Source organism: Sinohyriopsis cumingii, chromosome 4, assembly GCF_028554795.1.
Source record: "Sinohyriopsis cumingii isolate HCF-2022 chromosome 4, ASM2855479v2, whole genome shotgun sequence".
Classification (NCBI taxonomy): domain Eukaryota; kingdom Metazoa; phylum Mollusca; class Bivalvia; order Unionida; family Unionidae; genus Sinohyriopsis; species Sinohyriopsis cumingii.
The window spans coordinates 167,285-225,387 of NC_142964.1; the positions used below are offsets into that span (position 1 = coordinate 167,285).

At 35.5% G+C, this 58,103-nt stretch overlaps 1 protein-coding gene across 1 annotated transcript; it reads left to right on the forward strand.

The window, feature by feature from the left end:
• Positions 1-3,852: 3,852 nt before the first annotated feature.
• LOC149800518 (uncharacterized) lies at positions 3,853-40,183 on the forward strand. Its single transcript, XM_089954452.1, has 5 exons — positions 3,853-3,925; positions 10,409-13,382; positions 16,310-16,544; positions 18,040-18,141; positions 32,979-40,183. Exons 2-5 carry the CDS (start codon positions 10,422-10,424, stop codon positions 33,908-33,910), a joined length of 4,230 nt encoding a protein of 1,409 aa, XP_089810578.1. The 5' UTR covers positions 3,853-3,925; positions 10,409-10,421; the 3' UTR covers positions 33,911-40,183.
• Positions 40,184-58,103: the final 17,920 nt, after the last annotated feature.

Sequence of the window (58,103 nt, forward strand, 5' to 3'; positions counted from 1 at the left end):
TCGTAAGGTAAACAGCATTGGTAAAGAAATAAACTAACATTGTACGGTCAGTCAATGTACTAAAGTATAAAGTTAAAAAAGAAGAAAAAAGTACATCTGTAAGAAACTGAAAGGAAAAAAAATTGCCTTACTTGACACTGAATATTTTCTCAGCACAATTTGCTGTCAATATTTTCATCAAGCAACACTGTGTTCTCACAATTAGAGAAAGACTTAAACTCTAGGACGGAAATACACGAGAAACAAAATTACAACAACTGTATTCTCTGCTTGACTTCATAAAGGATTTACAATTATATATATATATAATTGTAACGTTGTCCTCTTAGTAAGAGGGGTGGTTAGTTGGATTTGGCTGGCGTTATATAGAGGATGACCTTCCTCGATATTATAGCCCGGCGGCAGTGAAGAAGATTGGAATTTCAACAGAGAACTGATCGAGAATACTGGGAAGAAATAAAGCAATACAAGACCCCTTTGACAAGAAAATAAGAAATTTAATCAGAACAAATTAATAACGGCAATTCCAATTCTATTTAGATTATGTCAATAGAATTTAACAGATGTGTTTAATTTGGATTTATTTCATCATCATAACGAGAGATGAAAAGAGCGCAATGTCCACGATTAATGTGCATCGCCTTCCTTCCCTTTGACCGTATATCAACGTCTCCAAGTTCATCCTTCCTATGCCCTATGCTTTGCCCCTTCATGGACTTCCTGGTCCTTTTATTCTGACCTCGTCCTTCTATTCCTCGGTCTTCTCTTTTCAGACTGTCCCGTCTTTCTCCGAGAAAGCTGCTCCTTAAAGGACAAAATTACCCCTAAATTTATGTATACCCCACTCTCTAAGACGTGCATAAAATTCCCTCACGTTACTCAGAGCATGTTGGCTATCCACACACTGCGTAAATTCTGACTTAGTACGGTATGACATTGACCTCGCTTCCAGCGACAGGTCTTAAATTACCACGTGAACATCTATAGAATATTACCGTATTCTTTTACATGCTACTACATGTTCGATTACTACTGCATGGAATTCACAAATTGTAACTCACAGCAATCGTTAACCTCCAAGATTATTCAAACATTACAAAATCAGATATAATTAGGTAAATATCGTTAACTCACGATGATCTGTAGCATCCTAACAAACAAAGGAAGTTTATTTCATATAACCCTGTGAAATCCTACACATATGAACATTTGGATCGCATGCAGTCAATTCTTCCAATGAACTAGTAACTTTAAAATTAAAAGGTAAATTGCATAACAATTCTAGCACCAACACTTTCCATGAACTTAAATGAAAATAAATTGCATACAAACTCTTGAATCAACACATTTCCATGAAACTGAATAAACGATACATACTTTGGAAACCTAGTCATAGCAAACACTTTTGCATAAAACAAACAATCAAATAATAGAATATTACGTGAAACTAAAATTGCGTACCTTATTGTTGTTCTCTTTCAGAACTTGTGCGTCCTAGCACTAAAACCTGTCTTTCTTTTTACAAGACGGTCACCTGGTCCCTTTCTTGTTGGAAAGCACTATTATCTGTATGCTTCCCACGGAGTCGATTACTTTTCCTCTTCCAGGAAATTTTCAGACTAAAGAATTTCGATTAAGGTCGTCACTTTATAGTCTGATTGCTCTAAAGCGTACGCCTTAATTTATTCTGCCCAATCGTAGGCAGCGGTCCCTATTTTTTTCCAAAGAAATAATTCCTTTCAGCAGGTTTATACATCACGGAATGTGTGAACGACAGTGCGTAACAAGTTCCCTTTGAAAAAAATGATAAGTGGACATAGGTTCCTACCAATCGGTTAGGGTTGGTAGCTCAATGTTTACTTTCTAAGGACCGTGTTAAGATACCCCGGTAAATTTCACTGAGTTGGAAGTCTGCCCCTTTGTAGTATACACTGACATTGTGGGAGATGAACGAAGAATGGTCGAAGTGACCCCTTCACAAAGACTTTTCTGGCTTAAATGCGATAAAATTTTAATGATCAATGTGTTCAACTTTAAAGTTCACTGCAATTCAAAATTCGACACTTCACACACACACACACACACACACACACACACACACACACACACACACACATATGTGTGCGTGTGTATTTGGGTTGAAAATATAAGCCAATGCCTATCCCTAATTGTGTGTTTGTTCTTCTCTCCATCAATCTCTCCTCCTTCCTTGCACTTCTTTGGTAGGGCTGTAAGGACAATAATGGCGGTAGAGATAGTAGTTTTCTTTAAAAGCGGATGTTAGAGAAGTTATAGGTGGCAGAGATTTTGCTTTTCGTGATAAGATGATAATTGGGGAGTTGTAGGGAGGTAAGGTAGTTAGATTGGTTTATAAGGTATTTAAATTCTATTTTATGACAATGGTCAGTAAATGCGTTGATGTTGGTCACACAGACATAGCGCATTTGGTTGTAAATATAGTATTATTGAATAGTATATGAGGGGGAAGTGGATAATACATTACTGGGTGTTGGTTATTCAAAGTGCATTTTAAACCTATGGAAGTTTTCAACATTACGTTTTCTCTTTTCGTCATATAGACCCAAGATGCGCATTTTTAACACATTTATATTGTCCCCGCCCCCTCACACTAAACCTATGGACAATGTTCCACATGATTTCCCGTTAGAAATTATACTTTTCTATTTTGCACTTTGTTCATTCTATACCCAAAAATAACACTGTGCGGTCATTATGATAATTTCCTGTTAGGTCCCATAATTGTATCCCAAAAGCGACACAGTGACGCGAAAATTATAATCTCCCATTGACCCCCATGAGCTTTTATTGTAAAACAAAAAGAAGAAAAACAACAACAACAACAAAGAATGGACAAGGAAAAATCTCTTGGTAATTCTAAAACTACATTTCCGCTTGCCCCCTCCCCCCCCCCCCCCCGTGCCGTCTCCATGTTAAATTCCTAATGCTCCCTTCCTCGTTCTATTTTTGTATAGAATTATTTCTAGAGACAATAGGAAATCTCATGTTAATTTTAACATTATAGTCCACCTCGTCCCCACCCCTTCCATGATAAATTTCATACACCCGAAATGCCGTCATAAACTATTTACTTGGCAGATGAAAGTGAAAACTATAAAGATTAAAAAACAAAAACTATCTCTCTTCAGCTACCATTATTACCTCAAATACCAATAGCTGGTTTATATTGTAACATTACTGATCATAACAAGCACACATCGATGAAAAATTATCTAAAACTAATGCTGAAGTTAGTTTTCGAACAACTAGCCTTCATTTAAAACTAGACAGATGATGGAAACCAGCAACACGAATGTAGTGTGATGTATTCGGTTCACAAAAAAATGTATAGAGGTCAGGACACCATCTTGGTGTGAATAAGAAATCGACAATGATGTGAAAGTTTATGACCAACTGTTCAAGATCCTTCACTACAAGAAAGAAAATGTTGATACCATTTACGATATTCCTAACATTTAAAACTATTTCTTTATGTCAGTTTACAATTAAGATCACGTGTAGCTGTATGCATGTGGATGGAGTGTTTTATTTTTTAAGCCATTTCCTTCTTCGTCCTCTTTAAAAGCATGTTACAACGGAAAGAAGAAAGAAAGAACAAATTTCATGACCGACTTACATATATATTCTACCACAGAGATTTTAGACAGCCAACCAAATAAAATAGTTCCCTGAATAATTACCTATATTGCAATTTATAGACTTTCAATACTAAAATGAAAGTTCCTGTGAATATAAAAAATTGAAAGTCAATCAAAAAATATATTATCTGTTTGGAGAAGGACCTTTTATGCTAAGTACTCTTATGTTTGTTTACACGTCGAGCCGGTCACTGTATACATGCGCTTCATCTCGGAGAAATACGTTCTTCGTTCCATCCAAGAGTATGGTAAGTTTCAATACTTGAATATGATTTTTCACCTTTAATCTGCTTTTGTTATGTTATAATGTCATCAAATTTTAGTGCACCGACATTAGTCAGTTCCTATATACAAAGAAATTTGCAGCGACTCGGCAAGCTGCCAACCACCAAAATCTTTCCCGTCGCCATTTCTTCCATCCATCCTTTCAGTGAGGCAGGCGGAAAACAAGTATTTAAATTTTGGCGAAAACAACTATTATTTTCACCTAAGCTTAACTCAGTTATGTATTCTAAATCACAAGGATGAATTTGGAACTGCTTTAAGGAAATAACAAGTTGGTTGGGGAACTGAACAGTTGCAGTCGTTCTTTCGCTTTGTTCCTTTCTGTCCATCCGCCATGTTTTCCTTCTGGGGGCGTGTTCTGCAGTTCAGAATGGCACGTTCGTGACATTCCCCATAAGTTTATAGATTATATTATGTATTGACGCCATCGATTACTTTAAAACTTTACTCACTAAAGAAATTTGACAAAACTCCACATTTTTATCATCAAATCCTTTAATGTAGGACATCGACCCTGATAGTTCTGATTGGAGGATGGGATGTGATTGGTGAATATAACTACTGGAATCAGTGTCGTACATCATTGGACATTTTATTTACCCAATTAACTGTGCTACCGCTCATTATTCTTGTTTTCTTTGAGGAATGGATACTTTTCTTTATCTTTCACACTTCTACGTGGTTGAGACGAAACTTACCTTGATATAAACGTAACCAAGTCAAAACATACACTTGAGTACTGAAACGTACCCAAGTCAAAACGTACTCAGTCAAAACAAAATAAATTGTAATATTTTATTTTCGCAATTCCCCCGCCAGATTAATAAAAGCAAAGTATAGGACATAAAATTTGCCATGACAATTTGGACCAGTTCGGCTTTTGACCAGCTGATTTATGCATCTGAGCAGCTTGAATCATCGATGTTAGTCTTGTCCAACATCTCTGTTAAATAGTACCAAATTTAAGAAATAATATAAAATAGCTGCATTAATCTTCATTTTTCATACAAAATTAAACTTTTACAATAATCAGCTCAGCACTTTGTGACAAAACCAACTGGACAATATATCAGTAGAAAATTGCAACAATTCACCTAAATCCAAATTAACCAAAAGCTACTTTGGATCATAAGCAGTGATTACATGATGTTGTCAATATCATAATCTTCACCATGTTTATTGATGTGATCTTTGTGGGAATGATAATTATCAGTTTCTTTAAAGCTCACTGACCAACAGTTTTCTTGCAGTAGGTGCTCTTGCAGCTGTTTGCATAGTAGCTTTATAAAATTTGATTTTTATATTAATCAGATTTAATACCTACTGACAAGTGAACTGGAAATATATGCCAACACTCATGTGCAATCTCACACTGTAATCCAGTTTAATTTATGGTGCTTTCTCTGTTCTTAGTCTTTTCGGCATTTTTTTATCACGAGTAGTTAATTGTCACAATAACTGAGTTGCATATGATGAGAGAGAGCAAGAGAGTGGGCACAGGCATTGCCCATTTTAACCTATACAATGGCAGATTTTTTTTTTCAACGAAAATCTAGCGACTGGGATTGAGATTTCAACCTGAAATTTTAGAATATTATTGTTGTGTTTGTTTTATTCATTATGTTGCAGATTATTTTGTGCATGGATTTTGAAGAATATTTTCTTTATTGGTTCATTAGTACTGAAACCTTTTAAATTTAACTAATGTATTTATCACCTATAAAAAAACATTTGTTGTTTTACTGAAAATTCAATTCATCATGCTGAGTAGGGGTTAGGGTTAGTAAACATGATATACTGACAATTTGACAAATAGAGGTCTAATATTGGAAATTCTGTTTTTTTGTACATATAGAAAAAACTAAATTAAAATTTGACATACAAAAGAAAAACCCAAATAAAAATTTGTTGTGTTTTCTTGCAACTATTCACATTCAAAAATGCATGTATGATATCCACTGTTTTATTACGGTATTCATTAAGCAGTGCTTGTATCCACATTTATTTGGATTGAAATAATTTGAAAATATTCCGTTAAATATTACTTACTGCAGAGTGAAGTACCCTTCAATGTTATCCATTGGTGTTTACTACTAAGTAGACTTCATTCATTTTCATGCAAATCTGAATAACCCATATTTGTGTTATAGTTTGTGTTTTGTTGTATAAACATTGTGTTTGATGCAATGAAAATTTTATTTAACTTTGCCTTTTTCATAAGCCAGATCTAATTCTCAAATAATGTGTCAGAAGTTAAATCATTTTCCCTGTCCCTAATTTGTCTTATTTTTCATCCCTTATGTATTTCAATGGCCATGATGTTGTTATATTATTCAAGGTATCGTTTCTATAGTGATAAAAATAAAACTGTCTAAAACCAGCTGTGTCTATTAACAACTTACAGAGAAGCACTGTCGACTGATATATGGAACTTTAAGCACACGAACTTAAAATTGTACAATATATCACCAAACCTAAACATGTTTGGGACTAGCTTTATTTTGGGTTGGGTACATTTCATTTTGACTTAGTTATGTTTTGACTTGAGTAAGTTTTGACCCACTTCCGTCTCATATCTTTATGGTTTGTTTTTTTGTTTACATTATTTACAAATTCACAGACACTATTATTCCATTTACTTGAGTTCTGTATTATGTTTGATTTAATGCAAAATCCATACTAAACAATCTGCACTCATGTCAGTGAACAAAGATAGACTTTTTTCTTTGAATTTAACCTTTTTAATGGAGTACAATCTGTATAGGCAATATCTGTAGTAACGTAACCACCATTTTTATTTCTCTCAACTGTTAATGGTTTAGTCAGGGTTATCTTGTACAGTATTGATACCAAAAAAACTTAGAAGAGAATTCATTGTCTTACAAAGCATTAAATGCTCATATGATCATGGTATATGTTCATTGATTAGTGATGGTGTAAGTTGTGGAAAGTTCAGCATATGTGAACCTGACATGTTCTGTGTTCCCCTATGTTAAAGCTCTTCTTCATTATAACACTGTCCATACCAGCCATGGAATATACTGCCTTATCGTGAGACTGCCTCGTACTGATGAACATGACACATATAATTTTACTACATTATAATAAAATGGGGTACATGACAGTATGTGCCATGTAACAGGAAATATATTATAATGGAGCTCTGTTCTAAGCAGTGTTTCCCATTACCTTCATTTATGCATCAGACCCCAAAATGTTTAATCTGAGCCCCCGGTTATGACACCAAGTAGATTTTTGACACTGTGGATGCTGATCCAGCCTGATTTGATGGTAGGATTTGAACCCATATATTTTAAGTCACAAGTTTGGCATGCTGACTACTTTGCATTTGTGACTCCTACCTCTGTTAGTTGCCTTTTGTAACAGAGAGAGCACATTGGCCTGTTCCACATAACTGAGCTTCAGAATCAAAAAGGGTTAGAAATGATACAAGTCAGATGGTGCATATTGGCATAATAACTGAAATTATCTATAATAAATGGGTACATTTGCATCTGCTTTATGCACTAAAATTCTTTGTTGTACCATTTCAGCTAAATTTTAATTAAGCTCCATTATATTTTCTCTTATTACAAATTGCCAGATGAATTCTTCGTTTACTCTGCATGTGTTTGTACTGTAAATATTTTCCTATGTCACACTATGCAATAACAATAATATCAATTATTATAGCATCATAACATTTTCTTGAATTCAGTAATATACCTTGTTCAGGACACAACACCTGTGTAAGTTGTTAATTGGCAATTTGCATATACCATATTTTTAATCTTGTGAACATTTTATGACTTACAGTATGTGAAGGTCATAGGTAGTCATGTTCCAGTTGTACATTACCATCATCTGGGACATCCTTGTCTCTTTCCAATGTGAGTTGAAAAACTTTGACTCTCAGAAAGAGACTGAAGTAATTGTACAGCTTTGCACAAGAAATGAATATCTAACCAGAGGGGTGTGAGTTCATCAGATCAGCCCAGGTCAGCTATAATGGTGTGTCCTTGGGCAAGGCACTTGAGTTTAATTATCTCTCAGCATGAAAAAATATACTGTGCCCTAAAACCCCAACCAAATGAACATTGAAACCCTTCAAAACTGAACTTGCTGAACACAGTAATCCACTCAATACCAAAATTGAGGAGGGAGTTCCTGAAATTTTTATTTAATATTATATAATGAAACCTCTTTACTCCGGAATTTGAAGAAAATGTTCACCCCCAATTTCAATTTTACACTTTAAACAAATCTCATAAAGCTGAAACTAACTTACAAGTTGGAAATGTATTTTAATCTGAAATCCCTCTGTTCCTGAATCTGAAACAGATTTTCATCTCCAATTTCAATTTTACACTTTAAAAAGCTCTCATAAAACTGAAACTCACCTCATCTGCTCCAGAACTGAGACAATTTTTTATATCCCTAATGTAAATTTTACACTTTCAAAAAGAACTTCATAAAACTGAAATTCTCTTAAAACTTGGAAACATATTTTAACCCCAAGCTCATGTGCTCTGGAATCAGAAGCATTTTTCATCCACATCCCCAGTTCAAATTTTACAATTGAAAAAAACCCTCATAAAACTGAAACTCACTTCAAACTTGGAAATGTATTTTAGCTGCTGAATTCCTGACTCAAATTGGACCAGATTGTTAATGGTTAGCAAATAATGTAGTAGGCTTATTGGTGGGAAAATATCCCAAGGGCATGTGAGATTATAACTATATCTAACACAGGTGCTGACAGGATTACATTGACAGTAGACTAATCTGAAGTCTTTGCAGCTATTAAGGTAAATTGCTAAAAACAATGCCTGTAGATAAGCCACTTAAAAAAGCTTATGTTCATCAGCTTGTTTTCTAATTCTGATTGATGCTTTTCATTTGCATGAATGATCCATAGAATGGGTGGTTTTTTATATTAAATACCTGGACTTTATTAGCCATGCATGCAGCCTCACTTTTGATGATTTGCCAATGGATAATGTAAAAGTCAGATTCACTCAGTTGTTTTTCATAGGAGAAAAATCATGTACTTGCAAGTAGCCATGACTGATTTATCTTCGTCTGCATATTAAGATGTCAGAACAACCCGTTAAGCATCATATGATTGAACTATCTGTACAAAATAAAATTAGGATTTGGGATTTTTTTATTTTTCTAACAACGTTGCTTTAACAATTTTTCAGTCATATCGCTAGGATGTCTGCAGTGTGGCAGTTTATAGTGATGTCTAGCAGTGGGGCATCATGCTGCAGACATGTAGCATAATGTCCCACCCAGTCACATTATCCTGACACCAGGCCGACCAGTCCTAACACTAACCTCTTAATGCTGAGCGCCAAGCGAGGCAGCTGTTAGTACCATTTTTGTAAGTCTTTGGTATGACTTGGCCATGGATAGAACACACTACCGCCCGCATCAAAGACAGACGCTCTAACCACTAGGCCACCAGAGCAGTTGGGATAAAATTAGTATGAGCCAATTACGAATTTGTGCCAAATTCTACACTGAAGAAACTAGTATAATTTGGTAAATGAATCATGAATTATATGGAGTATTCAAACATTATGGATTATCATTTATAATTCTAATGGGCTTGAAAGTCAGTTATAAAATTGTCTCTTTACTTCAGTGTTTATTGAGACAGAGACTATATCTATGTGAAACAACTGTATTTATTCATATGTCAGAAATTGAGTTTTGGAAGGACCATGCATTGTTCAGCTATTTTTTAATGTTATAAAATGTTTTCCTAAATACTCGCACACACATCTGTACATGCAGACGTTCTCTCATAAATACATTCTCTTGCCAACTCTCTTGTCACATACATATAAATGCATTCTCTTGCCAACTCTCTTGTCATATACATATAAATGCATATGAACATATATTTTCACATATGTGAAACCATTCAGAAATGAAACCTCTCAGAATCAAAAGTTTACTTTGGTCCCAAGGTTGGTATGTGTGTGGGGGGGTTGGTTGAGGGGCTTCACTGTACAGTAGAATAGATCTTCACAATGAAAGACAAACACTAAAAATAATATGTCATAACCTTTCAGTTGCATCAATGAAATACCTGCACTTTAAAGTTGTCATTTAATACCGGGAACATTTGGACAAAATAAAGATTATTAAATTTCCATAGCTTCATACTACTGATTATATTAAATAGTAGTGATGACACATCAGAATGTTGTGTCATCCTGAGTATATTATGACAATAACAACAGGAATAAGAGTGGGCCACAGTTAGTATCCAAATTTCTTTTTCAACATGCAATGGAAAAGGCAGAGAAAGTTCTGTGTGATAGTAGTGTTTACATTAGGTATTACATTAATAAATGTCCATTGAAAGAGTTAAATGGGAGCCATCCAAGCAGACTCTGAGTTTATTATTGAAATTGTTTATTCTTTCTTTGTAGACTACTTAGGAAGATGGAGAATCTTGGTGGTGATTATAGCTATGGATCTGATGCTCTGGGTAATCTAAGTTACCCATCCTCTTTAACCAGCTCACACTCCTCAGATGTCACAGACACTCGTCAAGATGGTCACCAGAACTATCCTCATCTTCGTCATGGCAACATGGGTGCCCATCAGCATAGTGTCCCATCGCCACGTGGTGCTGCAGATCCCACAACTCGGGACATTCCACGATTTCATGTGGCCTACCCACAGAACATCAATATCAATTTCAATATGGGGGCAATACCAGGTTTAACCACTCCCGAGCTACTGCAACAAATTCTTGGTGTACAGCAACAAGTTGGTGGTAACAGACTCCCAAATATTTCTACCTTCAACAGTATGCTTCCATTCTTCCAGCAGTCAAACTACAGCAACACGTTGGTAGCAGACCGTGTTGAGGCCCTGCCAGCATTTAATTCTATCCTAGCCTCAGCATCGGGGATGGCCATGAACATGAATATGAGTCTGGCAAATACATACATGTCGCAACAAACATCATCTCAGGCTTTACAGTCTGGAACAAATGATGCATCAGAGGCTGGTATTTCCTCATTTCCAATTCCAATGTCAGCACTTGAAGCAGCTGTTACAGGAATGCAGGGTACACAAACTACTTCATCAATTTTGCAGTCCAATGTAGCAAGCTATGCAGGAAACCAGCATCAGTCAGTGATTCAGTCACCTCAGCATGTGACAAAAGAGGCTAATTCTCGCTTTGACAGACAAACTGGAGGGATGCAATTTCCACCTCTGAATGTGCCCTCTGTTCCTCACCCCTCAGGATATTTTGATCGTTTGGAATCTGGTCAGTCTGGAACTAGTTCTTCACAATACCATGCTTCAGGTGCAAGGATAAATGCCACAACAGCTTCACTGCAGCATGCAAGTCCAGATATCATACCAGTAAATTTTAAACCTGAAGAGGAACAATCATTGACTAATCAAGATTACCAAAGCTCCATTCAGACAAAGCGAAATATTATTCAGGACTATGTTCCAAAACCAGATAGTTTCAACCTGCCTTCATTTGGAGCATTCAAGACTCGACTCCAGGACAGTGAAAGAGCCAGAGTTAAGAAAAACATGTCAGAGACCAGTGTTAAAGGTGGAGGTAATACTAAAACTATATCCACTGAGCTGATACAGCAGTCCCCAGGCCTTCGAAACAGTAGCCAGTTTGAAAATATAGCATCTGATGCTAAGCAAATGGGGCCCTTTGATTTTACACCATCCAGTGCTAGTACTCCAAAGCTGATTAGAAGTAAAACAACTAATATGTCATACAACTCTGAATCAAGGAAAGGTTCAGTGGGAGTAAACACTGAAGGAGATAAGACAAGTAATGAAGGCAAGGAGAATCAGACAGTTCAATTCCTCTTCAAAGGAAAACTTGAAACAAAAGACAAAACCAAAGATTTTGATGAAGAACCACCAACTGATACAGAGAGCATTCTGGGGTACTCGATAGATAAATCAAAGAGAGAATCCCTGTTAACATCAGCAAATGGGGATGATCAACAGAAACAGTATGGATCAGAGCATCGGATATCAAAGGGTATGTTTGCCAGTCATGACACACCACCTAAGAAACGCAAACAAAATTGGGCTCCAAGAGACATTGCAGAGGAAGTGGTCAAAAAGGAGTCAGAGCCAGTTGAAAAAGAGAGTTTAAAGATGGTCATCAAGCTGACACATGGCAGCAGAAAAAGACCACAAGGGGAGGAGAAGGATGGTGATGGTGATGATGAAGCTGATGATGATGATGATGATGATTACACCAGGTTACAAAGCTTTCAGATCCAACCATCAAAGTTTGACAAAGAGGAAGATTACTCAGACTATTCAGAAGATGAAGACCCCATCGGACCTGTATCAGATAGAGATGAGAATTCTCTTAAGGGACTCTTCAAGGACTTGGATGAAAGCAATGAAGAAACTCCAACTGGTAAAAAGGTCAAAAGATCTCCTTCCCATCCATTTGCTATAACCTCTCCTAGCTATAATGATGCATCAGCAAAGGCTGTGATGACGACCACTGTAGCTGACAATGCAACCATCGTCACTATTTCCATCATGAGCAAAGGCTCCAGCGCACTGGTACCACAAATTGTCAGCTCTGAGGCAGCTAAGGGAGGTATTGTGTCAGTGGTAAACCTTGGCAAAAGTGAGACAAGGACAGGAGAAGGAAGGGAGAAAGATACTGAAGCAAAAGATGTGGAGAAAGTTGGTGTTCAAAAGACATCAATCATGTCCAAATTGAAAATAACTCAAAAAGAGAAAGAGAAGGAGGAGAAACAATGCAATGCAGTTGATGAGAATGAACTAGAGAAAGTGGAAATAAATATTAAGATTGATGATGAACAGTGTATTGTTCATGGGGAGCAAAAGCGTTGGCAGTGCAGATTATGTCCTAAATCCTACACCACAAAACATAACCTTGTGACCCATATCTTAGATCACAGTGGTATCAAACCACACCTATGTATGATGTGTGGGAAGTATTTTAAACAGTTAAGCCATCTAAATACACACATGCTAACACATGATAATGTCAAACCTCACAAGTGCCATATTTGTAGCAAAGGTTTTACGCAGATCAGTCATCTGAAACGCCACCATGCTGTTCATCTAGACAGTAAACCATACATCTGTGACATTTGTGGACGTGGATTTGCCTATCCCAGCGAGCTGCGTGCACACAAGGAAAAACATGCCTTTGGCAAGGACAGGTGTTTGGAATGTGGGGAGGAGTTCCCATCACAGAAGGAACTTCGACAGCACATGCTGACACATGAGCATTGCAGCGATCTGACATGCAAACACTGCAACAAGATCTTTCGCTTCCCCAGCCAGCTAAAGGATCATATGATCACACATGCTGGATCCAGACCTTACATATGTGCAGAATGTGGCATGGATTTCATGAAGGTGAATTCCTTAATTTGCTGTTGTAAAATACATGCCAAACTGTAGACAGTAGAACACAGTCTGCCTTTACATAATATGTCTGAAGAAAAAAGTCTTTATGTTTTTGATCTACTTATGTTTTACAGTAAACATGATAGTATTTAATTTGCTGACATTTTATGCAATGGCAGATCTAGGTTCACACTCTATTGTTTTTTGAGGTACCTGAAATTGTGCTAAAATGAATACATCAGTAGGCATTACAAGAATTAATTAACACCTTGAACCGTGTTGAGACTGACGACAGGCCCCCTGCAGGATCAGGGATGTAGAATATGTCTGATGCACCTTAAAAATGTTGTAAAGTGGCAGTTAATGTAGGCAGCCTTTTATCCTGGGATGTGTGGCTTCATAATAATTAAATAGGAAGATCTTATACATTTTGAAAGATTGTGGTTTATCTAAAACAATTGGATTTTATGTATTTAAATTATTTGAGCTTGTTCTTAACTTTATACTTGCATGGTCTGGCTTTTTGGGGATACCTACACTTATTTGGCCCTTTGTAGTCAGGATTCTTCTATGAAACCCCATGCTTACATACATGCATACATACATCCATGCATGCATGCATGCATCCATCCATCCATCCATCCATCCATCCATCCATACATACATACATGCATACATACATAAACACACACATACATACATACAGCATACATACATACATACATACATACATACATACTTACATACATACATACGATTTTTCATTGTAAGACTAAGGGACCAAAGGGACCAGCCTAATAACTTTGTAAACAATTGTGGGGGGGCTTGAAGTTATTGTCAAAAAGAGAAGGGAGGACTTATAATCAAGATATTCATGTTAAATATTTGTCAGAAGTTTGTAAAACTTGAGATATTCATATTATCAGGCTATGGCATGTCATTGAATAAGGAGGATAATTTCTCTTTCAGGATTGAAATAAACATTTGTCCACTTGCCAGAGACAAATTTAAAAAAATGTACATGGCAAGTAATCATTTGAGTAAATTACAGAAAAGTAAATATATGGACAAATCAGATAGTTTTAGAACTTTAAAAAAAATGGTCATCATGGACAAGTATGGTGTTGAAGAACTTTTTACATTTGAGTGTGATGTAGCATATTATTGTATGCTGAGTGTGTTGGACATGCAAAATACACAAATAAGATACATTATAAATTCTTCTGGGGTGTAGTATTCTTATTTTGAAGGTCTCCTATTTATTTAAGCTCAAAGTTGTGAACTTAATAACGAGAGTGGCTGTAACTTGTAATTTTTGATTGCATATTATTTACCTTGTTCAAAATAATTTGATTGGCTACCGTTTCCACTGCATAGGATTACTTACCAATGAAGCTCCATTGAAAACCAACAAAACAACCGGCCAACCATCTTAATAATTTGTATGGGCTACTGAATGTCATTGTCATTGGAATTCAGGATGGTGATATAAATATATAAAGTAAAACAAATCAGTATCACATAATTTGTATGGGCTACTGAATGTCATTGTCGTTGGAATTCACGATGGTGATATAAGTATATGAAGTAAAACAAATCAGTATCACATAATTTGTATGGGCTACTGAATGTCATTGTCATTGAATTCAGGATGGTGATATAAATATATGAAGTAAAACAAATCAGTATCACATAATTTGTATGGGCTACTGAATGTCATTGTCGTTGGAATTCAGGATGTTGATATAAATATATGAACTAAAACAAATCAGTATCACATAATTTGTATGTCATATATTCAGGAAAATGATGAATGAACATGTCTAATCTCATTACAAATTTTTTTTATGTGTCTGAAGATTTAACATACAGAATGATTAATTGAAAATTGTTGAAAATAAAATCTGTTTATTCAGTATTTTTAGTCATAACTGTTTGGTGTTTTTAGTCTTAACTGTTTGGTACACAAGATTGTACTGTATATTGTTTGGTACACAAGATTGTACTGTATATTGTTTGGTACACAAGATTGTACTGTATATTGTTTGGTACACAAGATTGTTCTGTATATTGTTTGGTACACAAGATTGTTCTGTATATTGTTTGGTACACAAGATTGTACTGTATATTGTTTGGTACACAAGATTGTACTGTATATTGTTTGGTACACAAGATTGTACTGTATATTGTTTGGTACACAAGATTGTTCTGTATATTGTTTGGTACACAAGATTGTTCTGTATATTGTTTGGTACACAAGATTGTTCTGTATATTGTTTGGTACACAAGATTGTTCTGTATATTGTTTGGTACACAAGATTGTTCTGTATATTGTTTGGTACACAAGATTGTACTGTATATTGTTTGGTACACAAGATTGTACTGTATATTGTTTGGTACACAAGATTGTTCTGTATATTGTTTGGTACACAAGATTGTACTGTATATTGTTTGGTACACAAGATTGTTCTGTATATTGTTTGGTACAAAAGATTGTACTGTATATTGTTTGGTACACAAGATTGTACTGTATATTGTTTGGTACTCAAGATTGTACTGTATATGTGCACATATTTCAGAAGATATTTTTTGAACTTGCATGACCATAATTTCTGTCTGTATGGGACACCTCAGCGGTTTTTTTCTTTTGTGTATACTCTCCTCTGTCATTATACTTTATTTGACTCCAAATTTTACTAGAAAATATTATGATCAATCAAAAGGTAGCACTTTTATGTTTCAAACAAGATTTTCCAGCATGGATTAACATGTATTGCAGTGTTGAGGAAAACATTTTATTATGGAGGAGTAAGGTGTTCTTTATGCATAGATAAAATTAAGAGAAAGTATCTATTATTGTCCTTTATGTGTAGGTGCTCTTTATATTGAGGTATTGTCCAAGATGGATCTGATAAAATATTAATTATGTCTTACAGGAGCATCATCTGAAGGCCCATCAGTTTACACACACAGGACTCCGTCCTTTTAACTGTCCACACTGTGGACGGTCCTTCAACCAGAAGGCCAACATGCAGAGACACATGCTGATTCATAATGCACAGCGTTCATTTAAGTGTGAGGTGTGTGGCAAGACATTCACGCAGCCGCAGACATTAAAGGCTCACATGGTGGTTCATGCAGATAAAAAACCATACTCCTGCAAGTTCTGTGGTATGTTGCTACAGTTTATTGGGTTCTTCTGCATGCTTGGTTACTGGGTATGTAAGCTGTAATAGAATTTCCAAACCTAAAACAAGGCAAATTATTTAAGATGACTGAGTTTTCAGTAATGTTACTTCTATTAATATCAACATAGATGCACCCGCTTTCTTGCATTTGATCCCAAGTTCTGACATGTGAAGGTTAAGCGCTTGCCCACCTGTGTTTAATGTCTGAATTCTCACCATTGCAAATACTAGCAGATTTCAACTTGTGTAATCACACTTAAACAAATAAAATTGCTGGTGAGTAAACAAACTTGGTTTGCTGAATATTATTTCATTGACAAGTTTGTTTTCGTAAGTCACTGATTAAAAAATGTGTCGAAACGGTTTGCATTTAAAGTGTATTCACTGTTTAGATCACGAATGATAAATAAACAGGACAATTGATAAATAGAGCATAATGACATTAAATATGAAGGCAAAAAAGTGTATATGTTTAATACTAAAGAGGGCTTGAACATTTTGTAATTTTAGTTTGCATTGTTGACATTTGCATTGGATGTGAAACAATTGACCATACTCAGGGCCAGTGTGATGCAATACGGAACCCTGGGTACAACATATTTGATGGTCCCCCCACTTAAAATATTTGCTGAAAAGAAGCTTGTAAGAAATTGATGTAAGTTATAACCGAATAATAAATAAATTCCTTTGAAGAAAAAAACAGTGGTTTTGTTTCACATAGCTTATGCTAGCCCTGACCACACTCAAAGTCATGGCAGAATGTGTCCATGATCTTGAAATTATATGTTACATTTTCATTGTTAAAATCAGTTTGTTTTGTAGAGGTATTAAACAATATGTCACTCACCTCTACAATGTTTGTTTCGTCCAAAATTCAGACTCCATTTCTTTGCATTTTCTTGAGTCATTAAGTGGCATTCATTACAATGAAATATTCAGATTCTTAAGGTAAATGATACGAAAATTCAGATTCTTAAGATAAATGATACGAAAAATGTGTTCATTAGTAATTGTGACCTATAGAATAAAACAAAAAGCTGTCAACTTCAAAAACTATTTATTGGTAAGAAACAATATGGTAGAACCTAACTTAAGATACCATCCCTACTGTCAACAGAATTGGTTTCCGAAGGCATGTGTTCCATCTTAACAGATCCAAACACTATTTAATTCGTCAGTAAGTGTATTGACATTGATTGCCCAAGACTGAAGGTGTGAACTTGATGAATAATTCCATAATTATTACTGCAGACAATAATATAATTATCGTCCATTTTCTCCTTTATGTTTTGTTCATATATGCCTGAATGTACAATAAACACTCAATATAAAGTTAAGATTTTGTTTTCTGATTTAATGTTCTAATTTATATATGCTACTTTGACAGTGATAAGACGAGGGGAGTTACTTTTTAACTTGAACATATGTTTACAGTGACATTTTTTTAAACATAAAAATGAGTTTTTCTGTCTTTACAGGTAAACAGTTTGGAAGGCTTCATAACCTTCAAGGTCACTTGCATATGCACAACAATAGCAAGCCATATGTATGCTTCTGTGGAAGTTCTTTTACCCTAAAAGGTATGTATTTAACCATAGATCAATAGAGCTTTTTGGCACGTATCTACATTGGTCTCCATTGCTCAATTACTATTCCTTGTACAGTTATCAAACTTTTTATGTGCATTTAGTTTAAGTAATTATTTTCATAAATTAAAAAGCACGTGCATTACTTTTCTTAAGTGAGTATTTCTTTCCTTGTAGTTTTAAATCTTGGCGGACCAAACTTGCAAAATGCTAATTTTCAAGAGTCTTTAGTTGGAGCTTTTGTGTGTCTATCAAATTGTTCACTTTGACTGCCAGTTTCTGCGACTCTGCCAACTGTGGACTCTCAGTAACTTGCCCTGAATCCTCAGTTTTTAAAATGCAGAATTCATTTGATGTACATTTTCCCAGAAGGGTATTAGAAAAAATTATTTGATGGAAAAAAGTAATTGCATTGAATTGTTAAAAAAAAATTTATCTATTTTTTTACTGGAAGGATGCTTAGTAAAGTAAAAGTTGAAATGATTTGCTTCCTTGTGATGATTCATTTCCCACTGATGCACTCCAGGTTTTCTTGCCAGTGTCCAGAGACTGATGGTCCAGGCCTTCAGAGAGCTTTGTTTGTATATTTGTTTACCGAGGATATTTTATGAGGCATAGTGGCTTGTGATTTTCTGCCTAAACTGTATTGTCTGTAATTAATTGAATTGTTCTTGTTAGTTATGTTTTGTTTTCAGGTATGCCCACAATTTGTGAGGAAAATGACAAGAATTCCGTATACAGTGTGACCCCCACTATTACATGATGGTTGGGTTCCATAAAACAAACTATGTTATGCACCAAATTGATTTATAAAAATCCAAGTCATTTAGCTGAAGAAAATGAGGCATTCACCAAAAAAATGTCGGGTGGGTAATAAAAGTGGGCACAAAAATACTTACTTCATTAGCACAGTTACCATCTGAAATAAATGCATATTAAATGATAGAGACACGTGTAGTGAAAACCTAAAGATTGAACATATAATATTTTGCTTTATTCTGAGAAATCCACATTGGTACACATACATGAATAATTGTCTAATGTATAGCATTAATGGAGTATCAACAGTGTGTACTCACACACCAATCTTGTCACATGCACTAAAATTCCATGAAAAAATATGCACGCAGATTTAAAATAGTCATTAATTTTGTCACAGATTATTATGTGTCTGAATTCAATAGAAAATAAATAGCAGAATTACATAAGGAAAAGGCAAAACACACTTATGGTTCAGCATGGCCCAAGGCCAATAAATGGTGTCTACATAAATTTTATGCTGCTAGAACTTTCTTGTATGCAAACCATAATACTTTATTGGTTTTTTTTAAAAACATTATTTGATTTTCAGCAGCTTTCTGTTACTTTGACATCTACTGTCTTTGGATGGTCAACTCGTTAACACATAAATTTCTAGCTAATTGTGATTGTTTAAAACCAGACTTAATCCTTTCCATGGTTTCAAGTTTCTCCTTAGCAGTAAAAGCTTTACATTTCTATGTACTGTTATCCATTGTAAATGCCCACTAATTAACACTTTTACAACTTTTTGTGTAATGATAATAAACTTTTTGTGTATTATTTCTCATACTTTGAAAAAGAAATACTTAATTTTTGTGTATGAAAAAATACGTTTATATGAAATGTTGGGAGCCATGCCATGATCATGTTGTATCCGAATTTGTGTTATAATGGAGCATGCTGTAGCAGTGTCAAACTGCATTAAACTTTTTTGTTAGTGTACAAATTTGCATATCAATAAGAAATGCTTTAACACAGGCAAGTCCAGAGTGTGTGTGTGTGTGTGATTCTGATCTTTTATGTAGCTTTAACAATTTTTCAGTCATGTCGCTATGACGTCTGCAAGGTGGCAGTTTATAGTGATGTCAGCTACTTGTGCATCATGCCATAGACATGTAGCATTATGTTCCACCCAGTGACATTATCCTGACACTGAGCCAACCAGTCCTAACACTAACATCTTAATGCTGAGTGCCAAGTAAGGAAGCTGTTAGTACCATTTTCATATGTCTTTAGTATGCCTCAACTGGGGGTTCAGACCCGTGATCTCCCACATCCGAGGCAGGCGCTTTTACCACTTAGGCCACCAGAGTGGTTTTATAGGATGATCTGTTGTCCATCTGTCATTTGTCAGTCTGTTATCACAAGTTTGTTATCATTACTGCTACTTAACTACTTGGAAGAGTGCCATGATGTTTTACAAACATATTCATCCTAGGATCTAGTTTGTCCTGACTGAAAACAGTGTGGCTTGGACATCCAATATCACTTACCACTAAATCTTACCACTATTCTTCATGAATGAATTGCCAGATCAACATGGGGTTTTAGCTAAAAGACTTATGATGTCTAGTTAGTCCTAAGTTGGTACTGATCTTTGGTCCAATATGGCCACTACAGCATCCATCTTGAGAATCATTTATTGCCACTTGATCTGAATAAAAGTCATATTGACATGGGTTTTCAGTGAATAATTCTTGTGATGTCTATTTGGGCCTAAATGAAAATGGTGCCAATCAAATGTCCAGTATGGCCACCACAGGAGCCATCTTTATAATATTGTTATTGCTTCTCCTTCTGAAACAATGATCTTATCAACATGGGTTTTCACTAAAAGATTTGTTACAATGCCAAGTTTGTCCAGTGTAAAAGCAGTGAAGATATGATGTCCAGTATGGCTGGCACATCAGCTTGCTTGAAAATCGTGCTACCGCTACACTTCATTAACACAAAGTAAAATTTCCATGGGGTTTTTGCCTGAAGACTTCTTATCATGTCAAGAGGGTCCTAAGTGAAAATGGTGTTGCATACCCATCCAGTATGGTTACCACAGCAGTCAGCTTGAAAGTCTTGTTATTGTCACTTTCATGACTGGAGGGTTATATTAATAGGGTATTTTTAGTGAACAACTTCTTTTAATGTCTGATTTTTTCATAATGAAAATGGTGTTGCTGGGACATCCAATATGGTGATCTTCAAAATCTTGTTATCGCTACTTTTCCTCAATGAATGGTCATTTCAGCATGGGGTTTTCACTGAAAGACTTCTTATGGTGCCTAGCTATTTGTAAATTAAAATGGTGATGATCTGGTTTACAACATGGCTGTCACAATGGCCATCTTGAAAATCATGCTATTCAAACTTTTCCATGCTGGCTGGTAATACTGACATTGTGCTTTTACAGAAAGACTTCTTAAGATGTCTAGTTGGAAATGGGGCTGACCTGATATCCATTAAGGCCACTGTGGTAGCCATCTTGAAAATTTTGTTACTGTTATATTTTCAAAACAGAACATCATACCACCACAAGGTTTCTACCAGAAGACTTCTTATGATTTCTTACTGGACTGAAATGAAAATGGTACCAATATGGCATCCAATATGTCAGGGATCTCAGGAATCCCAGCTTCAAGATCAAGTACACATGAAGTTCGCAAAGGACACATCCATTTCTCCCTTTGACGCACCTCAATTTTCCCCAATGGTGCTTGCCCTTTTCACATCCTGGTTAGCCTTGGCCAGTCTGCAGAATAGCTGACAGTTAGATTAAGTATACAGGCATGAAACCCGTGTGTTTATTTAACAATCCATAACTGGGTCATTTTCGTATGAAAAGGATTGCACCACAAAAGGCTACTCTTACTACGTATTTCAAAGAAACCATATTCTGTTGAGTGTTAATGTAATCACCTGCAATTGATTATCAAGTTAATGATGCCCTTTTTTGTTGTAATGGTGTTTAAATTAAATTGGTGTTGACAAAAATATAAACAATGTATGTAATCAAAGCTTTCCCTGAGTTTGATTTGGACACCATTGACCAGTCATCAGTATGCCATAATACTAATAATAATAATAATACTAACTGCTGGTTAAATACATGTGATTTCTTTAGAGCACTACAAGTAAAGATTTTGTAAAAGAGTGCAGAAAGATATGTTGATTCGTAAAAATAATTCAGCAAAATATGTTTACTTTTTTTTTTAAACTGACATGTGATGAAAATAACACTAATGCCAACAAAGGGAAAAAATCAGTTGGTGAATGATCCAATTGACTGGTGATATTTGAGTATCAGTACCTAAAGCTTGTGTGATTTATCTTGATACGGTTAAAATCTGCATTCTCAAGCTAAATGTATTTAGGTACTGTACGTGTACCAATCGTTATTTATTATTTCTAAAGAATCTGCATTATATCCTACCTTTATTTGTTAGGATCAACTTTCCTGGCATTTAACACTCTTTACTAATTAACATACTTATTTTGAATTAGTTATTTTCACATATGCTTCATGGTATATTCTTTTTATTTGCTTTTTTTTCATTTAATGATGGTAATTCACATTTCTATACATGGTACAGTGTAATGCCAGATGTTTACTCATCTTAGAACTACACAGCATTCTAAGTGATCATACATGGGAGTTGAGAATTTTATTGTTGTGGTTTATTTTTTGTTTTTAGTGTAGTTGTATGATTTGAAAAAATATAAATTTACATATACATGTATAATGTTTAAACTTAACGTTCTATTCACTGAAAACTATTTTCTTTTTACTATGATGGCTAAGAATTCAATAATAATTTTATTCAAATAATGAGCATGTGCTTTTAATTTTCTTTTGTATTATTTTAAAAGTGAGATTTTCCTGAGTTTATGCCAGGGACTATCAAAAAAGGCTGTGGACTCCTGAGTTCCATGAGAAAATAGTTCAGGATTCCTCATCCTGAAATTCTTTTGAGAGCTCTGATATATCCACCACAGCAGCTGATTTGAAAATCTAGTTATCACTGAGGAATATCAGCAATGATTTTAACACACATCAGTCAGAAGGAGAAATGGTATTATCTTGAATTCCTGGAAATTCTTTCTGACCAGTAGAGTGTCTTTAGTCTATGGATTCATGATGTACCAAAAATTATAGTGTACTAAGAATTAAAAGACACCGCAGTACATGCTCACTCACTTTTTCATTTATATCCTTTAAAATATTATTATAAAAGCCAGTAATTCATGTGCTTATTCTTATCCCCATGCTACCTATTTTATTATAAAAGCCAGTAATTCATGTGCTTATTCTTATCCCCATGCTACCTATTTTATTATAAAAGCCAGTAATTCATGTGCTTATTCTTATCCCCATGCTACCTATTTTATTATAAAAGCCAGTAATTCATGTGCTTATTCTTATCCCCTTGCTACCTATTTTATTATCATCTTTGTTTAATCTGAAGCCTTTGTTTCATATTGTGATTTCTCTTGCTTGATTTTGATACAGTGATCCATTTTTCATTCTCCATTGGTTGTATATTGCCCTTAGCTTCAATTCTGACAATTTTATCATGTATTAGACTTGATGGATGCATTCATCATAAAAGGCACTACAAATGTCTGGTAAAAAGGTAGAACACTGTGACCAACCTTTTTTGCACAAGTGACTTGACCTGTTTTCAGTTATGTCACAGGGGCATAGAGTGGCCGAGTGGTCTAAAGCACTTTTCATTACAGATCACTGCCATCTCACCTCTGTCTGCGTGGGTTTGAGTCTCGAATTCGGCTAATGTGGGTATGTGAAAAAGCTTGCCAGTCGCTTCTCATGGGTTGGTGGTTCTTTCCGGGGTTTTCCCTGAGTTCTTACTCCACCATTAACACTGGCCGCCATGTATAGCCTATCTTGTGCTGAAAAATGGTGTTAAACCCTACAATAACAACAACAATTATGTCACAGATTAATATGCAAAAATAGCGCTTATATTTACAAGCCATACCTTATTTACCTCATTAAATCTATCCATATTTAAAAAGTTCTCCCATTTTTTCAGTTGGATGCTGAAATTTCAGGCTAAATTTTATTTCATGTATAAGTACAAGTATACATGTTCTTTGCAACTCTAAACCAGAGATTATTTTAGGATTAATCAAAATTAAACCAGAGCTCTTTATGTTTGGAAAAAGCAGAAACAAAGTAAACTGCTAAAAGTGTGAAATTCTGCTTGATTTTGGAATTATTTTTATTTTGTGTTTGGTGCCCAGAGAACAGCAAAATTGATGAAAAGATACTTGTAATTTTGCCATGTATTATACAATGTTTACAACATTACAAACGATTGTGCATGACAGTCACAATGTCTCCATCTATCCAGCGGTGATACTTGTCCATTTGATGGCAGTCACAATGTCTTCATTCATCCAGTTGTGATACTTGTTTATTTGATGGCAGTCACAATGTCTTCATTCATGCAGCTGTGATACTTGTCTATTTGATGACAGTCACAATGTCTTCATCCATCCAGCTGTGACACTTGTCCATTGGATGGCAGTCATAATGTCTTCATTCATCCAGCTGTGACACTTGTCTATTTGGTGGCAGTCACAATGTCTCCATCCAACTGTGATACTTGTCTATTTGATGGCAGTCACAATGACTTCATCCAGCTGTGACACTTGTCTATTTGGTGGCAGTCACAATGTCTTCATCCATCCAGCTGTGACACTTATCCATTTGATTGGCAGTCATAATGTCTTCATTCATCCAACATTGACACTTGTCTATTTGATGGCAGTCACAATGTCTTCATCCATCCAGCTGTGACACTTGTCCATTTGATGACAGTCATAAAGTCTCCATCCAGCTGTGACACTTGTCCGTTCAATGGCAGCCATAATGTCTTCATTCATCCAGCTGTTACAGTTGTCTATTTGGTGGCAGTCACAATGACTTCATCCAGCTGTGACACCTGTCTATTTGGTGGCAGTCACAATGTCTTCATCCATCCAGCTGTGACACTTGTCCATTTGATGGCAGTCACACTGTCTCCATTCATCCAATTACACTTATTCATTTGATGGATACTTCATCTTGTTATTGCTACTTTTCCTGAATGGAATGGATGGTCATATCAGTTTGGGGTTTTCACTGAAAGACTTCTTATGGTACCTAGCTATTCATGGTGAAAATGGTGATGATATGGTTTACAACATGGTTGTCACAATGGCGATCTTGAAAATCATGCTATTCTTACTTTTCCATGCTGGCTGGTAATACTGGCATTGTGCTTTTACAGAAAGACTTATGATTTTTCCTGGGAAATATCTTTCTTGCAATACTGCTTCTTTACCATTCATGCTTCACCCATGTTTTGTTTCTTTTGAATACATGAATGAAGTTTCTTTACTTCAGGATTCTCTGCAAACAGATTTGAAATCCACTCCATGCTCATTTGATTTATTTCTTTATTATTTAAATAACTGTCATGTAAATTATTGTATATGATTTATATTGATGTGATTAAATATAGTTAGACACAAAAAAAGTGAGCAGTTGAATCAACCATTTGGTTGAGTGAAACATGGCACAAGATCTGAACAGAATTTGAGAAATTGAACCTTTTTTGTCAAAATTTGAAAAAATGTATCTTTAAATCATTTTCTTTCAAAAGATAAAATGTTTAACATAAGCAAAACAAAACCATTCCAAACCAGCTATTTAACTGTCTTAGAAATTAAAAAAATAAAAATTTAATGAAATGTTAAATACTCCTAATTTTCTATGCATTTCAGTACCTGATATGTTATCTACCTAATGTTTCTACTTGCACTTAGAGATAATGTTCTCTCATTCCTACATATGTGTAATACAGTTTGCCTGCATAAGAAAGTCATTGAGGATTTATGTATATCCTAAAGTGGACTCATTAAAACTGTAGTTAACATTACTGTGCTTATGACATCTGCTTTTCCTTGTTGTATAAGTTATTGGGGAAAAAAACTAATTTGCTAGCTGGTCAGATGTAATCATTGTTACCAAAAATTATATGTTATTGATCAACATTTTACACTCTTTCTAAAGAAATAAAAATGTTCAAAAAATGGAATGTACATCATTAATAATGATTGACCCCAAGCACTTGCAGTTCATTAAATCATGATGAATAGTCACTTCATATTTTGAAAATAATATCACATACTCATTTCTCTCAGTATCACTCCTTCCCCATAGTTCCAACCCTGTGTGGGACCATGGTAACCAGAATTACATCTATAATGGAGACACAGCTTAGTTAGTGTTTTGTTTAGAGTTTTCTCCAGCACTGATATTTTTATAACTCTTTTATCAATTCACTTCATGTTTGGAATATAACATCATCACATATAGACCTTCTCCCAGTACCATTCCAGTTCCAGGGAGGAAATGGGTGGGTGGGGTGTGTGTCAAAAATTATACTGGGGACACATTTTAGCACAAGTCTTTTGTTAAAGTGTTTATCAGCACTGGTTACTCTAACTTCTTCCTATTTCACTTAATATTTTGGATAATAATGCAGGGCTCAGGAAAAACACTCATATAGCCTGTGTAAAAATTGACTGGGACGAGTAAAATGTTACTATCTATTCGTACCTGGACCACCTTGAGAATAAATCTGAATTCATTTTCTATCTCTGCCATCATTGCTTAACATTCAGCAAGCATTCATTTTAAATAACTTGTGCCTAATATGTCTACTCGTTTTCAGCTTATACCATGTTGCAAAGAAATCTACTTTGGGTTAATCTTAGGATGTACTGGTAAGCTGGATAACAAATTGCAAAGAAAACTACTTGGGTTATTCTTAGGATGTACTTGTAAGCTTGATAACAAATTGCAAAGAAATCTACTTTGGGTTATTCTTAGGATGTACTGGTAAGTTTGATAACGCATTGCAAAGAAAACTGCTTTGGGTTATTCTTAGGATGTACTGGTAAGCTTGATAACAGATTGCAAAATAAAACTACTTTGGGTTATTCTTAGGATGTACTGGTAAGCTTGATCACATGTTGCAAAGAAATCTACTTTGAGTTATTCTTAGGATGTACTGGTAACCTTGATAACAAATTGCAAAAAAATCTACTTTGGGTTATTCTTCGGATGTACTGGTAAGCTTGATAACAAATTGCAAAGAAAACTACTTTGGGTTATTCTTAGGATGTACTGGTAAGCTTGATAACACATTGCAAAGAAATCTACTTTGGGTTATTCTTAGGATGTACTGGTAAGCTTGATAACAAATTGCACAAAAAAACTACTTTGGGTTATTCTTAGGATGTACTGGTAAGCTTGATAACACATTGCAAAGAAAACTACTTTGGGTTATTCTTAGGATGTACTGGTAAGCTTGATAACAAATTGCAAAGAAAACTACTTTGGGTTATTCTTAGGATGTACTGGTAAGCTTGATAACACATTGCAAAGAAAACTACTTTGGGTTATTCTTAGGATGTACCAGTAAGCTTGATCACATGTTGCAAAGAAAACTACTTTGGGTTATTCTTAGGATGTACTGGTAAGCTTGATAACAAATTACGAAGAAAACTACTTTGGGTTATTCTTAGGATGTAGTTGTAAGCTTGATCACATGTTGCAAAGAAAACTACTTTGGGTTATTCTTAGGATGTTCTGGTAAGCTTGATAACACATTGCAAAGAAAACTACTTTGGGTTATTCTTAGGATGTACTGGTAAGCTTGATAACACATTGCAAAGAAAACTACTTTGGGTTATTCTTAGGATGTACTGGTAAGCTTGATAACAAATTGCAAAGAAAACTACTTTGGGTTATTCTTAGGATGTACTGGTAAGCTTGGTCACATGTTGCAAAGAAAACTACTTTAGGTTATTCTTAGGATGTAGTTATAAGCTTGATGACACATTGCAAAGAAAACTACTTTGGGTTATTCTTAGGATGTACTGGTAAACTTGATAACAAATTGCAAAGAAATCTACTTTGGGTTATTCTTAGGATGTACTGGTAAGCTTGATCACATGTTGCAAAGAAAACTACTTTGGGTTATTCTTAGGATGTACTGGTAAGCTTGATCACATGTTGCAAAGAAAACTACTTTGGGTTATTCTTAGGATGTACTGGCAAGCTTGATAACAAATTGCAAAGAAAACTACTTTGGGTTATTCTTAGGATGTACTGGTAAGCTTGATCACATGTTGCAAAGAAAACTACTTTGGGTTATTCTTAGGATGTATTGGTAAGCTTGATAACAAATTGCAAAGAAAACTACTTTGGGTTATTCTTAGGATATATTGGTAAGCTTGATAACAAATTGCAAAGAAAACTACTTTGGGTTATTCTTAGGATGTACTTGTAAGCTTGATCACATGTTGCAAAGAAAACTACTTTGGGTTATTCTTCGGATGTACTGGTAAGCTTGATAACAAATTGCAAAGAAAACTACTTTGGGTTATTCTTAGGATGTATTGGTAAGCGTGATAACACATTGTAAAGAAAGCTACTTTGGGTTATTCTTAGGATGTACTTGTAAGCTTGATCACATGTTGCAAAGAAAACTACTTTGGGTTATTCTTAGGATGTACTGGTAAGCTTGATAACATGTTGCAAAGAAAGCTACTTTGTGTTATTCTTAGGATGTACTGGTAAGCTTGATCACATGTTGCAAAGAAAACTACTTTGGGTTATTCTTCGGATGTACCAGTAAGCTTGATAACAAATTGCAAAGAAAACTACTTTGGGTTATTCTTAGGATGTATTGGTAAGCTTGATAACACATTGCAAAGAAAACTACTTTGGGTTATTCTTAGGATGTATTGGTAAGCTTGATAACACATTGCAAAGAAAACTGCTTTGGGTTATTCTTAGGATGTACTGGTAAGCTTGATAACAAATTGCAAAAAAAAAACTACTTTGGGTTATTCTTAGGATGTATTGATAAGCTTGATAACAAATTGCAAAGAAAACTACTTTGGGTTATTCTTAGGATGTATTGATAAGCTTGATAACACATTGCAAAGAAAACTACTTTGGGTTATTCTTAGGATGTATTGGTAAGCTTGATAACACATTGCAAAGAAAACTGCTTTGGGTTATTCTTAGGATGTATTGATAAGCTTGATAACACATTGCAAAGAAAACTACTTTGGGTTATTCTTAGGATGTATTGATAAGCTTGATAACACATTGCAAAGAAAACTACTTTGGGTTATTCTTAGGATGTATTGGTAAGCTTGATAACACATTGCAAAGAAAACTGCTTTGGGTTATTCTTAGGATGTATTGATAAGCTTGATAACACATTGCAAAGAAAACTGCTTTGGGTTATTCTTAGGATGTACTGGTAAGCTTGATAACAAATTGCAAAAAAAAAACTACTTTGGGTTATTCTTAGGATGTATTGATAAGCTTGATAACACATTGCAAAGAAAACTACTTTGGCTTATTATTATGATGTATTGATAAGCTTGATAACACATTGCAAAGAAAACTACTTTGGCTTATTATTATGATGTACCGGTAAGCTTGGTAATAAAATGGGTAGATATTATGAAAATATTGTGTTGCAGTTTCTCACTTATCCTTCATTTTCTTAATGGTGTTTGCATTCACAGTGATGCCTCTTGGTAACTGAGGCATCATATGCTGATACGGAGAAAGAGTTCCTTTGAAAGAAACACACATCTTTAAGAATCAGACTTTAAAATAGAAGTTAAAAGACAGAGAATATCCAAATTTGTGTTATTTTTCATATGGCCAGGCAATGTTACAGTTGCTGCATATCATGGGTATTTTCAAGACAGAAGCTGTAATGATACATTGTCATGCCAAAGGGAAGCCCTGCAATGATACATTATCGTGCCAAAGGGAAGCCCTGCAATGATACATTGTCATGCCAAAGGGAAGCCCTGTAATGATACATTGTCATGCCAAAGGGAAGCCCTGCAATGATACATTATCGTGCCAAAGGGAAGCCCTGCAGTGATACATTGTCATGCCAAAGGGAAGCCCTGTAATGATACATTGTCATGCCAAAGGGAAGCCCTATAATGATACATTGTCATGCCAAAGGAAGAGATCAGCAGATATTTCAGTATTTCCAAGGTAAACGTTGCCAGCTTACATAATAAATGAGTATTTTAAGTGTCACAGCCAGTTCCCACAAAATTTGATACAATGCATGCTATTGTAATATATTTATAAAGCAGATAATGTTGACACAACAGCTGTTTGTTGAAATCTACTTAAGTTAATGACATTGAAATGTTCCAGTTCTTTTGGGTAGTCAGGAAATCTGTCTTTCTTGGCACCTATTTCTAGCTCTCCATAATGAAGGTTTTACCATAAAGGATCATTTAGTACAAACGTTGGTGGAACTTGAGATGGTTGGAATTCTTTCAAATGCATGTTACTGAATTTTGTCTTGTGAAAAGTTATTGCATGCTTATATAAATATATGCTTGCGTCTTTTCTTTGGTGTGACAGTGTAGTTTGACAGTGTCTGACCAGACAAATATCGTACAGTTTTGGCATTCTCCATCTCTACTCCCATATCTAACTAATAAAGATGTGTGATAGCTCTTTGAAAAGGATTATGACATTCAGCACTGAAAGGTTTCACTGTTCATGCAGATACCACTATGAAATGCTGGTCTGTGTGTGCAAATGTATTTTCTCAAGCTACAAACTTTGTGTCTTAAAATATGTTTATCTAAGGAGCCATGTATTAGAACATAATAGTTTCATGATTTTGACATAGTTTAAGCTTGCATCAGGTACCTGTGGGTTTTTGTTGTTGTGAAAACTATAAGCAGATTAGTGGGTGGTGTACTGTGTAGAGTATAATGAGGACAGATGGGTAACTCTTACCAACCAGTTTAGTGGGGAGGTGTACTGTGTCAAGTATAATGAGGACAGAGATGGGTAACTCTTACCAACCAGTTTAGTGGGGAGGTGTACTGTGTCGAGTATAATGAGGACAGAGATGGGTAACTCGTACCAACCAGTTTAGTGGGGAGGTGTACTGTGTAAAGTATAATGAGGACAGAGATGGGTAACTCTTACCAACCAGTTTAGTGGGGAGGTGTACTGTGTAAAGTATAATGAGGACGGAGATGGGTAACTCGTACCAACCAGTTTAGTGGGGAGGTGTACTGTGTCGAGTATAATGAGGACAGAGATGGGTAACTCTTACCAACCAGTTTAGTGGGGAGGTGTACTGTGTCAAGTATAATGAGGACAGAGATGGGTAACTCTTACCAACCAGTTTAGTGGGGAGGTGTACTGTGTCGAGTATAATGAGGACAGAGATGGGTAACTCGTACCAACCAGTTTAGTGGGGAGGTGTACTGTGTAAAGTATAATGAGGACAGAGATGGGTAACTCTTACCAACCAGTTTAGTGGGGAGGTGTACTGTGTAAAGTATAATGAGGACGGAGATGGGTAACTTGTACCAACCAGTTTAGTGGGGAGGTGTACTGTGTCGAGTATAATGAGGACGGAGATGGGTAACTCGTACCAACCAGTTTAGTGGGGAGGTGTACTGTGTCGAGTATAATGAGGACAGAGATGGGTAACTGTTACCAACCAGTTAGTGGGGAGGTGTACTGTGTCAAGTATAATGAGGACAGAGATGGGTAACTCTTACCAACCAGTTTAGTGGGGAGGTGTACTGTGTCGAGTATAATGAGGACAGAGATGGGTAACTCGTACCAACCAGTTTAGTGGGGAGGTGTACTGTGTAAAGTATAATGAGGACATAGATGGGTAACTCGTACCAACCAGTTTAGTGGGGAGGTGTACTGTGTCGAGTATAATGAGGACAGAGATGGGTAACTGTTACCAACCAGTTTAGTGGGGAGGTGTACTGTGTAAAGTATAATGAGGACGGAGATGGGTAACTCTTACCAACCAGTTTAGTGGGGAGGTGTACTGTGTCGAGTATAATGAGGACAGAGATGGGTAACTGTTACCAACCAGTTTAGTGGGGAGGTGTACTGTGTAAAGTATAATGAGGACGGAGATGGGTAACTCGTACCAACCAGTTTAGTGGGGAGGTGTACTGTGTCGAGTATAATGAGGACAGAGATGGGTAACTGTTACCAACCAGTTTAGTGGGGAGGTGTACTGTGTAAAGTATAATGAGGATGGAGATGGGTAACTCGTACCAACCAGTTTAGTGGGGAGGTGTACTGTGTTGAGTATAATGAGGACAGAGATGGGTAACTGTTACCAACCAGTTTAGTGGGGAGGTGTACTGTGTAAAGTATAATGAGGACGGAGATGGGTAACTCGTACCAACCAGTTTAGTGGGGAGGTGTACTGTGTCGAGTATAATGAGGACAGAGATGGGTAACTGTTACCAACCAGTTTAGTGGGGAGGTGTACTGTGTAAAGTATAATGAGGATGGAGATGGGTAACTCGTACCAACCAGTTTAGTGGGGAGGTGTACTGTGTTGAGTATAATGAGGACAGAGATGGGTAACTGTTACCAACCAGTTTAGTTGGGAGGTGTACTGTGTAAAGTATAATGAGGACAGAGATGGGTAACTCTTACCAACCAGTTCATTCCGAATCTAAGATGCTTCAAAAACAGTTTTTGCTTTCCATCATATTTCCTAATTAGAAATAAGTGAAAAATAATCATATAGATTGGTGTATAATCCACTCACTGAAATAAAAATTTATTGACAGGAACTCAACAAAGCTATGTTATTGACTACAAATTCTGACCTTCATGTGGGATGTCCCATTTCCATGCCAGTGCATATAATGGATTCTGTTTTTGACTTGGAGGAGGGGGATGTCCCTATTCAGCACTAGTGCGTATGAGGGACTCTATTTCAGACCTACTGGTGGGATTTTCCTATTCCACACAGTCCACATGATGATGTCTTTTGGACTATCTCATTATCCATTCAGTGATTCTTCCAATAATGAACTTAACCTTTTGATTTGTAAAGTTTTGGGTGAGTTTCTTATCTTCAAAAGTGTATAGTATCATATGTCTTCTATTTCTCTTTTTTCAGGCAACCTCAACAGGCACAAGAAGGTGAAGCATGGCCTAAATGAGACCACAGAGAGTATGGAAGAGGAAGCAGTGAATTTCCTCAGTGAGTTATCAGCTGAAAGGGCCAAAGTGGAAGTTAGTGATGACCCAGAGGAAGAAACAAGGGTGTCTGATGTCAGCATGGAAGCCAAATCTCCAAAGAAGGGACGAAAATCTATTCCAAGGAAGATTGAAAGACGAGATGAAACTTCTGAAGCTTACAATACAGATAGTGACCGTGAACTTGAAGCTGAGGAGGAGAGAAAAGAGGAGGCAGAGGAAGATTTTACATCACGGTATTTTCAACCATTAGTGTCTACAGACCCAACAGTGGAGAGACGTCAGTCACGGAGGAAATCTAAGCGAACCATAAAGGTTGAGGAAGAGGTAGAGGATGATGATTTTGAAGAGTATCATTCATTTAATATCGGAGAAACTGATCGAGAGGGAAACCTTCAAACTCAACCAAAACTTACTGATGCTACAGTGTCAGAAAATCAGCACATGAAAGAGGGTCGAAGGAAAAGGAAGAAGGATGAAACTATAGAAAGTGAGAAAAGTAAGGAAAAAAGGTCTAAAAGAAGTGGCATTAATATAGAAACTGATTCAAATGTGGAACCTAAATATTTGCGCAGAAAAGTTAAAAAGGAAGAATCTGAAAGTTCTTCACCAAATAATAGCAATGCAGATGGAGCACATAAATCCCAGCGTAGAAAGGCAACAAAGTCAACAGACTGGGTTGATGAGGAATCATCTGTTAGTGAGTCTGAGGCATTCCTAAAAGATGATAGTGATGCAGAATGGAATCCTTCATCTGATTCTTTCTCTGTCTCAACTAGATCACGCAGGAAGTCACAGCCAAAGGGAGAAAAATTGGACTCTTTGATCGCCTCCAAATTTAAGAAAGCATGATCAAAGTTTTTTTAAAAAGATTTGTGTTTCATTAGCATGCTAATAAAACTGGCCTATATGCAAATGCAGCATATGAAAATTATTTACTTACATTCAGATTGCCTTTATTTAATTTAATATATACTGTACTTGTTTTATTGACAGTACTATGATGTTATCTACATACGTTTTTATCTTTCCACATTTATATCAACATCACAGTGTACAAAATTTGTAGTTCATTTCTTTCAGCCTGTAATAAGCTGATTTATATTAAAGTTGGTATATGTACAGGGGGATATAACTGTTGTAATAGCATCTGTCTTTCCATCTGTGTGTCTGTCCATAATCCATCTCTCTGCTGAAAAACAATATCTCTTCCTAAGCATCTACAGATCACTCAGTATCTTTATTACTCTTGGTATACATTTTGGACTAGTTGTCCAGATGTGCCTTTTGCATGCAATTTTTCATACAGAATTTTCCATGTGAGGAAAATAATGTGGAAAAAAATATGTGATCATGAACAAAAAAAGAGCTAGCCATGGGGAAAAGTGGGGTGTGACTGAATGTATGGCTTGCTATAGAGGTAATTGCCGGAAGAGCTAACTATTGGGAAAAAGTGGGGTGTGACTGAATGCCTGGCTTGCTATAGAGGTAATTGCCGGAAGAGCTAACCACTGGGAAAAGTGGGGTGTGACTGAATGTCTGGCTTGCTATAGAGGTAATTGCCGGAAGGGCTAACTATGGGGAAAAGTGGGGTGTGACTGAATGTCTGGCTTGCTATAAAGGTAATTGCTGGTAGAGCTAACCATGGGAAAAAAGTGGAGGATGAATGTCAGGCTGTCTGTAGAAAAAACTATTTGATTTGAAGGACACCTATGGTATATCAGGAGTGAATCTTGAGACCAAAGATGTGTTTTTGCTTATTTATGCTAAAATGATAACTAGTCAAAAGGAAGATGCATTCAAGGAAGTTCATGAAGTCCTGATTGTTTTCACCCAAAGGATCTTGATTTTTATAACACACATCATATATGTACAAAGTCATTGTGTGCATGTTGGGGAAAAAAATTGGAGACTTACTTGTGATAATGGAGGCAGTTTTGTTCTGATATGCATTAGAATTTAGTAAATGAAATGCACGAAAGACATTGGCATGTAGGATTTGGATATCATTGGAAAGATCAACAGCTGTTGGTCTTGTTGTAGAGAAGGGCCATGGTTTGTGATTAGTATACAGTGTTTCCTGTTTTTATACATTATTTGTATCTAATATAAGCATAATGTAATTACTAAAATGCATAGATCTTCTGATTCTGTACTTCACTGGTAAGAAAAATCAGACTTTTTAAATAATAAAATTTCTCTGTGCAAATAAATTTAATACAAAATATAAATATGATTTTGTGTACAAAAGTTTAAAGGTTACACATTTTAGTGAATTATGGTTTTCAAATTTTTCAGTTAATATTTTGTATGATTTTATCCATATTTCTTCACACCCATCCAAACATCCTTTATTCACACTTTTGTTTCCAGGACTAAATGCCAAAACTATTTAAGATATCTCAGTGAAACTAGGCACACAAGTTAGACTATTAATCACAGGTGTGCTTTTACTATTTACAGTTCTTCAGTTTTAGTATTTTAACACTTTGGTTTGTTCATTCATAATTTGTCCACCATTCATACATTTATTTCCTGAACAAATCTTGTAATGCCAGTCACTTCCCTGTTTACAGTCAAACCTGTTAAGAAGAAGCACCTATTACAACAGACTAAACTGGTCTTTGTACAGAGGTGACTTCTGTATGCAGGTTCACCTTTCAAGCTTGGTTTTCGAACAAATACCAGTATTCTTCTTCTTATTATTATTGTTGTTGTTGTTATTAGCAGCAGCAGCAACATTTAGATTAGTACATTGTTCAACAAAGCAAGATGTATATGTTTTCTCTCAAAGTTATATTTCACACAAGATTACTGTATTCTGCTCAATCACAAACACTTCAAAGAAAATCATGATCTTTGTTTTCTGCTGCATGACAGAAGACTAATTTCACTGTTAAATATATTACATATGACTTTAAACAGAGGACTGATTTTTTGTTCTGCTAACATTATAATTAGATTTAGAAAGAGCTGTTCATGCTTCACATAATATCTGGATTAATCAGTTGCTCAGCCAACCTGAGATCAAAAGACTGTTTCTGTCAGAGGCCTGTGCTGAATAGGGAATAGAAAGAAACCTAATATGGGTATAGTTGTTTGCTAATATTTTTAACTTTTACAACACATACACAATATAATAAAAAGCAAACCTGAAGCTTTTGTTCTTGTACTAAGGACTTTATCAGCAGACTGATTTATTCTCTAGTGACTGTTAACATCACCTGAGGGAATAGTGAGCAATGTTAACAGATTGTCCCAAATATGCAGCAGGTTGTACAGGCCCCTGTAATTATTCAGTGTTGGTTTGTTCACACAGATGCAGGTAGATTCTTTAACCGCCCCCCGCTCAAACCAGACTTGTTATCGATTGAAGATTTTTACTGAGTTCCAAGATACAGTATAGCCAGGGCAAATATTGTTGATGTGCCATTTTACCTTAGACGAACTTGAACTTGGTCTTCTATTTTCATTAAATCTCTCTTTCAATGTCCTTTCCAATAATCATGATGGGACTGACTTTCACCTTGTCCTTCAAAGTGAATGTGATTGATAGGTCCATAAATATTTTTCATATCAGTCCTATCCTTTCGGTGAACTAGGGTTGGGTATTTTTTAAAACACACATTAATTTTGTATCGCAGAAGAATGCGCTTCGGGCATTCAGAAATTCTTTTCACATTGGTAGGATGGAGTCTATTTTCCTAGTTATTTGTTGACTCTTCCTGGAAATGTCATTCTGACTTGCGATCAGCCAGTTGGAAACCTTCATAATCGCCCATACCAGATAATAACACCTCTTGAGGGCAGCATAGACATGATTGAATTCTTGTTTTAAATCCCTGGGGTCAGATTTAACGACTTCAGCTTTATGATGTAATGTTCTGATGACCCCAAGTTTCTGATCTAATGCATGGTTTGAGTCAGAAATCAAGGTACTGGTCAGTATGTGTAGGTTTATAATAAACAATAATTTTCAACATGCCATCGATGCTTCTATTGTAAGTAAACACATGAACTAAAACTTAGCATACATCATATATAAATTGAGTGTGCTGTAACATAGCACACTTACTTTAATCAGGGACGTCACAATTTACACTGTATGATACAGCATCCCACCCCTGATGAGCATGGCCTTCTGCACCACCCCTCCAACTCAGGAAAAAAATCACACAAACTTAATGAAATGGCTCTTATCTGCCATGGGCAGTCACCCATATCACCCACCCATCACAATGGCTGTGACAGGAGAGTCCAGAGCGATACATGTATGTCATCTCTAAATGACTATTTCTCAACAATGACTCTGACAGGAGAGTCCAGAGAGATACACGTATGTCATCTCTAAATGACTATTTCTCGTCATGAAGATCTTTCACTACACAAGTTTTTAAGGGTTTAATTTATACTGACATTTTATAACTTGTAAGCATTTTAAGGGTTTAATTTGTACTGACATTTTATAACTTGTAAGCGTTTTAAGGGTTTAATTTATCTTGACATTTTATAACTTGTAAGTGTTTTTAGGGTTTAATTTATACTGACATTTTATAACTTGTAAGCATTTTAAGGGTTTAATTTGTCCTGACATTTTATAACTTGTAAGCATTTTTTGAAGTAATTGTTTTGCTCTTGCACAAGATGTTAGGGTTTAGTTTATAGTCAGCAATAAATAGTGGTATATTAAGAAATGTGAAATTATTTAATTTCTTTCCCAGTGTTAAACAAAAAGTGAATGTAGTGTCCATTAATAGACAAATGTAGATTTTCACAGTCATGTATTATTGTCATCTTGGCAGTGTACCTGGATGGTATTTTGGAACTTGTTACTCGTACTTCCTTCCCTCCAAAAATGAATATTGTTACAGTTTACATGACAAGTTATGTATTTGGGTCTGTGCCATTGGTTTTATCAAGATTGGGAAGATCAGGCTATCTTTTTTGATCACATTATTTCAAGAAATTCTTTTCCAAAATGAAGCCTTTCCACCACTTTAAAAAAATCCAACTATATTATGAAGCAGGTTTTCTGGGTTTATCTTTGGATATCTATTGTATAACACATTTTGTGCCAGGGATAAAAGACAGCTTTTCTTGTATGTATTGGATGTTTATGGGTTGCAATAATAATAATTATTTTTAGTTTGATTGGAAAGAGAGGGCCAAAATTAAGAGATATTTTTTTCTCACCTGCTAAGGAGAGTCAGCAGCAATGTTCATCTGTCCATCAGTCCAAGCATCTGGCATACAATTTTGGCTGAAGATTTATTATTAAAGGGCAAGAACTCCCATTTTCACTGGGAGGATTTGTTTATATCATAGGTTGTTGGCCATTAGTTACCAATTTTGGATCTGGCATTTGTTAACATAAATTAGTTATGAGACATAGTAAGAAAACATTTAACTTGAAATATAAAAAATGTGTGATGAGAGGTCAGATGGTAATAGATAAGGTCAAAGAACAAGGTTATCATGGTAATTGTCTTAGAGTTGTGAGAGGAAAAAATTTGCATTATGTGTCATTGATATGCATTATGCTTTCAACCGATTTACACGGAATATTCTTGGGGATAATGTATCCTGGTGTCAAAGGTCATTTTCAGAGGGTAAATTGATGATTGATTTTGGGAGTGAATTGTTGAGAGTTGTATGAAGGCTGTAATTTCTGTTTGCTTATGGATTGTTGTCAGATTTCTCAGGGGAATTAGCTGAGAGTGGGGTGGTTACAATGATCAGGGCTGAAGTTTGTCTGGTCATGTGTTAATAGGGTCAAAGTCAGATCATTCCATGTGTGGGCACAATTTGAAGTATTTTTTATGCCTAGAAGAACTCAAACAATCGAATGTTATTATAATTAAAGATATATTTAAGTGGGGGGTGGGAGCAATTTGGAAATTTGCCTGTAATAATATACATTGTGATCACTTTTAAATTTTTCATCCACAAGATAGTGTTGAAAGTAAAATGGTACCATATTGATGCTTGTCTGGTTATACATTATGCACCATGATGCTGTTTTTGCATCTAATGGCTGCTAACCAAGAGCAGAGGTGGTGCAACTAATCTCACTGCCCCAAGTCATATCAACACATTGGCATAATCAAACACTGCATTTCTGGGAAATACTTGTTCCAGCTTGAGACATAAAATAACAGGAAACAAAAGTTTTAATCAGTTGTATTCATTGCAACAAAGCATATGTTCTGCACCAGGGTTATCACACGTATGGATTTTTTCCCCCACAATTTATTATTTCCCACAAAGTTTACGGATTTCCAATGGATTTGGAAAATTGTCTGATTTTGTGTCCTTTTTACTTTTTTATTTTATTATTATTAATTTTAAACTTTATAGAATTCTTTGAAGCTTTTAAATAAATATGAAAATTTAAGACCTTGGCTGTCAGATATGAATTGCTTGTAACTTGTGATATTGAGACATGTAGAAATTGCTTTGCTAAATGTAATGCAAGATTTTATGGAGGAGATAACTTGCTTCACATTCCAGTTCTTAGAGATATAATGAATTCTACATACAGGTAATTTTTCAAAGTTCTAGACTGCAGATTTGTGTGGATTTTGGGATGACTTGAGTTTTCATGAATTTGTTATACTTTCTAGTTATCATGTGGATTCTGTTGTGCTGAAACGCAACTAGAGTATCAACATTTTCATGGTACAGAAATATATTTTTTACTGTCAGGTTTAAAATTGAATAATTATGATTATATTCGATGTATGAATTTATTTTACTGTATTTAGTGTGATTTTATAGTTACTACACACCCCCATGATGGCCTGGTTAGAATTATAAAAGTAAAAAAAATTCCCATTGGGATGGTTCAATTGTTCAGACCTCTCCACAGCATGGGTACTTTTATGAATCTATCATTTGTAGATGGCAATAGCTTTAGACACACTTTATTAGACGCTAATAAAAGGATATATATTTCGTAGGTCTACATGGACTGCAAAGCAGATGTGCATTTTCAGTTATGTCTTAAGTGGATATTAATATTCATTAGGCATTTTGTTCAGTGCAGATTTGTTAAAGAGATTGAAGCAAAATTTTACTAATGTTAAAATTACTATTTGCGCCAATAAAAGTCATATAATATTCTCAGATCATAATTTTAATATTATAGTACTGTGATTATGGTCCCACATTTGACGAGCAGTAGTCCTCTGTACATGTATCAATCAATCAGCCCATTTATACATGTATCAATTGATCAGTCCATTTATACATGTATCAGTCAATCAGTCCATTTATACATGTGTCAATCAATCAGTCCATTTATACATGTGTCAATCAATCAGTCCATTTATACATGTATCAATTGATCAGTCCATCTGTACATCTACCATTTGATCAGTACAACTGTACATGTATCAATCGATCAGTCCACCTGTACATGTATCAGTTGATCAATTCATCTGTTCATGTATCAATCAATCGGTCCATCTGTACATGTATCAATAAGTCAGTCTTGATGCCCAATCATGCACTTGTGACTCGCAAAGTTCAGCAACCCTTGCATATAATTGGATGCTATTTGGTACGTGGATTTTCTATTGCTTGCAAAGCTGCCATTTAAAGATTTGATCTTCTCAGTGCCAATTTTGATGAAGTTGTTCCCCTTATTCCATCAATATTTCAACTCTACTACAGTGGGTTCTTGTAAGAAGCATTGTTTAGTAAACTTTGATGAAGTTTTGTCTCAAAGATTTAGTTCCACCTTTTATGCATTTTGTCTTGTGAATTCCACTTTTTTTAAAGAGTCATGCCCCTTGACCGGTAACTTTATATCTCCTCATGGGATGTTGCATGTAACAAGCATAACTCTGCAGCATTGTTATTGGACTTCATATTGTAAGTGAATTGCCTATTACATGCAGATTTGGCTTTAAAGTTTTCCTCTTTTTAGCCCCACTTTTGATGAAGTTATTGCCTTTTCCCATCAATATTGCATCTCCACAACAACAGATCCTAGTAATCAGCGTAACTCTGGAACCATTCAACATTGTATGATGCAGTTTAATGTGAACATTATATCAATACCTATATGGGTTTTGCCTCTCACAGTATTTTTTTTTTACATAGAGTTATGGCCATGATATTGAATATCTTTGTGTGGGATGTTGTCATGAAAACAGCATTACTAACGAACCATTCATCATATTCTGATGCAGTTTGGTATGCCATTACCTTGTAGACTTGCATGTGCATTATGCTGGTTTTGTCTCTTGTAGAAGAATTGTCATGTTGAACGTCCAGCATTCCAGATCGCCATTTAGAAGAATCATGGCCCCAAAATTCCCATCGTCTCCAAACTGCTTTTCCAAGAAAATAGTTTGTTTTTGTTTAAGATCCCACTAAACAAATTTATGTGAATCTGGCCCCTTGCAATGCTTACATTGCTACCTGCTTTATGTTGTTATACCTCGATGTCAGGGGTTTATGCTTTATAGGAATCCTCGTGTATATTCCTCAACTCATCTTCCATCTTCCGTCCATCACAACTAATCCCACATTTTTGTTGTTATGGTCATCATAAGAATATGCTCATAATGACAAATCACTTTCCACCAGTAATTTGTGTAGGAGTTGTTGCATTGTGTCCAGCAGATGAATGCAGTGTACACATCCAGCATACAATCTTGCTAGCGCAAAAAATCCTACAGATATTGGCGGACATTCGTAAAGGTTGGTTAATATCATGACCATCGCCTGAATATGCGCATATCAAAAGATTGATTTACTGACACATTTCTTTAAATAGTTATTGAGCTGTTGTTACTTGTGGTTGAATATAATTGTGACATTGTTGTGAATGTAACTGCTCTCTCATATTTAAGTGAATCGCAAGGAATGTGGGAAATGTTATTGCCATCATTTGAAGATGCACATAGAAATCGCTGTTCCTGTAATTTTTCAGTTATTGCCCTTTGTACATGGATCTTTCGAAGTGTGTTCGTCTTGCAAACGAAACTAACCTCCCTTTTTTAAAAATTGTCTCAAGCTCATGCGTAGCTTGCGACGATCTTGAAAAATGGGAGGTTAGTTTCGAATAAGAAGCTCATCCAAACAGCACAGAAGGTCACATTGTGGCACATTTGTGAGAAACATTTATTCGCACTCGCAATGATTAAGCAGATTTATACATATTCACAAGAAACGAAGAAATATCCACACAGGCGGCCACTGGCGATAAAGAAATGTTTATGTTTACTGGATGTATACTGACTTCGAATGATAATTACATGGATGTTGGCATCCCATTCAAAGTTTTCCTGTCTATTATCATTAGTAAATTGTAGGTTTCATTGTTATCACTCCCTATTTTTATCAACAAGCTCTCTACTGTTAGCACAATGCCTTTTAGTGTCAGCGATAGTGTTATTCCGAGTTTCCCCTGACCCTTGAAACCCCATTTTTTGATATTTGGACATTTATGTTGGGGTATAGGGTCAGAGTGCATTTCCTATCGAAAAGTTGGAATTCGCGGACACCATTTTTGGTGTCGACATGGGGTAGCCGCTTTTAGCCGACCCAGCACACTTGAACGACCTTTCGTTCGATATATACGTGCATGAAATCGATAGGAATATGGTTTATTTTCTAAAAAATCGTCAGCATAGCATTCGCCATGTCTTTAATTCGCTGACAGACCAGAGGAAAGTACGTCGTTGCTGAAATCTGACCTGGATCTGGCCATTTGCATTCAGAGTCACATGACTATACAAATCTCGGAACCTACATGTCAATGACATCAAGAGGTCATATAGTCACGTGATATCGACAATAAATAAATTTCCCAAGGTGTTGTACATAGAATTTGGACATATTATATAGAAGTCACTTAATGTTTGTAAATAAATATAATGCACACTTAATTCTCAACATATTTATTTTGCGAACAACGAACAGAAACCTGTCGGTATCGCAGCTGGGTGGAGAAAACCATTTTCAAGAAGTACCGAGCACGTGTCAGCGATGGTTTTTAGTTGGTGTCACGTGACTACCACATTGACACGTGTTCTTCGTAGTGAATCTAGTTTACTTCAAATTTCTCCAACATTTATAGATTTTCGTCGTTGTTTTCACAATAAATATTCTGAGAAGTTTGTTTTTAATTTTTCTATAAAAATTACATGACCTTCATTGATATGTTCGATTTGTTTTCCTACAGCAACACTAGGAATGGTCCGTTGTTGATATCACGTGACTGTATAACCTCTGATGTCATTGACATGTAGGTTGCGAGAGTTGTGTAATCACGTGACTAGGAATACAAATGGCCAGATCCAGGTCAACTTTTAGCAGCGATGTACTTTCGTTTCGTGTATCAGCGGATTAAAGACATCACGAATGCTATGATCGCAATTTCTGAGAAAATAAATCATTCCTTTCGATTTAATGCAGGTATATCTTGATGAAAGGTCGTTCAAGTAAGAGGCTACCCCATGTCGACACCAAATGGTGTCGGCGAATTCAAGTTTTCGATATGGAATGCGCTCTGACCCTGCACCCCAACATAAATGTCCAAATATTAAACATGGGGTGGCAAGGGTCAGAGGAAACACTGACTACGATAGTGTAAGTTTACTCAAACCACTTTAGTTAAAAGAGTTTTTATAGTACAACTATTAATAGTACAACTATTGACATACACATAATACACATATCAAATTCGTATACTATTGGGTAATTTTTCTTTTTGGATGGGCTATTTTATTTTATTTTATCTCGAGATAGTTTTTAAAAAGATTTGTCAAAAACTGTCATAAAAAGTATATGTTGTAATTAGGCGTAAAATATATTTACAGCTAATGACGAATTTTTTCAAAGAAATTAAAAATGCATCAGGCCCCTGACCCCAAACTTTAAATTGTTGGCCCCTACTATAATTGCAATATACCATGGTACTTATCGCGGTATGATCAGATATTCCGCGTTATACTGTGGTGCAGAATTTTTCTAGATATCCATCTGTTGAAATTACTACAGTATGTATGCCTTTAAGAACATTTCAGTTGACAATGACTGTCGTTTTCATCTCCTTTGGAGATAGGTTAAGCATGGACTGTCAAAGCCAGTCTCGCGCAGAAATTTTTACTTGCTCGGTATTGGGTTTCCTTCCGTGTAAAAAGATTTCCTGGTGGCAGTGGTGTGATTTGGGATAGCTTTGTGATATATATATATATATATATATATATATATATATATATATATATATATAAGAAAACAAACAAAAACAAATTCAAGTCAGCTATTTGATATGGCAGCTGGAGGGCAAATGCGCCCTCTAGGAAATTAAACACTTTCGCTTCACGGCTCGCAAGAATTATTGCATGAAAGAAGATCTATAACTTTAATTTCCATTTAAATGTGACCAGATGTAGTCCTTTATGTCTATAATTTCCATTTAAATGTGACCATATGTAGTCCTTTATGGGACAGTGTTGATACCGGTGGGATATAGTTCATAACATGAGCAGCAGGGTATCCTGACAGGGTCTGGAGCAGATGGTGTATTTTGTGCACTGCTTAATTGAGACCGCTGGGTTTCTTTATAGCCGTCTTGAGGCGATTTGTAACTGTTAAGAGAGGATGGGATATCGGAGGCTTGTCAACAATAGAAGGTTGACACTGTAAGATGGTTTATGTTGAAAACTTGGGCAGCCAATAACAATCGATATAGCTCTACCTGCAGTATCTTCGCCGTAGTTGCATAAGATCCTTGTAAGAGCAGGGAGAAGCTGTCATTCTGCTTCAATTTACTTGGGTAGACATGTCGATGAATTAGAGATCGGAGTTACTGTGACATGACTATCTTATTATTTGTTAAGCTCGCTTGGCAACATAAATCTATTGAAATGCAAGAGTTTGCAGCCTTGTTAGGCAAGTCAAAACAATTTCTTGTTTGGTTGAACTTGTTTTTCGTTTGTATATAATATGTTTAGGCGATTAGTGATTATTTTTTATCTTAAGTTATATATATATATATATATATATATATATATATATATATATATATATATATATATAGCATTAATTCGTTTCCTAAAATGACCCCCCCCCCCCCAATTTATTAACTTATATATATATATATTTTTAGGCAAAGTGTTTAGTTATTTGATATAGGAATAATTGTTTGTATTGGGTGTTTTGGGTCTTGTTTTATATTTCATGTCGTGAAGTAATAATATTCGGCTTGGAAAGGCTTACTGGTGAATCATACAAGTGTGAAACGAAAAGCCACGCAAGTATGAAGTTTCATGATGTATGGTCATTGGGTGATTAGAAAACAGTTACTTGTAATATTCACGTGTATAAGAACCTGTTGTTAACGACTACTGACTTCATGCAACGCTGATGCAAGTGTTTGATTCGCTTGGTGGAGAGACCTATTGAGTTTAACAAGAAGATTTTCTTATGGCAGCGGTGCGATTTAGGATAGCATTGTGAAGGAGACAAACCAAAGTCAGCTTATTCAACACGCAACTAGAAGTTAAACCCTTCCTAAAAGTTAACTTGGCGCCTCGCAATGTTTAATGCATGGAAGAAGCTCCGTTTTGATTTCATTTAAATATGAGCAGATACAGCTCGTCGTGAGCAGTTGATGTTACTGGTAGGATATAATCTGGTGGTGGAAAAGAGTATATTTATATACGGATATCACTAGAGATTGCTTAAAAGTGGGTCATTGAGAAACGTTTTCCCCAGAACAAGACACGAGGTCATTTGAACAGTACTTGAAGTTAGAAAAGACGTGATTGAAATCTTAATCTCTCACGTGTGAATTAAAATGACGAAAATGATTTTGTAATGAGATCCTTTGCATTCGGGATTCGTGAACAGATACTTCTGTTTGTTTGATTGATTAAAGAAGAACATTCTGACGCGCTCACTCTACCCCACTTCTCGCTAGTCCTCCCTAAGCAGAATGGTGGGCAACCGCGGAGACCCGTGGCTATTGAATGTTTGGGTTACAGATGTAGTTGTCTAACGGGTGGAATAGAGAAAGCAGTGCTGTTTATGTACTTGATATAATTATGTCATTTCATTCTTATATTCGTATGTGTAGCTTTTTTCTTTTTTTGTTGGTAAATTGATTGGGATTGATCATGTGCAGTATTGACTTCCAGAAGCATTGGTTAAAAGTCATTTATTTGCTGTTTTGAACACGATTGATGTAAATTAGAATTAGTTTATGAATTTGTTAGGAACAGACTTTAAGTTGTGATTGTTTAACTGTTAGTAAAAGGTTTGTTTCTGTAGCATTGATCTGTCAGTGGTGACATAGATAGTATAATGTATTAAGGAACTACTTTGTAAACAAGCTATGTACACTCGTGTTGTAGACGCTTTACGCTTTGGTTGATTAAATTTGTGAATGAACTAAAACGGTTGTTTCGTCCATTTGAAAATATAAATGATAAAGTTAACGATGTGGGCGAGTTCACTGAGTCAGAAACGAAATTTTCAAACAAGCAAACGAACGAACTGTATATTCGCAATGTCAACCACAAACGGGAGAGACGCAGTAATTGAAAATACCGTTCTGATCATCGAAACAGTTATTTAGGAGAATATTCATTATTCATATCTTTTCACAAACAGAAGTTTAGGACTATGACGATTAATCTCTAGGGTCTGGAAAAAATATAGCATAGAAAAGCATATTGAGGCCAATTTATCAGATACGTACCATTTTACAAGTCTGTCAAAATACTAGATTCGAGAAAAAATGCTACTGAAGGTTTTGATAGGAAACTAAGAGCATCAGAGTCAATAATCCAAGACGGTGAAAAAGTATTGTTTTTGTTGGGTAAATGGAGTGCAATACAACATCTGCTTTTCAATTTTCCCCTTGTAACTAGTTTCATACAATCTTAGGCTGGCGATAGAAGACTGTATAATACAGGTCATAACTGGGGTCCCTCCAACTGCGAGATGAAAGTGACATGGCATAAGCATGTTTTCTTTGGCCGGTAATAAGAATGATAGTAAATATATTTACATTTATGCATCTTGAGTTTCCTCAAAGTGCGCTTTCTTAGTTCTTAAAATCCGACCGACGTATCCTGCAAAATCTGATACACACCGAAACTCTAATGGAATTCGAGCAGCCAACATTTGCAGCTAAAACTCATTCTCCTTACTGTACTGAATTGACTCGGTAATCCAGTTCATTAAAACCAGAAAAGCAGAATCGAGTTGAATCAACATATAAACAAAATACATGCACCTTCGTGCACAATATGACTCAAAATTTCAATTTTAAGTAGACCAAAACGACAATTTTTTTTTAAAAACTATAGTAGAGCACGCGACTACGTGCAAAGGTCGCTGGGCTGTGGTATGTGCGCATTAATATTTTTATTTTGTATTAATGTATCAACGGTTGTATGTTTCTTTTGGAATACCTCACAAATTCAATTAATTTGTTTCTTATAGTGCATTTTTATATAATTAAGCCTGTGGTAGAAAAGGAAAACGAATATATAAAACTAAGGTTACAGCATTTGTATGGGAAAATATGAACTTGTTTTCTCGGATGGATACCTCATTCCCTCAGGTCGTGTAGTATCCATACGAGAAAAAAAAAACAACTTGTTCCTATTTTCCCATACAAATGCAGTAATCTATAAATATAGCATTTTACAAATTGGGCAAATGAGCCTTTATTGCATCGTATTGTGGTTCCTCTGAAAATAGTTCATATTATTTCTTTGAACTGACACCGGATATAAGGAAGTTAAATATTGCAGTAATACCTTGCAGAGTTCTTGTTGTAATATACCTAGAGTATATACTATCTGCATTTATGTTTTCTTTTATAGTTTTTTTTTTCATAGATTGTTGTGATTATTGTTGCTTATGGAAGTTGGTGTTGGGAAAATATTTCTCAGTCCGAGCAATTAGTCAATTTCTAGGAGAAGACGTTGTACAGTATTCATATGACTTGATGACAACAGGGAATAGTTTTATATAAAGACCCTTCCTAATTTATTAAAATAATCTGTCCTCCTCCCTCGTGAATCTGCGAGACTAAGCAGATAGATAATGGACCCTCCCTAATTTATTAAAATAATCTGTCCTCCTCTCTCGTGACACTGCGAGACTAAGCAGATAGATTAACGCGGTTTAAGAAATATACTAGTGATAACGTGACTTTAATTCTTAAAAGAAGTTCATGGGCAACAAATGCATTAACTAGCACAAAAAAACCCACATAACACTGCAAAAGACAGAACAATTATCTTGATATTTTACTGTTTAGAAATTTGAGATCAATAATTTTTTGTAGTATGTGTTTGGGTTTAGCTTTGTATTGCATCGCGTGAATTACTAATATTCGACATTGACACGCTTACTGGTGAATCATATAAATATTAAACAAGAAAAACCATTCAAGTGAGAAATTAGAGTTTTGCGATATGTAGTTATTAGGTGATTGTAGAAACGCAGTTTATAGTATTCGCGCGTTTAAGAACCTTTCAGTTGACAACGATTGCTGTCTTGAGGTCTTTGGAAATAGGGAAAACATGGACTATCAAGCCACGCTTACACATGTTTTTTGATCCGATCAGTATGAGACCCCTTGCTTGTAACATTATTAATTACTGTCAAGAGCATTACATATGATGGCATGTTGGCAAAATTAGTTAAAAGTCGTTTATGTGGACAATTATTATTGACTATGCATATTTTTTGTACATTAGTGCATTCTTTCTTCCCCTTATCTTCACAAGCAGACATGCAGTTGATGTTTTATTGAGTTTTGGATCGTACGTATTTATATAGTGGTTTGGTGCATACATTATGGACACCGTTTGTCGCTTTATCGCTTTATGCCAATGGAGAACTATATAGAAAAAAATAAGAACAAACGCGCACATGTCCGTTTCTAGCTGCGAAGTATTTAACGAATCATATGGTATAAATTCCTGCAAATTAGATGCGAGGAATACTTGTTGGATCTTGTTTAGGATTAGTAAAGTTCGTAGTAAGCCCATATTTAATTCGCTATATTTATTTAGCGACATAAGCCATAGATAAAGCAGTGAAAACTATATATGATCGATACTAAAATGGAACACAAAATTAGGTCCTTTATATAGATGGTTAAAATGTATCCTTTTCTTCATTTTGAAGCTGCAATGAAATTTGGAAGACTTATATTTTCTCCATTATAAGAATATTGCTTTATTTGTATTTGTCTGCTAAGGGAGGTGAACCCACTAGTATGCCGCTGATCGATTAGTGTATTTCGTTTCTATAGCTTAGTGCATTGTAAGGACGACTTTTGCCTTGCTTTTAATTTTATGAAACGTCTTTTTTAGTATTTATGTTGGGTCTTGATCGCTTCCCATGTGCTAGATAAGGAACATATTATGAAACCGTAGGGCAGAGTTAATTGAATTATACATGGCTGATTTTGAATTTTCAGCTGCATTAATTTATATGTATGTTATAAACAGTTAATTATGTTTCCAAATGTTACCTGTATTACGTCTTCTGAGTTAAATTGATTCACAGATTCCAAACATTTTCTTTCTTTCCTCCAAATATTGTCTTTTTTGTATGTTTATTCGATTCAGTTCATATTTAAATTCTAAACCTTCATTTTCTTTTTTGCAACGCTATAGTCATGACGTAAGTATAAAGCTCGTTTTAGCAACTGCATAATATTCATAACTTGAATCGGATCCAAAAGTAAGAATGTGAAACATGAAGTTTATGTCGACCTGCTTAAAGGAAAACAATATTAGCTATATCAGATCGGTATTTACGTACTAAACATTTGAAAAAAGTTGTTTAAACACTTTGGTGAAAGTTTCCATACAGTGTTCACCTCATGAAAGACAACATTTATGGGCCACTTTATACTCCTCACCGGGACAGTGTGGGGAATATAGTGTTGTACGTCAGTCTGTGAAACTTTGTTAAATCTTGCGTTCAGGTCAGTTTTCATGCATGGTGGTGGGCCATCCGTGCTCCGTGAACATATTCCTAGTTTTCATTATCATCTTTTACTGCTATTTATGGTCCCTTTGATTCAACTCTATTCGCTTTTTTATATGCTACTGGGGCATAGGCATGCAAAAGTGACTACCTTTTTTTGTTGAACCGTTTAAGTTAAGGATCTGTACAGAGTTAACAGTAGATACTGGAAGTATGTATTGATATATTAGGCACTGGAAGTATGTAAGAATATAGTTAAGTATATGATGATACAGTATTGTTACGTATATCTGATTTAATTTATATTTATTTTAATTTTATTGTTTGTAGCTTTAACGTTTTTAATTCTATTACATGCTTTTATAATAAAATCTTGTTTACGTGATTTGGAATTTTTTTCCAAAAATTAGTTTGACCTTGCCTATTCATTTGTAAACACTTAAAGCTGACCTAGTTCCCGACCTTAATTCAAAATTAGTAACAGCCACGTGAACAATTTTTTTAAAGTTATTTTTATTGTGGGAATAATAAAGGTGAGATCGAGGCTGTTTGGATACGTGACCCTAGATTTGTAAATAGTTTTTAGTGAAGTAAACAACATTTTTAAATTTTATTCTTAGAGTAACATGATTGGATTTTTTCAGGGCCATGTTGAGATTACATGATGTAAACACTATCAACTGACCCTCATACGGGTACCTATTATGCGTATCAGAATTATTGTATGGCCATTGTTTTAGAGAAATAATCTCAGTCTGGGCTTAAAACACTTGATATCAAGGTGTTCTTTTGTTATGTCAGTTTGGAGTTATTTTAATGTTTATTCGAATTATTTGGATTCGAAAGGATTAATTATTGTTTCATGGAAATATATGTGTGCTCATACAGAATTCTTGAACAAAGACATTTCTTGAAAAGTAAAATTTGAATGTCCAACACCAGAGTGTTATTTCTTGTGTTTCCACAAGGAACTGTAGACAACAGCACGGTACAGGATACAGCATACATTATCGCCTTCCATCTTCGATTCTTCTTTAGGACTAAAATTTGAATTCCTTACAACATTTCATTACTAGGACTTCTAAAATTTAATTTGTGGATTATTCTTGGATTATTTTTGGATTTGATTCTTAAAACCGCAAGTTTTTATTTTTTTCTTCGTTTTTACAGTATTTTTCCAGGGAAATAAATTATTTGTTAAATTTTTCAAAGCTTGTTCTTTTCCGTCTTTCTTGTATTACTGTTTATTCGAGCCTAATTACGTAACATAAGAATTGGGGGCTCGTCCAGGATATTTGAATTTTGGCTAAAATATTTTAGAAAACTTTGTGTTTTTTTTTTAATTTTAACCTTTTCAAAAAAGATGAATTAATTCAACTTGCAGAAAATATGATCCTTCTGAGGTAAAAACTTCCTTAACGAAACAAGAAATAAAAATTATTATGGTCCACTACTTGGTAGAAAAGAATGTTTAGGATAAAAATGCTTTGTTTTCGATCAGTAAGTCTGTATCAGACTCTAACACAAAAATAAAGGAATTAGAATTAATATACAATATATAGTTAAGGAAGCTGGAACTTCAGAAGGAAGAAAGACAAAAAGAAAGACAAATGTAGTTACAAGAAAAACAAATGCAGTTGCAATATGAGAGAGAGAGAGAGAGAGAGAGAGAGAGAGAGAGAGAAAGTACAAATGCATTTAAAAGCGGACAAAAAAGAGAAAGAAAGCAAATGCAATTAAAAGAAGAACATATGCAAAAGGAAGAGAGAGAGAGAAAGAGATGCAAATGCAAAGTGAGAAGGAGGAGATGGAATATCAATTTAGAATAAAAGAAATTGAGCTGGCAAGTGAAAAACATATTCCAACTTCAAATACAAATTTTAATTTTGATGTTGCAAAGAATATTAGATGAGTGCCCCCTTTTAGAGAAAAAGATGTAGACAAATATTTCCCTTATTTTGAAAAAGTGACTGAAAATTTTAAATGGCCAAGGGAGCACTGGATTCAATTATTACAATGTGAACCTATTGGTAAAGTTAGTGATATTTGCCGTTCACTGTCAGTTCAACAAAGTGGTGACTATGATACGGTTAAGGAATGCATCTTAAGGGTTTATGAGTTAGTCCCTGAAGCTTATCCGCAAAAATTCAGAAACTATAAAAAAAAAAAAGAAGCTGGACAAACTCATGTCGATTTGGCTAGAGACAAAGAGCTATTATTTGATAGACGGTGCTTAGCCAAGAAAGTTGATCAAGATTATTAAAGTCTCAAACAATTTGTATTACTTGAAGAGTTTAAGAATTGTGTCCATAGTGACATTAAGACTTATCTTGACGAGCATCAAATCGAAACCTTGGAAAATGCTGCTCGAGCTGCTGATGAGTATTCTTTAACTCATAAAGATATTTTGTAAATAAGACTTCTACTAAACAGTCTTCTGGCAGAAAAGTATTTCAGCCTAATAAAAACCCTTCTAAAACTCAAACTGGCTCAAAATTCAAGCTTCTGATAAGCTTGATTCAAGATCCTTGTCTCTTCCTACGTGTACACATTGCAAGACAAAAGGACACGTTCTTTCTGATTGCTATAAATTGAAAAATAGGCATGAGAATCAAGACAGACCTATTCCAAATGCTCTTATTTCTTAGAGGTCAAGGTCACAGTCATATATTGAAAGCATTACATTTGTTGGGTCTAATAAACCCTTGTCTGATTTTAGTATGGAGAATTATAAACCATTCATATCGAAGGGTTCTATATCACTCTTGAGTGATTCGGCCAATCCTATCCCTATTAAAATTGTAAGGGACACAGGAGCTTCTCAGAATCTTTCGTTGTCAGGTACTTTGCTCTTTTCCTGCCATTGACGAGCGGCTTTGTTAATGTTCCTCTCCATTATGTAAATTTGTCATCAGCCGTAGTCTAAGGACCCGTGACAGTCAGCACAGTGTATGTTTTACCAGTTGAGGGCATTAATTTATTACTAGGCAACGACCTAGCTGGTGATAAGTTTGTGGTTAATCCACTTGTAACTGACAAGACTTGCTTGGATCAGAAAGTCGATCCGATTGAAGAATAATTCCCTGATTTATTCCCAACTTGTGCAGTTACCAGAGCTATGGCAAAGAAAGCTCTTGAGAATGATATAAATAAGGAAAGTATTCCTTTAGCTGACACATGTATTGGTCAGCCTTTCGATGAGGTAACTTTCGCTCCTTGTTTGGATCAATCAGAAGGTATTTATCACAGTGATCCTCGTATAACTACTCACCCTCTTTATTATAATCAGGGTGACAAACGACAATCACTTGTCGTCGAACAGGAAAAAGATCTTGAAATCTCTTGTATGTTTCAAAGGGCCATTAGTGAAACTGAAGCTGCTGAAGTTCCTATCTGCTTTTTTCATCAAAAATGGAATTCTTACGAGAACATGGAGACCTCCCGAGGTACCTGCTGGTGATGTGGGGTCAGTGAACTATCAAATTGTAGTTCCAAAAACATACAGACAGGAAATACTTAGTCTGGCCCATGAAACTCCTTTTGCTGGTCATTTAGAGATTAATAAGGCTTATCACAAGATCTCGACTTACTTCTATTGGCCAAAACTCAAAAGCTTTATTGGTAAATACTGTTGATCGTGTCATACTTGTCAAATGGTAGGAAACCCCAATCAGAAGATTCCTAGGGCTCGTCTACAACCTATTCCTGCCATTGACGAACCATTTAGTAGAATTATGGTAGGTTGTGTTGGTCCCTTACCTAAGACAGGTCAGGTAACCCATACCTGTTGACCATTATGTGTGCGTCAATAAGGTTTCCAGAGGCAATTCCTTTGAGGAATATAAAATCTAAGACAACAGTAAAAGCTTTGATAAAGTTTTTTTTACTCAATTTGGCCCTCCCAAATCTGTCCAGTCTGATAAAGGCTTAAATGTCATGTCTGGAATGTTTGAACAAGTTATGTACGAATATAGGCATCCAACAATTTCAATCTTCTGCCTATCGACCTGAGAGACAAGGGGCATTAGAAAGATTTCACCAGACTTTGAAAAATATGATTAGATCATATTGTTTTGACAGGGGTAAAGACTGGGATGAATGCATTCATTTACTATTGTTTGCTGTAAGGGAATTATTTTAAAACTCTCTAGGCTTCAGTCCCTTTGATCTGGATTTTGGACACACTGTGCGTGTACCATTGAAGTTATTGAAAGAGAAACTTCTTTTTAATGAAGATTCTGAAATCAATCTTCTTGATTATGTTTCCAATTTTAAGCATAAATTGTCAAAGGCTTGTGAAGTTGCAAGAGCAAATCTGCAATCTACTCAATCAAAAATGAAGTCAAGATATGATAAAAACTCAAAGGACAGGAGTTTTCAGCCTGGTGATAGAGTCCTGGCTCTCTTGCCCATACCACAACATCCTCTTCAGGCGAAGTAGTATGGTCCCTACACAGTTGACATGAAAATAAATGATTTCAATTACATCATAAATACTCCTGGGAGGCAAAAACAAAAACAACCTTGCCACATAAACATGCTACAAGAGTATATTAAAAGAGATAACCAGGTTAAACATGCAATTAATTTAGTTGTACCTGTCCAACTCAGTGAAGATTTAAGTGAAGGAATATAATCGGATTCTGCTATAGTGACAAATCTTCGGAATTTAGAAATTATGAAAAATCTGGACGAGAAACTTTCACATTTTCAAGTGTAAGAAAGTAATGAACTCAAACAGCTATTATTTGAATATGAGCACTTATTTCCAGATGTTCCTACAAGAACGAACACAATTTTCCATGACGTTGAAATTGTAAATTCCAAACCTGTGAAACAACACCCGTACAGGATGAACCATCTCAAATAAGAATACTTTAAAAAAAAATTCAGTATTTGCTGGAGAATGAGTTTATAGAGCCCAGTAAAAGCGATTGGAGTGCACAAAGCATACTTGTTCCAAAACCAGATAAAACTTTTCGTATGTGTACTGATTATAGGAAGGTGAATAGTGTAAACAAATTTAAGTCATATCGCTACGATGTCTGCAGTGTGGCAGTTAATAGTGATGTCTAACAATGAGGCATCATGCCGCAGACATGTAGCATCATGTTCCACCCAGTCACCAGGCCGACCAGTCCTAATTCTAACCTCTTTATGCTGAGCGCCAAGCGAGGCAGCTGTTAATACCATTTTTGTAAGTCTGGTATGAATCGGCCGGGGATCGAACCCACGACCTCCCGCATCCGAGGCGGACGCTCTAACCATTAGGCCACCGCAGCGGTGTATTATTGAGTTATAACAGTAAGTACTGGAAGTATAAAACGATAGTGTATGTAATCTTAGCAGTACGTAGTGGAAGAACGTAATGATAAAGAAGGTACTGGAAATATATAAAGATACAGTAGGTACTTAAAGTATATGACGATACAGTAGGTACTTAAAGTGTATAATGATACAGTAGGTACTTAAAGTGTATAATGATACAGTAGGTACTTAAAGTGTATAATGATACAGTAGGCACTGCGAGTATATAATGATACAGTAGGTACTGGAAGTATATAATGATACAGTAGGTACTTAAAGTATATAATGATACAGTAGGTACTTAAAGTATATAATGATACAGTATGTACTGGAAGTATATAATGATACAGTAGGTATTTAAAGTATATAATGATACAGTAGATACTAAAAGTATATAACGATACAGTAGGTACTTAAAGTATATAACGATACAGTAGGTAAAGTGTATAATGATACAGTAGGTACTTAAAGTATATAATGATACAGTAGGTACTGAAAGTGTATACTGATATAGAAGGTACTGGATGTATGTAATGGGAGTAATGTAAGCATTTACTTTGTAATTACTGGTTTAATGCGATCTATATAGCGTAATGACTTCTGTAATCTCTCTGTCAATGTGTGTATGCGTGCGCACGCGCTCCAGAAAGAGATATGACAAGATAAAAATATTAGAGATGTTGGTAATATACAGGTACCTAACATAAAACGTAGTTTATCTTTTTATTATCTGGATTGAATTTGCATGTTCTCTAGGTAGTTATATTACCTTCATTGTGATGAATTTTGTGAGAGTTATGTGACTTACCTCAGATAAATTGTTTCAGGGTAGGTAATGAGAATTAGAATGCAAGCGAAATTTCAAAAGAAATCCGGCAGTTACTTCAGTATACATTATCTGGATATGTTGTTGTTGTTGTTGTTTTTGTAGGGTTTAACGCCATTTTTCAGCACAAGATAGGCTATACATGGCGGCCAGTATTAATGGTGGAGGAAGAACCCAGGAAATCCCCGGAAAGAACCACCGACCCTCGAGAAGCTACTGGCAAGCTTTCTCACATACCCACATTGGCCGAATCCGAGACTCGAACCTACGCAGACAGAGGTGAGATGGCAGTGATCCGTAACGGAGAGCGCTTTAGACCACTCGGCCACTCGGGGCCCCATCTGGATATGTATGTATGTATGTATGTATGTATGTATTTATCTAATATACACGAGACAGTATGGAAGAGAGAAAAAATGTCACCGGTAAATTCGCGAAAGCTTAAACTATAGAATCCATTTAGTTGCTCTTGCTACATTTGCCATCTTTTATGACGAGAATCAATGTTCAAGAAATTAAGCAGGGAAAAAGATCAGACGACCAGCTGGGGGCAATCATCCAAGGGACATTGCCAGGGTGGGTGGTGGTGGCAAGGCCCAGTGGCGGCCCAAAATTTCCATTGAACAATTGTTTTTTGTTTGGAGTGGGCCCCATAATTAATATTTGCAGGTCGGCCTAGAATTTCTTGCTTCGCTACTGCAGACGGTTGATAAATGCTGTCTTAGTAAAAGGAACAGAAAGTTGGAAATAAAAATTGACATTGTTAGGGAATGAGGAAGAAGAAGAAACAAAGCTTTAGAATAGGACAAGAAGCGAAAAAAAATAATAAACAGTGAATTATATTGAGAGCGATAATATATAAAATTTTGGACCATTGTCGGGTTGATTGAAAAGTTTTTTTCCTTCTATCATTCTAAAGAATACCAATTTCAAGTTTCAGTTAGATTTTCCATGACACTGTATGTGAAGGAGAAGAAAATTCAACAAGATATATCCCGCCCCCACCACCGTTTCATTTTATTGTCGGATAACCACACATTAAACTAACTTAGTCTGGCAATAAAACAATGCTTCTTAAAAAGGTAAATTGGTGTATCTGCATCGATTTATATGAATTCTTATTCATATAGCCTATACACGGACAGGTATATATTTTGATTGATAGACAAAGGCGCTCGCATAATTATTTTTGTCCACCCCCCGCCCCATTCTTGCTCCTATGTGCGGGTGCCCGTGTTGTGACATTGTATGTATCGTCAAAGTCATCGCCCGACAGCTAGTGGGTCAGACAATTCAACAATAATATCGCATTTGTCGATGAATGAAAATTCCTATTTACAACATGAAATAGAGTTACCATAGTTATAACAGCTCTAACAATGATGTGAAAACTATTCAATTGGTGGCAGATATAGCAATACGTACAGTCAGTGCGCGCGATAATGCGAGTTGAAACCTATAACAGAGAACAAGTCGTTAGGATTAATCAGGAGAATATAAAATAATTTCCTAGTTCTCTATTAACTATATTTTGAAAAAAGGATGATTCAATAGCCATACATGTCGGAATTTATAACGCAAAATGTGCACTATTACATACGTTCCGCAATGGCAGTGTCCTTTCGTTCAATTAAGCTGTCAAGCTGAAACAATTTTGCGGTGAAGACTTGCAGTTCGTCCCACACTTAAAGTATAATATGACAATTTAAAGCCATAGATGGAGGACGCCAGAGGAAATTTTAATTTGCGTGTAAAGTGCTTTAATTGAACATACAACATACCGTATGCGTTAGTATAAACAGTACGATCTGTTCATAACTTAGACCCAGATCTGTCGGCAGCTTTGAGTCTACGCTGTTCCTTTACTGCATGATTTTTAACCCCCCAAAAGAGTGTAGACCCTGATAAGCCTGTGTTGTTTGCAACAGCAGATCT

Bases quoted from the DNA above. Each gene is read 5' to 3' on its own strand.
- LOC149800518 (XM_089954452.1), top strand. From the start codon at position 10,422: ATGGAGAATCTTGGTGGTGATTATAGCTATGGATCTGATGCTCTGGGT. The intron at 16,545-18,039 runs GTATGTTGCTAC...CTGTCTTTACAG, and splicing joins ATACTCCTGCAAGTTCTGTG to GTAAACAGTTTGGAAGGCTT. The intron at 18,142-32,978 runs GTATGTATTTAA...CTCTTTTTTCAG, and splicing joins AAGTTCTTTTACCCTAAAAG to GCAACCTCAACAGGCACAAG.